A 61,294-nucleotide genomic window follows, 5' to 3' on the forward strand; every position below is an offset into this window, starting at 1 on the left:
ATCTGTATTATTACCTTCCCATATTATAAAAATGTCATCAACATAACGAACCCATTTTGTGATATTATTTACGAAAGGATTAAGGTTTGTAAAGATATAGTTTTTTTCCACGTAATCCAAATATATGTCAGCCAGGATACCTGACAAAGGCATTCCCATCGGCAGTCCATCTTTGATCTTATAGACGTTATTGTTGAATTTACAAAAATTCATAGTGACTATATGTTTCAGAATAGTGTCTAGTTGAGTTGTTAAATGTTTATCTTTGAAATGTTCTTTGAATATTTTACTGGTCAAATTCAGGGTGATGTCTATGGGTACATTTGAATATAGGTTTGTCACGTCAAATGACAGCATGATTTTATTCTTTAGATCAAGGTGCTTTGTATTTTGGATAAATTCTTTCGAATTAGAAACGGTATATTTAGGTTGGAAGTTTATTTTTTGAAACACACCAAGCATGAATTTGGCTAATTTCGATGTGGGTGAATTATTGAAGGCTGTTATAGGTCTTATTGGAATTTCCATTTTGTGTAGCTTTGGTAAGGAGTATAGTTTAGGGAGACTAGGATTCATGCTTATGAAGTTCGTACTGAAGAAAATGTTTATACGTTTATGTTGTAGATGAGGGGTAAATTCGATAAGAGCATCTTTATTACCATTAATAATTTCTTTCGTTTTTCTGATGATTGAATCTAACGGATCTTTGCTCAATTTTTCATAGTTATTATTTTTCATAAAATGTTCCGTTTTTTGTATATATGAATCTTTATCGATAATTACAATACCTGCACCCTTATCTGCTTTAACGAACACAGCATTATTTTGTTCTATTTTGGTTTTAATTGATTACACGAACATAAAAATAAACCCAATTCTAATATTTTCAAACACATCAAAGAGACTGGACATAGTATGGATTTCGATGGGGTAAAACTTTTGCATAGGTGTGATAAAGGGTTTAAACTTGATTTATTGGAATCTTTTGAGATTGATAAACATAGTAAGAACAATTACATTGATATACTTAATGAACAAGTTGAGATTTTCTACATCCCTCTTTACAAATATATGCCTAAAAAGTGTTTTAATAGCTAATTTTTTAATTTTAAAATTTTTTTAATTTTTGTTTTTAGTTTTGTTAAGAATATTTATTAACTAAATTTCATTTCGTTTTGTAAATTCTTTTAAATTTAACATAAATATTGTTATCTCTCTTAAACGTTCGTTTTTTCATTTTCTTGTAACTTCGATAAATTTATTTTAGTCGCATGACCGGTATTTGTCGATTTTCTGTTGTGTAAGTTTTCGATTTCATTTTGTCTTTAGACAATATTTAATGTGTTAACTATACGATTTTGTTTCGACATTTATGTAGTGATATTTTGTTAGATGAACGTTTAATTTTTCAACGTGTGTGGTTCTATGACGATCTACATTTATTAGGATTTGACGTGAGTAAAATGGAAAAAGAAATTTTGGTTTAATTACGATGTTTTTGATTTTGTTTTGTTATTTCATTTAATTAAGGTTTTGACTGATGATGAAGTGAAACTTCGAAACCGGTATCAATAAATATTTAAACAGCAAGTATAAGAAGTAATTTAATTTTTTTAATTAATCACCAATTTTAAATATTATTACTTATACTTAATAAATCAACACAATTATTAACGAATTCTTTTTGTCATATTATTTTAACTAGGGCTTATTTTCGGTGGATGTCTTATTTTCGGAAAAAGCCGGTATGTACAAGAGATAGCAAAACATACACAACAAGACTGATGGAAAGACCTTTAAAGCAATGGAAAGACTGCTGAGCCTGAGTATCATAGGAGAAGCAGCACCAAAAATGACGTAGTGTCATAATTTCGATAAGAAAAAATACGTTATTTAGATATCACTGCACTTCCTTTCTCTACAAATATTTATATTTAGAACAAAAATTGGTTTAAATGTGATAATTCCAGTTAAATTGCTGAAATTGATGAAAGAAGAAAGAAAACAATTTGTTCTTTGTAATCCCAAGTATGACGAAACAACCATTAGTATTTAACAACCGGGATATAGAACAAACAAAGCTAATTAGTTGTGTATTTATTTGGTTATTTCTTTCCATCTCAAATTTAATGTAAATGCAATAAAACATGTGTGTATTTATAGATGGATTCTTTTAATTTTAGCTCTTCTTTTTGTTCACAAATTAATTTAAATTTAAAATGTATAAAAGCAACTAACTTCATTACATATACATAACCTCAAAAACAAAAGTAAAGAAACGCATGGCTCATATTGTTGCATAGTAGGCTTATTAGATACTTTTGAATAACTGGGTAACAAGGAAAAGAAGAGTTAAAATATCAAGAGTAAGAGGATAACAGCCTAATTAACTAACAAATATGTCTTTTGAAAATATATTTACTGACGTGAGTTTCATTTTATTTTGTTCAAAATGTAACGATAGTAACAGAAATTTGTGAATGTTGTTAATTTTAGTAAATGATTTTTATTTATATTACATTAGGTTGCTCCTGAAGATGATTAAATGTATTGATCGAAACCGGTAGAGCTAAAATTAAAAGAATCCATCTATAAATACACACATGTTTTATTGCATTTACATTAATTAGTTGTGTGATCTTGTGATCTTTAAAGACAAAGATTTAAAATAAATTGAATCAAAAAAAATCTGTATAAAAAAAATAAATATTTTTCAACATTTGTATATGCTGAAATAATACTGCGTTACATTTAAATCAAAAGGTATTTAACATTTTGTCGCCCATAAATATTAAACAATACCCTTTGCGTCAATTGGCATACAACAATAAAGCGCACGACTATACGCCGTTACATTTCGATTATGCCGACAAATTGACGTCGTCAAAAGTTGTTATTGCATTGCACCAACAGATATTTGAAACGACCTCAAAGTGATGAAACAATCACGCTTCTAAATTAAAAATGAACGTCAAGTTGTATCGGGTTGTTAAATATTGATTTCAATAAATTAACCGTCTAAAATCAACAGTTACGCAACAATATTTTGGAAGCGCCAGTTAAAATATAAGTATTAAAACTTTTTAAATAACAATTTTGATAAGGTTAATCCCAAAATGTTACTTAGTTAATCAAAATCTTAACTGTTATAATTAGAGTTGTTTATCAGATAATACCATTTTAATTATTTATTTATTTAGTGTTAAAAACGGATTGATTTTGTTAAAATAATCAATAAATAATAACTCGGGAAAGGTCATGTAAATAAGTTCCGTATTGGAAAAACGTTATATCTATAGAATTGTTATCGTAGTACGTTACAGTTTTGCAATACATTTTCATTCATAAATTAGTAATAGCTGGCGTCAATACGCTATTAACAAGTATGTAAAAAAAATGTTGATACAGAGAATACGTGCATGTGATCACGTGGTTATTAGTGGCACATGTAAAGGATTATTGTGTATTCATGGCCATGAATAATCACGTTATCTCGATTCTAACTCAATGTTACAACTTACAACACGTTCATTAATGTATATTGCTTAATTTTAGGTGTGATGTAGGTGCTGTTATGAATAATATATTAAAGATAACTGGGAATCACTGAGAACATTATTGGATTGTGGTGACATCTAAAAAAGAATAGATTAATTTTTAACCTATTATTAAATTTTAATTTTTTACCTTAAATAAAAATGATTTCTTAAATTTATGTTATCAAAAACCACAAAAATAATTATATTTAAAGGTTTACAACACAAATTTTGAATCGGTAATGGAAACTATAAATTAAACTATTTGCGACATCTACATAAAAATGAGTGAACTTAATTTGTAAATCGCAAAAATTAAATTAGAATTATTTCTTAATTTTATCTATTTTTATGTTTAAACGAATATTTAAGTTTAATCTATTTTTTAAATTAGTATAACTGTTTTAACCAGTCAATAAACATAGCCATAACTATAAGATTTTAAAATATCATCATTTATCGAGGTTATACGGTCATTAAAAATGTGATATTATGCCGCGATGTTAAATGCAATATGTTTTTATGTCCCTCTTAAACAATTAATAAGTCTTAATTATTTTAATGTAATCAATCAACACTACATCATGTTTCTTTCCAGATTTAAATGGTCTGACAAACACAACGGTTGTGGAGTGGATCTAACTAATGTTGCTCGCAGAAGACACTGCTTACAATGGATTAAATCTGGCTTATATAAGACAATACACTGCTGACAGAAGATTAGATACTGGTAATAGAAGGGCAGGCACTGTCAAAAGAGAACTAGGCAGCTTGAAAAAGCCAAGGTACATCTGACAGAAGACTAAATACTGCTTGAAGAAAACTAGGTGCTTATGGAAGACAAGATATTGCTTACAGTAGACTAGATCCTCCTAATAAAAGATTGGGTACTGTGGGCAGAAAAATACATAATAATAATAATATACAGGGTTTCCCAAAACTCCCGGGACGGAGCTATAAGTTTTGAACGAGTGAAGGAAAAAATTTGAAAATTTGGGGATCACTAAAGAATCATAAAAACTACATTTTTAGATAGTTTAGAATTTCCAAGCAATGTAGAGTATTTTAGGGGATGACCACCCCTACATTTTTAAATAGCAACCCATATCGAGTTTTACCTTATTTTAAAGGTAATGGAAAAAGAAACACAACCCGATATCTTAATTCTTGCAAGAATTATGAGGGATTGACTACCAAATGGGAAAATGAAAATTGAACGTAGGTGACTTCGAAAGAAGGTTGCAATTCTGTGAAATAGTATGTGAACAATGTGATGTTGAAAGAAATTTTATTTTGAACGTTGTTTTCTCTGATGAGGCTACTTTCTACTTGAATGGTAAGGTTAATGGGCACAATTGTCGTTATTGGAGTGACGAAAATGCACGTTTAATAAGACAAGGTCATACTCAGAAACCGCAGAAAATTAATGTATGGGCTGGTATTATGGGAGATAATGTAATTGGACCATTTTTTACTAATGGAAATTTGGGCAGAGACAGATACCTGCAACTGATAGAAAATCAAGTGGTTCCAAGTGTACGTGCCGTGTGTCCTAATGGTATTGACAATAAGTGGTTCTAACAAGATGGTAGTCCTCCACATTTTAGCCGCGCAGTCCGAGACTTTTTAAGCCGTACGTTTCCAAACCATTGGATTGGTAGTAGAGGTGACTTTGAGTGGCCACCACGATCTCCTGATCTAACACCACTCGATTTTTTCTTTTGGGGATTTCTGAAAAGTAGAGTGTATGCAACAAAACCAGAATCAATCAATGATTTGGAAAATCGCATACTTGAAGAACCACCAATATCACTTGGGATAGCTCCTGGTGGTTCAAAATTCCATCTATCAGCGTTTGGGTTATTGCGAGACCGAAGAAGGTTGACAATTTGAACATTTGTTATAAAAATCGTAATAAAAGTGCAAAAAAGCATGAAAACATTTTATTTTCCCTATATGGTAGTCAAGCCCTCATAATTCTTGAAAGAATTAAGATATCGGGTTTTGGTTTATGGGGTTGTGTTTCTTTTGTCATTACCTTTAAAATAAGGTAAAACTCTACAGGGGTTGCTATTTAAAAATGTAGGGGTGGTCATCCCATAAAAAAACTCCACATTGCATGGAAGTTCTAAACAATCTAAGAATGTAGCTTTTATGACTCTTTAGTGATTCCCAAATTTTCAAATTTTGTTCTTCACTCGTTCAAAACTTATAGCTCCGTCCCGGGAGTTTTGGAAAATCCTGTATATTTGTCCAATTACAGGACAATATTATACTGTACAGAAATACAAACTTACATTAACGCAAGAATCAATTAAACACTAAGTGAAAACATTGTAATCGTCTCTCAGGTTTACAAGCCTGCACATTCTCTGTAGCGAACCGCTATCTGAACGTCGGTTCAACTATTCTTCCAATAGAAAATACAGCTATATCGGGTAGCGTGGCTGGGTACACTGAAGTTCATGCAAGAGAGTAACCAATTACCAGCTTTATAATAAATTTAACGTCGAGATCATCCCTTCGAGTGTCAAGCGAAGAAAAATTGTGACGTTGCAACAACGTTTGCTAGTCAGTGCCACGAACAGGATAAGCTCCACACCGCGAAAGGAAAGGTACTTTAAAAACCTTTTTTGAATTATCTCCAATAGAAGACGATGCGAGATATAATGCGGTGACCATATAACAGAACCATACTCCAGTATCGGCAGAACAAGCGCCCGAATAAACGATAAACGTGAAATAAGGTGCACAAAGCCAAGCATCCTCGCAGCATAGGAAGCAACATCTGACATCTGACAGAAGTCAACTTAAGCAGGGAGATTCCATTTATACAGTACGATGAAGGGATAGGAGTAGTTCTACGTAAGAAAGTGATAGCATTACATTTCTCCACATTAATCCTGAGCTGATTACGATCGCACATTTCCACCAAGATATCAAGATCCGCCTTCATCGAAGCCACGCTATCATCTGAAGTCATAGAACGAAATATCTTAAGAGCATCAGCCTAGCATAGGCCTTATAGTTAATAAATATTATAAACAGTAAACTCCACCGAAGCAAAGCCATTATAAAATACATAATTGGCTCTTTTTGATAAATACGATGAAACAAGACACATAAGCCCAGGGGAAAAGCCAAACATACTGAGCTTGGAGGAAAGGATCATGTTAGATCGTATCAAACGCCTTAGTAAAGTCACTGTATACTACATCCACTTGACCAGCCCTATCCTGGGATTCACATATTACTTCTGTAATCACCGCAAGATTAGTGACCATTAAATAAACGCTTAATAAACCTATGCTGGTGCGATACAAACGATTGAATTTGCGGATAAATAGCTCCATAAATGACTTGCTCAAATACTTTAGCGAAGTTAGATATTATGGAGATGGGACGATAATCAGCAATGCTGTTACGATCACCATGCTTGAAAACACAAGTTCATGATCACGCAAAGTGGGGCAGCAAAAATTGGGCTACAGTCACGAATAAAAAACGCTGGAAGGTTATCATAATAGAAGACTAGGAACTGTCAAAAGAGAATTATACATAGCTTGAAAAAAAAGATACATCTGGCAGAAGATTAAATATTGCTTACAGAAAATTAGATACTGTTGATAGAAGACTAGACAATGCTAGTAGAAGACATGATACTGCTTACAGTAGACTAGATCTTCCTTATCACTTAACGAACGTGTCGAATCCTAGTTTCCGGGCATTTTTCAGGGGAATTAAATAAACATGAATGTATGAATTTCAAGCGTTGTAGTTTTATTAAATCAATTATATTTCTCATAATTTTATAACGGTATTTATTAAATCGTTTAGTATTTTTAAGCGTGTGATATGCTGTAAAACATTCACCTTTATATTTTTTCTTCCCTGTTCCAACAATCTGCCTAAGAGTGTGCTGCCTCATGTTTTCTGACAATCTACCTTCTGGATCGACTCTTGGAATTCCTCTTGTTGGTTGAATATTAGTATTAGTTTCCTTGAAATCTGAATCATTTCAATTTTCATTTTCATTGCTGATCGATAAACAATACCGCAATATGAGAGGTACTGGTCGGCCCTATCTACACCTTTCATATATTTGCTATTGTCGATAATGCAATTTGTTTTAATAACATCTCTTCTATCTCTAGCCTTTTTTTCAACGACTATCACGCTGGTATCGTGAATTGAGGATATTATACTAACTTCCCTCTTATCTTTCCATATTTGTAAAAATATATAAGTACGATGATTATCTTGGTACAAATGATGCCAAACATCTAAACAAGGATTTAATACAGAAAATATGGTGTTCTCGGGGGTATTCCCTTCAGCTGAGTAAATTCGAAAATTAATTATACATATAACCAGTTTGACTTTCACAAAGCATTCTAACAAGTAGGCCGTATTTATTAGTTTTATAAGTTCTAAAACGAAGTCTTCCTCTCCATGGGATTACACCTTCATCTATTGAAATCTGTTGATTTGTCAAAAGAGAATTATACACAGCTTGAAAAAGAAAGATACATCTGGCAGAAGACTATAGATATTGCTTGCAGGAAATTAGATACTGCTGATAGAAGACTAGACGATGCTGATAGAAGACATGATACTGCTTACAGTAGACCAGATCTTCCTTATAAAAGACTAGATATTGTGGGTATAAAAATACATACTGCTAATAGAAGACCAAGCACTGCTAAAAGAGAACAAGACACAGCTTGAAAAAGAAAAGATACATCTGGCAGAAGAGTAAATACCACTTGCAGAAAACTAGATACTGTTGATAGAAGACTAGACAATGCTGGTAGAACACAAAATACTGCTTACAATAGACTAGATCTTCCTCATCACTTAAGGGACGGGTCGAATCTGCTCTGTCTTTCCTAGTTTCCGGGCATTTTCATTGGAATGAAATAAATATGAATGTATGGATTTCAAGCGTTGTAGTTTTATTAAATCAATTATATTTCTTATAATTTTATAACAGTATTTATTAAATCGTTTAGTATTTTTTAAGCGTGTGATATGCTGTAAAACATTCACCTTTATGAAATGACAAACATTTCTAGTTTCGCTCCTGAGCTGTATATTTTACACGGTTTTTGAGGATATGTTTTCTTCCCTGTTCCAACAATTTGCCTAAAAGTGTGCTGCCTCATGTTTTCTGACAATCTACCTTTTGGAGCGACTCTTGGAATTCTTCTTAGTTGTTGAATATTAGTATCAGCTTCCTTGAAATCAGAATCATTTTCTTTTAGAAAAGTATTGTAATTTATACGTGTATATTTATTATACTATTAAAAGATACTTTTAATAGTTACAAGATACATCTGGCAGAAGACTAAATACTGCATGCAAAAAACTGGATGCTTATAGAAGACATGATACTGCTTACAGTAGACTAGATCTTCCTTATAAAAGACTACATATTGTGGGCAGATGAATACATACTGCTAATAGAAGAACAAGTACTGCCAAAAGGGAACAAGACACAGCTTGAAGAAGAAAAGATACATTTGGCAGAAGACTAAATATTGCTTGGAGAAAATTAAATACAGCTGATAGAACACTACACAATGCTGATAGAAGACATGATACCAGGGCTGGATTAACCAGTAGGCGCTTGAGGCGCGCGCCTCAAGGCCCTGTACCTACAGGGGCCCGGTACTGGTTTGATATTGCATAGGCATATAATATATATATTTGCGGATCCTCCTGTGGTGGTTGGTAACATAACTAGGCAGAATACTATTAATGAAATCCTTACATCTACCAACGTGCTTTCCTTTTCATTCAGCTTGGTTACAGATGCTGAGGTCCGGGATGCTTTAACTTACTCCAAGTCCACTAGTGTCGGAGCAGATGGTATTGGACTCAGATTCCTCTTACCCATTCTGGATATAGTTATTACATAGTTGCAACTGTCCTTTCAAACAGTCTATATTTCCGTTAATCTGGCGAAACGCCTATGTTATTCCTATCCCAAAAATTAAATCTCAGTCCCATGTTGGTAACTTTCGACTCATTTCTGTTCTATCTACGTTGTTAAAAGCTATTGAACGTTTAGCTTATTTGCAGATTCAGAAATATCTTGAGGAGTTTAATTTGATTAACAACTTCCAATCTGGTTTTCATGAAGGGCATGGTACTACAACAGCATTGATTAAGATCGCCGATGATATTAAATCTACGTGTGATAACCGTTGTGTTACCTTGCTAGTATTACTTGATTTTAAAAGGCCTGATTCTGTGGAACATGCCCTCCTGTTAACTAGGCTTTCTGGTATTTGTTTTACCTCTTCTTGTGTATCTTGGTTCCAGTCCTACCTTTCTTATCGGTCTTTACGTGGCCGCGTGGAATTTGTACTCTCTTCTCCTATTGACATCAAATGTGGAGTGCAGGGCAGTGTGCTGGATCCTTTGATCTTCTCAATTTTCATAAATAGTATTAGTGATGGTATCTCGTGTAACCATCATTTGTATGCAGATGACCTTCAGCTTTATATTTCGTCAACTGTTAACAACCTCCCAGTGGTTGACTGGTCTAGACGTCATGGACTTAACCTGAATCCAGGTAATACGCAAGCAATTTAATTCCTTAACTACCCTTCAACTGAGGCTTGGCGATACTGTTATTCCATTTTCTAACACGGTCAAAAATCTTGGTGTGGTAATGAATTCGGCGATGTCTTGGTGGCCACAAGTTCAGGGAGTCTGTAAGAGGGTTTACTTCTGTTTCCATACTTTGAAAAAATTTCGCTGCTACCTTCCTACTGTTGTACGTAGTAATCTTTGTTATTCTCTCATTTTCCCACACATTGATTATATCGATGCTGCGTATCCCGATTTGTCCGCAGCCCTTCGGGGTAAATTGGAAAGACTTCAGAACAATTGTATACGGTAGATTTTTGATTTAGGAAAGTTTCAGCAGATTACAACATATCGTAACAACCTGCAGATGATGACTTGCCAGAGTCGTAGATCATTTCGTATGCTTACTATGTTGTACCCGCACTCCTGCTTATTTGTCCGATGCCTTTCATTTTTTAGCATCACATGACTTGCCCACTCGATCAATGTCGGATTCTACACTCATGTTTCCAGTCCATAGTACTGAAATCTATCACAGATCTTTTACAGTGCAGTCGATTACGTTGTGGAACGATTTGCCTGCCGTTATTTGCAATGCAGCTAGTTTAATAAGTTCCAGTGATTCCTCCTTATTGTTACATATTCGACACTTAACAGAACCGATGTTTTCCCGCATTATCCTCTTTCTATAGGATCTAGTGGGGACCACTTGATCTTGGATTGCGATAAGAAACCCCTCGGTTTCTACAAAGAGTCCCGTGCCGCGAAGCCATTGGAGACTTGCTACTTCGTCGATTCCCTCCTCTTCTATCATAGCTCTATATCGGCCGTGTAACGGTTTACTTTTCCACTGTTTCACAAGCTGTCCTTGGCTGGCGTACTGCGTCTCTGGATCATAATTCACATCGGCCAACCGCAGCGGAGTGGACTTTTCCTCTTCACCCACAATGGCCTTATGAATTGGGCTGCTGTCCGACTTTTCCGTAAAGTATTGACGTAGGTTCTGTATTTGTCTGTAGTGACTTCGCCTGACGCTAGGGATTCCCCTTCCACCTTCTTTTCGAGGTAAGTGAAATCTCTCAATTGCACTGTTCGGGTGGTGTGCTCGGAATTTGCGAAATTCTTTAAGTGTTTTTGTGTCTAAAGCGTCAAGTTCGGTTTCAGTCCATCTTATGATGAAACTATAGTTTAGTACCGATGTTGCGTACGTGCCCACAGCCTTCGAAATGTTCTGCGCAGATAGCTGTGATTTTAGAAGAGCTCTTGTCCTTTTAAGGTACGTCTCAGTTAGATTCTTTTTGGCTCTGACGTGATCAATTCCGCGCGCTTGTAGATATCCAAGGTATTTGTATCTTTCACCTTCCTCCAAACCCGCTATTCTTTTCTCTCCTGCTATTTCATACCCCTCATGCTCTGTCCACTCTCCCCTAATCATTGAATGCATCTTGCATTTATCAACTTCGAACTTCATCCGGATATTATCGCTAAATTGCCGCACTGTATCCAATAACTTAGTAAGATGTTCTTTCTTTTCTGAGTACAACTTCAGGTCGTCGATGTACCACAGATGGCTTATGCAAGCCTTGAAGCGACCCAGGTTTATTCCTTTCTTAAGCTTATTAAGTATCGATGTAAGGGGCTTTATGGCCATGCAGAACCACAGAGGGCTTAATGAGTCCCCCTGGAATATACCTCTTCGGATGTTAATCGTTCCGGCATTCAAAGTATTCTCCGGACTTCGCAGTATCAAACCGATAATCAGAACATTCTATAGCATGATATCAGAAAAAGTAAGCTTCCTTCTCTTTCATAGTATGCAGTCGGTAGACAAGAACTATGTCCACAAACTTGTTTTTTATGTATATCTGTGGTTTTTTTACAGCCCACATGTTTTTTTCTTTAACCAATCATCGCTTGTGAAATCCGGGAAGCAAAATATATTCCAAAATATTAAAATTTAATATAAAACCGTAAATTACTAATTACGGGTTAATTATTAATATTTCGTAAAAGTGCTACAGGAATAATGTTTCTATTTTATTGTTTTACATCCGAGCCAAGAAGAAAAATTGTAAAAATCTTACTATTTTAAAAAATAAAGCAATATTTTTCTTCAAATTTCATTTTCCGTTCTTGTCCCGGCTTCATAACTACTGTAGAAATATGACAAATGATAAATTAATCTAATCCATTAATAAATAAGGAAGTAATTCGAAATTTACCGTGACAGTCTCGGTTAAGGAGCCTTATTAAATGGTAATATTAGACTTTTTTTGGGGCCAAAAGGTGTGATCCGGCCAAGGGCGTAGATATCTTTTAGTTCTAGGGGGGGTAATTTAGAAACATTACAGCGTTATGCTCGCCAAATAGTGCTTAGAATCAAGGTTTATGGGGGAAAATAAAATAAACATTAACGTCAGAAATTAGAAATATAATTATTGCTAAAGCCCTAAAGTAGTAGTAAATTAAAAAAAAATATACGAAAATACACATTTTCTTTTCTTTATTCTGGGGGAGGTAGTTACCCCCTTTACCCCCCCTTATCTACGCCCTTGGATCCGGCCCTGCAGGATACTGCTTACAGTAGACTACTTAGATCTTCCTTATAAAAGGCTCTATATTATCTCGATATTAGACACTGTTGACAGAAAGCTAAATACTGCTAACAGAAAACAAGATACTGTTAATTGAAGTTCACTGTTAATGGAAGACTAGAACCTTAAAACCTTTTAAATAATAATTTTGATAAGGTTAATTTCAAAATGTTACTTTAATTCATCAAAATCTCAAACGTTATAATTAGAGTTTTTATCAGATAATACCATTTAAATTATTTATTTATTAAGTGATTAAGATTCATATCAACGTTACAACACGTTCATTAAAGTGTATTGCTTAATTTTAGGTGTGTTCAGGTGTATTAAAGATAACTGGGAATCACTGAGAACATTATTGGATTGTGGTGACATCTAAAAAAGAATAGATTAATTTTTGATCTATTATTAATTTTTAATTGCTTACCTTAATTAAAAGAATACTTAAATTTTTTTTTATCAAAAGCATAAAAATAATTATATTTAAAGGTTTAAAACACAAATTTTGACATATAGGTAATGGAAACTGTAAATTGACTATTTGCGACATCTATATAAACATACATGAACTTAATATGTAAATTACAAAAATTAAATTAGAATTATTACTTAATTTTATCTATTTTTATGTTTAAACGAATATTTAGTTTGGTTCAATTAATATTATTTAATTTTTTTAATAAATTAGTAATAACTGTTTTATTCTTGGCGCCAGTAATTTAAATTTTGAAAAATGTCATCCGTCAAATTTTAATAGTATTTGGTTCCAACAAACATAGCGATAACTATAAGATTTTAAAATATCGTCGTTTATCAAGGTTATATTGTTATTAAAAATGTGATGTTATGACGCGGGTAAAAATCGATTTTTCTTTATTGGTTGGTTATTTTGAACGGACCGATTGGGGACAAGTTTAGGGATTTTGTTGCTAAAGTTTTAGTGTAATGAACGTCAAATAACGAATTGGAAAATGGCGGAGCAAGAACTGAACGTCGACAACTTAATTCAACGATTATTAGAAGGTAATTTATTTAATTATACGTTCAACGTTCACGTTTAGCTTATAAAAAACGTTTCGTCGTTTGTCTTTCATTGATTCCCATCGAAATTCGCAATCATTCACCTGTCAAAACGAGTACCTCCATGTTTTCCTTGCCAAAAGAGAACTTGTCTCTTTAAAAGCAAAATCAAGCGCACGCTAAAACTGTTATTTCTCACATTCAGTCCTTCTGTAATTCGTTGTCCGTGTTTTTTTTCTATTCTTTGTTCTGTGCTGCCAACGGGGCCCTCAAATAACAGTTTATAAAATACAACAGGACCTACAAAATTGCGACCCCAAGAAGAAAACAACTTTCAAAGAACTATTTACAACCGAACGTAAGCGAGCTTACCAAAAAAAACAACCACTTTATTTATTTTAATTTTTAAAATTTGAAAATATATCTATAATGTTTAATGTAGTTTAGATGCCCTATTTCGCTCGTTTACTTAGTTCTTGGAGATTTATCGATTATTTTAAGGGAATGCTAATAATTTGATTGTTTCATTAAATTGTTATTGCTTTTAGTTAGAGGATGTCGCCCTGGCAAATCTGTACAGATGACAGAGGCGGAGGTGCGAGGCCTATGTTTGAAATCACGTGAAATATTCTTGCAACAGCCTATTCTACTGGAATTGGAAGCTCCATTAAAAATTTGCGGTAAAAATTCCTTAAATTACATTCAACTTAATTAAGGTTTATTATTATCATGAAATAATGAATCAGTTTTATCTCTAATTGAGGTTATTGTTCCTTTTAATCACTTTGATATACAGTGTGTATCATAAATTTGCAAAAATAGTTTTAAAATTAGTCAATTTAAAATCAAGATAAGTTAGGTTAAGTATCTTAACCTCACTTTCTAAAATTTTTTATTTTTTATTAATAAAAGTGATTTTGTAATGGTTTTAGGCGATATTCACGGACAGTATACAGACTTATTAAGATTATTTGAGTATGGAGGCTTTCCCCCGGAAGCAAATTACCTATTTTTGGGCGATTACGTCGACCGCGGCAAACAATCATTAGAAACAATCTGCTTGCTACTTGCTTACAAGATTAAATACCCAGAGAATTTCTTCTTACTGCGCGGAAACCACGAGTGCGCCTCAATAAATCGCATCTACGGTTTTTACGACGAGTGCAAACGTCGCTACAACATCAAACTGTGGAAAACTTTCACGGATTGCTTTAATTGTTTACCCATCGCCGCGATTATTGATGAAAAGATTTTTTGTTGTCATGGTGGACTCAGTCCGGATTTACAAGGAATGGAACAAATTCGTAGGATTATGAGACCCACCGATGTTCCAGATACAGGTAAATTTATTGATCACAATTTCAACATAACGTAGGTTTTAAACCGACCTTTTAACATTTAAGGGAATCAAATATACTATTTATATAAAATGCCATATCTAAAAAAAATATTTTTAACAATAATGTAGGATTTATATGTTTATTTTTAATCAAAATGAAGCTCTCTTCTTCCATTTGTCAACTAATCAAAAATAACCTTTTATAGGAAAGCACTAAAACATAAGTTTAACTAAAACTAAAGCCTTTAAATCAGGAATGTGCCCTAGACTATAAAGTTTACTTTACTCTTGTCTACAAGTAATATACGTATTGTTTACACAAACTTTTGCATGTAAACAATATAGAGGTGTATACAATGTAAACTATGATAACCTTTAATCAATTAATTATTTTTGAATATACTTTTTTATATTTTTTTTTTAATAAAAAAAAAACGGACCCGTCAAATTTAAAGTACAGGTGTCCCAATTTCGATGTTCGCATAGGCCACCTCCGAAACTAAAAGAGATAGAGAAAAAGTAGCTTACATGTCATGATTTCGTTTTTCCAGAAAATGCTAATGCCGCAAACTCCGAAAAAAAAAGCAAACTCCTTTTCGCCCTATCGGCAAAAACTGAAAATTTTGCAAAAACGGTAATCGCGAATATATCTCACTTATTATCAAAGATGGAGTATTATAAATAAAACATTATATGGGCAACTTTTTACGAAAAATTCAGTGGCGTAGGTAGAATTTTTTTTCCCATCTTTTATTTTCGAGATTTTAGACGTAACTTTATTTTTTTAAATTTAAACCATAGTTGGTTATGACTTAAAATAATTTGTTATTTTCTTCTGATAACAGATATACACATAGTTTGTGGGGTATATTTCTTATAGTTATTGAATAATTAACAAAAATTCATTTTTTCGAAAACTGCTATTAAAAGTTGACTTTTGCATAGTACTTAGCGACCGTCAAAACGATAGTTTTTTGTCAACAGGACGTAAATAGTACATTAAAAAACAAGTTTCGTAAGCCACGCTTGAAATGCACGAATTCAAGTTGAAAAACGAGTGGCGAAACCACGAGTTTTTTAATGAATGAGTGCTTTAAGTCTTATGAAACGTGTTTTTCATGCTATTTTTTGTAATTTGCGTTTTTATCCTTTTTTTAACAAAAATAAAATAAAATTTGACAATGTAGGGAAATAGGTATGCAGCAGTTGATAACACCGTAACACTTGAAAGTAGAAATTTGAATTGACAATTAGAAACTGTCAAAACACAAAATGTATTCATCTGAAAAAAATGTTTCATGTACACCTCCCAAAATAAGAGAAATTGTTCAGTGTTCAATGTCCTCATCATTGTGGACCTTGTATTCGATGCTAAGAATGTGTTTAAACATCCATAGACAAAAATTGTCACATTGACAACTAGAAAAACCCAATGTCACCAACTTGAACTGGTTCCATAAAATGTTACTTTTTAGTAATGAGATTTTTCTCATTACAGCATCGGATGCTGTAAGGAGTCTCATTACAGCACCCGTTTGAATACTGTTAGAGCTTTCGTTACCGTCGCGAATTACAAAAAAGACTTTACGTCCGGGGCGCAAAAGACTTTTACGTCCAGCTACGACAATCAAAGAATTTGATACTATTAATTGTTAATTTATTATTATGAACAAATTATAAACACAAAATAATCAACATTTAATTGTTTTATCATTTCATTTCATGTTTAAATGCAAATTTATAATAGTACATTTGTTCAATATGTGAGGTTAAGTCGATGTGACGTTAAGTTTTTGACATAATATTAAATGAATTCTAAATGTCATTATACAGAATTTGGTCGTTTTATTAATTTATAAACTTTAGAACACGCAGTTTTCGAAAAAATGTTGTTTGATACACGACAGCGAAATTCTTTTGCATTCTCGAACAATTTTTTTGCTCGCTAAAGCTCGCAAAAAACTTTCATTCAAAAGTGTCATTTCGCTATCTTGTATCAAAAATAATTATTGTTCCATCTAAATCTAATGTATGTATTTAAAAGTTAATGTTGCTATGGTGATAACCATACATACTATGATGGAATATAATGTATTAATTTTTTTTGTTCTTTCTAAAACTATTGTATGTATTTAAAACTTAATGTTGTTAGGGTGATAACCATACCATGAGGGAAAGCATTGTTTCCAATTATTGCCAAAGTTTGTAGCAAGGACAGTAAAATCTAACAGGACTGCTACATCCATTGTATTTTTGTAGTCGACTACAGGTTGGTTGCCCGCACTCTACATCACACTATTTGCCACGCCTGGTAACTGTCTGTGTTTTTAGAGGTTATATGATAGACATTAATACGTCTAAAAACATAAAACTTCAAAATTAATATGAATACGTTTAGTATATAACCTATAAAAACACAGCAAACGCATAGACCAAGGTCTATAGAACATAAGGTTACCCAATACCGATTCTCCTCCTCTGAGAGGCAAGGTGGGTCAGTGACGTAGCTGGTTCTATGAACAACACAACACGATGCGGGGTTTAAATATTTTATATAGACTGTACCACAGTATAGGCACGTATAGGCTATCTTTTATTCTGACTGTATCGAACCAGTGACGTCAATTTGCGGGGTAATAATCGATACTACAGAGGCATAGGGAATGAGGTAACCTTATGTTCTATAAACCTTGCGCATAGACCATAACAACAGCTGGGCGTGGAAAATGGTGTGACGTAGTTTGCGGGTAGGTTGTCACAACAATGGCTGTAGCAATCCTGTTAGATTCTACTGTCCTTGAGTTTGTAGTAGTATTTAAAAATTCACTAACAACTCTGGCATTATGTGCTGGTCCGTCATATTGAAAATATATCATTTGAGACATATTTAGTGGCAAATTGTCGACCAAAAGCTCAATGTGCTGCCTTAATATATTGAGGTATTTCTCTGAGTTTAAGTTTTTATGGTAGATACTATATGCCAAAATTCTATTATCTAAAAGGACACACCATACATTGAACCCCAATTTTCTTTGAACACTCAGAGACTACATCGGTCCAGATAACATTTTGAACAAATAGCAGATTATTTAATTTTTCTATATATCATCTTCAAAATTCTAATCTTCGATTGACATCTCCGGCACGTAAATAATGAGTTAGCCCCGCTTTGTATGGTTTATACTTATTTTTCTTTCATATTCGGGAGCAGCGGCTTTTGGGTCAGACGTCTTGTTGCAATTTCTCTTGCAGGTCATTTTGGTATGTTTTTGCATGTGGTTTGGGGAAGGACCAAATATCTATTAAATTTTCTGTTAACCGGCTGAAGGTTCTTACGTGCGGTTGTCATTCTTATCTGATAACATATAGCATTCCATCATGTTACATTTTTCATAATTTTCGAAATTCATTGTAAAGTTTTATTCAGTTTTGTTATACTTTGACACTTGACATGTTGGTGCATCATACCAGCACATAATGCCAGAGTTGTTATCGAATTTTTAAATACAAACTTTGTCAATTATTTGATACATTATGTTCCATTATAGCATGTATGGTTATCACCATAGCAACATTAACTTTTAAATACATACATTAGTTTTAGATAGAACAAAATGAATTTTTGTTAATTATTCATTAACTATAAGAAATATACCCCACAAACTATATATATTTGTTATCAGAAGAAAATAACAAATTATTTAAGTCATAACCAACTATGGTTTCCATTTAAAAAAATAAAGATACGTCTAAAAAAAAAAAATTCTACCTACGCCACTGAATTTTTCGTAAAAAGTTGCCCATATAATGTTTTATTTATAATACTCCATCTTTGATAATAAGTGAGATATTCGCGATTGTCGTTTTTGCAAAATTTTCAGTTTTTGCCGATAGGGCGAAAACAAAAGACGATAGCTGTTCGGAGTTTGCGGCATTAGCATTTTCTCGAAAAACGAGATCATGACATGTAAGCTACTTTTTTTCTATCTCTTTTAGTTTCGGAGATAGCCTATGTGGCCATCGAAATTGTCCCAACCTGTACACTTTAGATTACTTTTGAAAATATTTATTAAACAAAATCTACAATCAGTAAAATAAAGTAAAAATAAAAAAATCTAGTAGTCATGAGATAAATTTTTGTCCGCAGATTTATGCGTGTAATATACAGGCTGTATCTGAACTTCAGGAGGTGATTCTTTAGGCAATTTTAAGGGTATTTTAATATATGAACCATGGGCGACTTCGGCTCCCCTAAGGAGCTACACCCCTCCAAAAATGACGGAAAATTTTGGTTTAATTTTTTTTTCTCAAAAACCATAAACGCTAGGAAAATGAAATTTGGAGAATATGTTTAACTCATAATAGTGCACGGTTTTTACCCCCCTAAAAATTCATTCCAACTATTGATTAACAACCCTACAACTTAACAGTTAGTGTTTGCTTAATTTTTTTTTTCTCAGAAATTATTAAATTTTAGAAGAACATCAGAGAGACAAAAAAGTTTTAGAATAGTTTTATCTATCTAACTGAAATTTGTCCAATGTATTTATCATCTTCATAAAAAAAATCTAGACATAAATTGAACGGGGGTGGTTACGTTTAGTAGTTTAGAAGGGTAGGATGAAAGTACAAATAGGGTCAAAACGTGCCCTATTATGAGTTAAACATATTCCCAAATTTCATTTTCCTAGCGTTTATAGTTTTAGAGAAAAGCAAATTTAACCAAAATTTTTGGAGGGGTGTAGCTCCTTAGGGGAGCCGAAGTCGCCCATGGTTCATATATCAAAGTACCCTTAAAATTCACTAAAGAGCGAGTTAGTGGATTTGTTATGATTCTTTTTTTTTTTCTTTTCTTTTCTCATCTCATTGTTTTGTCTCAGCCATACAATAAAGTCAAATGTTACAGAGTTTGGTCACTTAAGACCAATAAGTATTCTGCCTGTTTTGGGAAAGTTGCCTGAAAGAATTGTTGAAGCGCAGCTGAAGGAATATGTAAATATTTGCAATGTTCTGCTCAGCGTACAGTCGGGTTTTAGGAAGGGTCATGGATGTGCGACAGCACTGCTCGGCATAGTCGACGATGTGTTGCGGGCATTTGATGAGGGCAAAATGATTTTACTCTGCTTGCTTGATTATAGTAAGGCCTTCGATACTCTGAATCATTCAGTAATGTTTGCGATTTTGCAACACATTGGTTTAAGTCGTTCGTATGTTATTTGTATTTCCTCCAAAATGATTTAACAACTTTGTTAGAAGATGTGGCACTCAATATCTACAGAGAAATGTGGTTTTAACAAGCTAGTTGCTCAGCTCATTATGCTTGTCCTGTACGGGATTGCATACAGAATACCCAGAAAGATGGATTGGGCGTCGTGGTTCGATTACGTGGTCTCCTCATTCTCTGGGTCTAAATCCCCTTGATTTTCTTATAAGGATTGCATAAAAGAAACAGTGTATTAAAAACCGATTGAATATCTTGCCGAACTGCGCCACAATATTTATACAGCAGCAGAAGAAATAAATGCAAAGACATTTGCACAACTAGTAAAAAGATCTTTTATTAGTGCCGACGGCAAATAGTTTGAACATTTGCCTTAGTTTTAAGAAAATAATGCTATAAAATTAATAATAAATAAATTTGTTTGTTTAATTTTGTCTTTAGGTTAACCTTAACCATCTTGTTGAAACCACATTTTGTAGTTCGTCGATATTGACTGGCACGTCTTTTAACAAAGTTAAGAGAAAATAAAAAGTAAATACAGATAACATACAAAAGTATGAATTTTTTAAATAACGTGTTTTTTGCAGAAAAACAGGCCATAATATTTTTTATGACAAGAACAATGGCAAGTGTTGTACCATTTTGGAAACTTGACTAAACAGGCCATTTTTTAAAATTACTTGCCAAGGGTGTTGTACTACTCCTTTTTTTAGAAATCGTGTGTCAAACTTGATAGACATAAATTCTTTCAACCTGAACTCAATCAAATTAATATATTTTTTTGCAAAACTAACGACTTTTGTTGTTTGATTTGTGACTTCTACAGTATCATGGTTCACAAGGAATACATTATTAAAAAAAATCACTATTAAATTGCGAATATTTCTGACCGTAGTACCTAAAGATATGATGTACAGGACCGATTTTTAACATTTTCAAAAGTATGTCTATAACCACTTAACTAAGAGACATGGAATTTTTTTCTCATTTTTACCAGAACAGGTATGGGTTGGCCTCTCACCCGGCGCCCGCTTGACGTTGAGTTTCGGGACACCTGTATACAGGATGTCTCGCGTAACTGGTTCGTTAGAACTTTTTAAGGTTCCACTATTCGTAGTGGTTTGAAATTTTGGTAGCATGGGTTGTTCATTCTAAACTTTCGATCTAAAATATTTTCAAGATGGCCACCCCTTCCGGTCTACCGGAAGTAGACCACAACTTCGTTATTTTAAATGGAATGCTATAGTTTTTATTACACCTTTCAATTATACGTAAAAAAATATGTTGACTTTGATAAAAGTTGTTGGTACCTAGCGTTTTTTGTTTTCGAGTTATTTTGATTTTAAGTGTTTTTTGACAAATTTCACCATGGTCTTTAAAAGCCCATATCTCAGCTAACGATCATTCAAAAAAGCTCTGCATTGGCACGACTACTCTACAGATGCTGCCAAATAGATTGTCATTTGTTGTATCAGAGAATCTTATACAGGGTGGTCAAAAATTGAATTATCGTTTCTCAATATTCAATTGCGAGAAAGTCGAAAATTTTAAATGGAACACCCCATATTTCTTTACCCTATCAGAAAGGGAATTTAATTCTCTACAAATTATCTATAAACATTCCTATACCTATTTATTGTAGTTTCCCTGATATTGGAAAATTAATCAAAATCAGACATAATATCACAAGTCAATTTAAATAAAACAAAATTTTCCTCTTTCTTGCTATTTATTACAGTCATTTTTCGTATCTTTTGTCAAATGTAAACGCGTGTTTTGTTTTATATTATTTTGGATTTTGTTTTAAGTGTATTTTAACTTTTGGTTTTGAATTTGATATTCTATTATATTTGTTCAATTATTAAAGTAAGAAATTTTCAAGTTTGGATAAAAAAGATGAAGTTAACTTTGGAGGATGTGTTAAATTTGATGATTAATATATTTTTTCAACTAAACTGACAATTCTACTGAAGATGAGGATTGTTTCCTCGAAATCGATTTAGAAGCATAATAAAATAAATAGCAAGAAAGAGAAAAATTTTGTTTTATTTAAATTGACTTAAACAAAGCTTGCTAATGGATAATTTAATCAATAAAATCCCAAGGCCCGTTTGTGTTTTTGTTAACAGGCCAAGACATTTTGACAGTTCATCGTTTAATTTATTTAAATTATTATTGGTATTATTTCTACAATTAACTATGGTTGAATAACCTTTAGCTTGCTCGCTTTTATTTACCAAAAATAACCAACAGCAAAAAGAATAAATGAAACAATGAAAAACAACAATTTAATAACAGAAATTAGAATGAATAACATATAAAAAAACAAAAGCTTAAAATTATAAAAAAATTAAAACTGTTCGATATGCGAATGGTTACCATTAAACATTTTTCAACTCGTCTTTCGACTTCTACGGTTGTGGCCCGTAGAAGTTGGTCGCCATCAATAGTATGTAGTGCACGCATCACTATCACGCAACTCTTTTCGTGTGTTGATCGGTGAATTGTACACTTGATTTTTTAAGTGACCCCACAAATAAAAATCCAATGGTGTTAAATCGAGATCGTGGAGGCCATTGCCATGAATATAAAACAAATTTAAAATATCGGCGTTGGAATAATTTGCCATGATACCTATACAATCACTTTCACTCGTGATCAAAAGTAAGTAACAACAACAATAACACAAATATGGACCAAAAACTGTCAAAATTCCATTGCCTTCTAATAAAAAAATCAAACGTTTTCCCGCATTCCGTGCATGCTTTGATTAATGTCCCAATATCAGGGAAACTACAATAAATAGGTATAGGAATGTTTATAGATAATTTGTAGATAATTAAATTCCCTTTCTGATAGGGTAAAGAAATATGGGGTGTTCCATTTATAATTTTCGACTTTCTCGCAATTGAATATTGAGAAACGATAATTCAATTTTTGACCACCCTGTATAAGATTCTCTGATACAACAAATGACAATCTATTTGGCAGCATCTGTAGAGTAGTCGTGCCAATGCAGAGCTTTTTTGAATGATCGTTAGCTGAGATATGGGCTTTTAAAGACCATGGTGAAATTTGTCAAAAAACACTTAAAATCAAAACAACTCGAAAACAAAAAACGCTAGGTACCAACAACTTTTATCAAAGTCAACATATTTTTTTACGTATAATTGAAAGGTGTAATAAAAACTATAGCATTCCATTTAAAATAACGAAGTTGTGGTCTACTTCCGGTAGACCGGAAGTGGTGGCCATCTTGAAAATGTTTTAGATTGAAAGTTTAGAATGAACAACCCATGCTACCAAAATTTCAAACCTCTATGAATAGTGGAACCTAAAAAAGTTCTAACGAACCAGTTACGTGAGACACCTGTATATATATTTTTTTTATTATTTGTTTTTTGTTCCAGTTTTTGTTTTTTTTTGTAATGGGGCTGGGTGGTAGAACAAATACCACTTTTGTGGCAATTTGAACTCAGCACCTTTTTTCTGCCATGCATTTATTTTGTTTTAGTTCTGCTTTTTATTGATATAAATATGTATATATATATTTTTTGATAATAATGTTAGGCTTCGTAGTCGAAATAATACCCTGGTTTATGTTAACTTAATTATATTTACCGAGAAGAACCAAAACTACAAATACGTGTCTCGAACGACAATTAAAATCGAACTCTGAACGAGTCGAGCGTACAAGACAATAATATCATGCGTCGTACATGTGTGCGATTATGGTTGTCTAACAATAATGTATTGTATGGTTGAAAATAAAGGATTTATTATTATTATTATACTTACCAGTCATATCTAGTAGTCATGTTTTTTATAGGGGTATGGAAGACCAACTAATGAGCTTAATACCTATCATTTTGTTTTCTCACTCGATCTTATGGAATCTTATATATTTTCGTTTTACGCATATACAGTGTGTCCCCGTAAGGTACAATTGACGATAAATTTTTGAATTTAAATTCTATCTTTTGCAATTAAAGTCAGGATGTCATAAAACGAAATTTAACCAAGTTTTACGTTAAATGTCCTCAAAGCACTAAAGTTAACGCAACAAATTTGTTCAACGTTGCAGGTAAAGTACTCTTTCTGAGCAATATACAACAAAAGTTGATTTAAGATATACTTACTGGGGACATCAATCAGTATAGTGTATTAACTAAAGATCAAGTCGATTGCGCTGAAGATAAGATAAGAATTTGTCAACACGAATTGTTTCATTTAATTAACCATACCTACTTAAAAATAATATTTTACTATAACCAAAGAAATTGTATATATAGAAGCAGTTGTAAACACTAAAACTTGAAGCCAACGCAACATGCGGTTTGTTTACTAATAACCTTTGTCGAAACCGGTTAAAACAATGAACGTGCACAGATCGGACTAGCGGCCGATTATCGCCGAACATTCCCGAATATTATTGCCCCTAGATTAAGGCATACACTAAAATAAACAAACCTATTTGCGAATCAATAAATAATTCGTTTTTCTTCACTTTGATTTATTTATATTTTCTTTGTAAATAATTTGTATGTTATACTCTACATACAAATTATTTACTAGTACTTTTAGTTAGAAATTAAACTTAGCAATCAAAATACTATATACATACTTGTATCATTTACCCAGTATATTGTTTCTACATGCTCTGATTAATTTAAAAGATTACATTATATTAATTGTGTTTAATACTTTCAAGTCTTATTAAAACTTGACAAAAATATAGAAAAAAATGCATTCTACAATTTATAAAATTGTTAGAATAATTTTTCAATTTGTAGTTAGTTTAACAATTAATTTTTATGTCACTTAAAGTATTATAAATAATTATTTTGCACTTTAACTGGTTAATTAAATATATTGATTTGAATATTAAGTTCTAATTTGACATGTTTCGCTTTAACAATTAATTTTTAATTGTAATTTTATATAAGAAATTAGGATGCTCTTTCGATACGCCACTGGATAAAGTCTGACCAATTTCATCTAAATCGTACACGCCACTGTCGCTAGGACCAAGGTCAATTTTGTTTCCAAACAAATGCTCTTGCGTTGGCTTCAAACCGGTATACAGGCGAACATAGGCGATGCGGCTTCTATATATACAATTTCTTTGTATATACAGGGTGAGTCAATAGTGCGGGGACGGAAGATAGTGGCTATACTATTGAAAATAAAAGAAATGTTTTTATGCCATCATATATTACCATCAAAGCTGTATCGATTAAAATTATTTTCAGCTATACAGGGTGTTTCACTATTCCAGGACCATACTCAACTTCATTTTTTTAAATGGAACGCTATGTATTTTTTTACATATTCTGATTTGCTGTCTTAAATGCTACGACTGCATATCTTGTTTTTAAATTTTGAATGCAAGGTTGCCAAGTTATTATTTTTTTTGTGAAAAAGTTTGAAAATTCAGGTGGTCACTTAAAATTCGTTATCTGCATTAATATTGAATATTGAAGATTGCAATTTGGGGTGTCGATAAACAAAGCTTGGGTCTTTCGAACACTGTTCATACTATTGGATATCATTGTACAGGGTGTTTAGCAAAAGCGATTAATTTATGCAATGTTTGGAGAACCATAACTTTGTTATTTTAAATGGAACACCCCGTATTTTTCTAAGGTTTCGGATAGCCTTATTAATTCTCTTTTATTTTTGTTAAGCATATGATATATCTAATACGTGTACTTTTTGAGAAAATTAGACTGTTTTAAAAATGTCAGTATAAACGTGATTTATTTACAAAATGTAGGCTATGGAACAACATTTTTGAACATATAAGTAAGTTTATGTCGAAAAAGATATAGGTGCAATACACAATATTAAAAAAAATACAATGAAGAATTAAGCAACAACCATTAACAAAACAAAATTAAAGTAAATGTTCAATATAGCCTCCTTGTTGTTGAACACAAGTTTCAATTCGTCTAAGAAATGAAACATTAACGTTCTGCAACATGTTTACGTTTATTGTTTCAAACGCATCGCGAATACGATTCATCATATTTGCTTTCGTCGTTGGTGGTTCTTCATATACCAAGCTTTTTACATATCCCCACAAAAAAAAATCTAATTTTGTCAAATCCGGAGAACGTGGTGGCCATCTAACAGGACCTCCTCTGCCTACCCACCGATCAACAAAAATTCTGTCTAAATGTCTTCTAACTATCCTACTATAGTGAGGTGGCGCACCGTCGTGCTGAAACCACATTCTTTGCCGAACGTTTAGTGGAACATCTCCTAAAAGTGCTGGCAGGTGATTTTCCAAAAAATTCCAATAAGATTCTCCGTTAACGTTTCCCTCGAAAAAATACGGCCCGATCAAACAAGATCCTACTATCCCTGCCCAGACATTTACAGACCATCGATGTTGGTGGTCTACTGGTCGTATAAAATGAGGATTGATAGTATCATAATAATGAAAGTTATGGCGGTTAACGTAGCCATTTTTGTGAAACGTTGCCTCATCGCTGAATAATAGATAATCAAAAAAATTATACTCTTGTTGAACTTTTTCTAATGCCCATTCCGAAAATTCTAGCCTTTTCTGGAAATCAGTTGCATCAAGTTCTTGTACTAATTGAATATGGTATGGATGAAATTTATATTTTCGTAAGATTCTTGAAACAGACGTTTGGCTGACGTTAAGCTCATTGCTTATTTTGCGTGTACTAGTGTGCGGGTTTTCAACTACCTTTAATAATACAGAAAGTTCGTTCTCTTCCCGAGTGGTTCGTTTCTCGCGATCTTTTTTTTCGTATTTGACGTGTCCTGTTCTTTCAAACCTTTCTTGAAGGTTTTCAAATGCTTCAACCCTAGGATGCCTACGCTCTGGAAATTGTTGAGCGTAAAGTCTAGAGGCAAGAAATGGATTTCGCTCTCCCGCACCCAAGAAATATACCATATCAATAAGTTCTTCTTGACTAAAATTCATTTTAATCAAACAACAGATTTTGGAAACACGTTATGAACAAACAAAGAGAAATCAAAACTTAATTGTTTGACACTTCGTATTGCTATAAAAATCTTTTCAAAGCCTACTTTTTTTTAATAAATCACGTTTATGCCGACATTTTTAAAGCAGTCTAATTTTCTCAAAAAGTACACGTATTAGAGATACCATATGCTTAACAAAAATGAAAGATAATTAATAAGGCTATCCGAAACCTTAGAAAAATACGGGGTGTTCCATTTAAAATAACAAAGTTATGGTTCTCCAAACATTGCATAAATTAATCGCTTTTGCTAAACACCCTGTACAATGATATCCAATAGTATGAACAGTGTTCGAAAGACCCAAGCTTTGTTTATCGACACCCCAAATTGCAATCTTCAATATTCAATATTAATGCAGATAACGAATTTTAAGTGACCACCTGAATTTTCAAACTTTTTCACAAAAAAAATAATAACTTGGCAACCTTGCATTCAAAATTTAAAAACAAGATATGCAGTCGTAGCATTTAAGACAGCAAATCAGAATATGTAAAAAAATACATAGCGTTCCATTTAAAAAAATGAAGTTGAGTATGGTCCTGGAATAGTGAAACACCCTGTATAGCTGAAAATAATTTTAATCGATACAGCTTTGATGGTAATATATGATGGCATAAAAACATTTCTTTTATTTTCAATAGTATAGCCACTATCTTCCGTCCCCGCACTATTGACTCACCCTGTATATAATCTTTATAACGTACGCTCTTTTTGATCCTGAAGATTATTAGATCCTGACTTTCTAAAGATTATTTTGGTCCATTTTGTCACTAACAAATTTCATCGAAATCTTTGAGGGAGTTGTGACACTTACCTTGAAAGTGCAAGTTATTATTTGTACTGTGTTAAAAGACACAATATATACAATTTATTTAGAATCTTTAATCGAATAATGAACATTGAGACAGTTATATTCATTGTTAGTTAATTCATATGCTACATATATCTAGGTTACTCTTTTATTATAATATTAGTTATTGATGATGAATTTATCCACATTTTCTCCGTTAAAAGTCGCAACATCTGAATAATTTAATTTTTGAGGTTTAAAGCGTTTGAGTTATGTTGATATAAATTAAGAATTTTGGAATTGTGCTATTCCATCAAGTTATTTATTAATAATTATTTTCAGGTTTATTGTGTGATCTTTTATGGTCGGATCCGGATAAAGATATACAGGGCTGGGGAGAAAATGACCGTGGCGTATCCTTTACGTTTGGTGCGGACGTCGTGAGCAAGTTCCTAAATCGGCACGACTTGGATCTGATATGCCGCGCGCATCAAGTTGTAGAAGATGGTTACGAATTCTTCGCAAAAAGGCAACTGGTTACATTATTTTCCGCACCAAATTATTGCGGGGAATTTGATAATGCGGGAGGAATGATGAGCGTTGATGAAACACTTATGTGTTCTTTTCAGGTAAGATAATAGTAAAATAAAGAAATAAATAAGTAAAATAAATGAGGTTGAAAGAAAAAAAAAATGTTTAGGTGTTTTTTAAAGAAAATCGATAAGGGAAGTTTTCGTATGGGAAAAAAGGATGGTGATAGAAAAAAAATGTGGGTTAATATTTGTTTTTGAATTTTGTTTAGATTTTGAAACCGTCTGAAAAGAAAGGAAAGCACCAGATCCACGGGAAGCCTATTTGAACAATAACGCGAATTTGCTTATAACTTACTAAAAAAAAAATAATAAAGAGTCTGTTCCGTTATTAAGAATGAAAGAAAAGAAATTTAAATAAAAAATTAAAAATACAAATAAATTTTTATCGATTAAATGAGAAAGAAATGGGGAAAGTTTTATTTTGTTTTTAGGTTTATCTGATGTTTGTTTTTTCTTTGTTTGGTTGTTTAGATATTGAAACCATCTGAAAAGAAGGCAAAGTACCAGTACCAAGGCTCAAATTCGGGTCGCCCGGCGACACCGCAACGTGCTGCAGCACAACCGACCACAAAGAAAAAATAATTGTATTGGTATATAAAACAATTTGTCATACAATATATTTTGCATTTTATTTTAATTTTTTGAAAATAATTGGTCTCTTTAACTTATTCAAAAACAGAGTTATATACTTTTTGACGTATTAATTAATTATTATTACTATTTTTTTTTGTTTTTTCACTTAATGAATTTTTTTTAATAAACTCAAGTTTATCACTCATTATTTTAATATAATTCTCAATTAGCAAAGTACAATTAAAAAAATTCTCGTACTACTTAATTTTTAAGTATTGTAAAAGTAGATTTTTGGGGGGCAAGTCCCAGTGCAATGTATTTGTCGACGTCTGTTGCATTACTACAAAAAAAAAAGAAAATAATAATAATTGTGTATATTAATCGACTAAATTTGTTATTTATTTGACGTGGTATTTACCAAAGAAAGGATAAAAAAGAAACCCAGAAAAATTTTCTAAATAGGGCACTAAAAAACTGTCTCTCCCGCGTCTCGCAAAATAAAAAATTATCCCCTTGTATATTGCCGTGAAACCTATGTAATGTTTGTTAATAGTTTTTGTCGCTGATGTTTATCTCGTTGCATTTAAAAAGAAACTAAATAGCTGAGAGCCAACGATTGCGCGGACTCATCACAAAAAAAATTACACATACTACACGTTCAATGTTGTTTGGTTTGTTTGTTATTTAAACGTTTCATTCTCTTTTATTCTTCTCGTTTTCATTTTTAGTGTTTTTATCATTATTTGTTTTCGCCAAGCAATGAATTTATTGAGTAGTGTAATGTACTTTAAAAAAAAGATTATTATATTTCAAATAAATCTATATTAATATTTCTGTAATTTGTGTTTTTATTTATTTTTAATATTTGTCTAATTTAATTATTAGAATTCTAATTAAAATTAATAAAAGAAATGGTCGATTTGTTAGATCCAGTTAGGAAGGTAAGACTTTTACAATTTACACTGACAGTATACATGTTGCGCTGATCCAAGAGCCATATGTATATGAAGGAATAGTCGGAAGACTAACAACAAAAGTAGGTAAGTAAAGCCGGATTTATATTTGTCTGACGTGTCGTGTTGTGACGCGTCAGAACGGCATCGGTTGAATACATTTACTATGGTGAGATTTATATTTGTGTGTCGCAATGTGTTGTGATGCTTTGTGTTGTGTCGCATCAGCAGCGATCCCGATGTCCGTCAGAGCAGTAGAGTGGGAAGTGACGCATAACGACAGATCAGACAAGTGTACACCTGTCTTATGACTCGTCAGATTTGCGTTTCTTCTTTCTTTCGATATTAAATTTAATTATATTTAACATTATCAGCATCGCTCTCAAGCTCTTTAGCCAGGATGTGAAATTCGTCTTTAGCCTCTTTCTTTCTGTTCACTAGATGAACCCAATATCTTCATAATTTGAATCAGAAGATTCATGGGAAAACATTATAGACCCACGTATGAACTCTCTGAGTGCTACGATTGTATTGATTCAAAATATCGCCAGAGTGCGTCAGAACACAACATATAAATGTGAACACTAACCATTACGTCAGAGCGCATCACGACATAACACGTCAGACAAATATAAATCCGGCTTTAATCTATCACAGAGAAGAGTGCACTGCGAGAGCAGCGATACTCGCTATATCCTCCGTAAACTTACCTACCTTTAACTCAGTTTAAACCTAGGGACCTGGTTGCAACGTCAGCGGTACTGCCGACGCTGCACAGTCACTTTTGTCAATTTGAATGAGCGAAAGTCAAATATCCGATTGGACACTTTAAAACTTTTTATTACATAAAAATAATCCTGAATCCTTCAAAGTATTAAAGCTAACAATTAAAACATTTCAAGATCGAACGTGGAATAAGGAAACGCTGCAATAAAAATGATCGTACAAGGCTTGGCGCACTCGCACTTACGCGTTGTCTGTCATATTTAGTTTTTTGATTGAATTATTTATATAATGTTATCAAATAACTTATTAATAATTAAAATAAAGAATTGCAATTTTTGTAATGGATAGTTTATTATATTTTCGTTCTACCGGTTTCGACTCAACTTAGAGTCATCTTCAGGAACACGTCATAGTTTGAACTAAAACCATGGTACTATTATTGAACATTTGTTCGTGATTAAAAAGCAGTAAGGATATCAAGAACTTAATAATTACGTAGTTATGGGTGGATGTGATGATCGATGAATTGGCAGACAAGATGGTTTTCACAACCATATGAAAAACAATACATTGGTGTACAACAAATGAGCAAATCTCATAATGCAAACATTTACCCAAATTATAATGCATTGCTGTTTGCAAAAAAAACATTGTTATCCAAATGATATAACAATTAGTGAAATTTCAGCCGAAGTCAAGCTCGAATCGTTAGTTGAACATACAATTCAAAGATTACTTTCCGTTCAAAATGAAGTGCTTGAACATATCACCAATAGTAGTAGTAGTATTATTAAAAAAATGAACATATACAGGTGTATTTGAATGACGTGCCCAAACTTCAGGGGGTGATTCTTTAGGCAATTTTAAGGGTACTTTCTCATATAAACTATCAGCGATTTCGACTTCCCTGCGGAGCTACGCCCCTTCAAAAATTGCGAAAAATTTTGGTTTATTTTATTTTTCCCGAAAACCATTACCACCAAGAAAATGAAATTTGGGAAATATGTTTAGTTTATAATAGGGCATGTTTCGAGCCTATTTGTACTTTCAATCTTCCCTTCTAAGTTACTAAACATAACCACCCCCGTTCAATTTTTGTCTAGATCTTTTTTATGACGATGATAAATACATTGGAAATATTTTATTTGGATAGACGAAAATATTCTAAAACTTTTTTGCCTCTCTGATGTTCTTCGAAAAGTTAATAGTTTCTGAGAAAAAAATTAATTAAGCAAATACTAACTGTTAAGCTGTAGCGTTGTTAATCGAAAGTTGGAATAAATTTTTAAAGAAAAAATCTTAACAGGCTTAGCAATCTTTGTCAGAAATATTTTTGACGTTTAAATGTCAGTGGTTTTCTTACTATTATTATTGTTTTATTTCAAATTTTAAAACGTCGAGTGAACGAGCGTAAATGCGGTAGAACTTTATTCATAAATTAATTTGAAAAACAATAATAATAGTAAGAAAACCACTGACATTTAAACGTCAAAAATATTTCTGACAAAGATTGCAAAGCCTACTAAGATTTTTTCATTAAATATTCATTCCAACTTTTGATCGACAATCCCGTTGTTGAACGGGCAGTGTTTGCTTTATTTTTTTTCTCAAAAATTAGTCGTTTTTGGAAAAATTTTAGAGAGACAAAAAAGTTTTAGGATACTTTCATCTACCTATGTAATTTTTTTTTTAATGTATTTACCCTCTGCATAAAAAAATTTTAGCAAAAATGTAAAGGGGGTGGTTACGTTTAGTAGTTTAGAAGGATAGGTTGAAAGTACAAATAGGGCGAAAACGTGCCCTACTACCAGTTAAACATATTCCCCAAATTTCGTTGTCCTAGCGTTTATGGTTTTTGAGAAAAAAAAATTAAACCAAAATTTTCCGCCATTTTTGGAGGGGTGTAGCTCCTTAGGGGAGCCCAAGTCGCCCATGGTTTATATATCAAAGTACCCTTAAAATTGCCTAAAGAATCACCCCCTGAAGTTTGGGCATGTCATTCAGATACACCCTGTATATATTTCAAGTAGGGTTGTGATGATGCAGCGGGACAAAGTTGTTATAAACAGCCTTTTGAACGCGAAGGATATGATGACTCATTTTTGTTTTCAATTTATATAGTGCCATTACGAATCATAGGTGTATTTGAAGATAAACAGGAATTTGTTATATGGCAAAATAACATCGTCAACAAAATACTGTCGACCAGTACAAATAATTTTTCATAAAGAAACAAAAGAATTTGTCAAAAATGAAATTGAAAATATTAAAAAACAAATAGATGAACTGCCTCCAATGACTACTGAATTTCAAACAAACCTGATACCGTGTTATTCCTTATTTTCTTTAACCATGATTGATGGTAAAATTTGCAGCTGGTTATCTGATACGCCTGGTCAAAACTGTCACCTTTGTGGAGCTTCTCCGAAGAAAATGAATGACATAGATGTCGTATTAAAACGAGTGATAAAAGAAGATAAGTTGGAATATGGAATTTCAAGCCTCCATGCGTCGATAAAAGCGTTTGAGTGCATTTTGCATATTGCATACAGATTAGAGATATGTAAATGGCAAGTCAGGAAAGAAGATAAGGAAAAAGTAGAAACAAGGAAGAAATACAAAAAAAAAATTCGTCGTAACATAGGTCTTCTGGTTGATATGCCTAAGCCAGGTTTTGGGGGCAACCAATGACGGCAATACAGCCAGACGTTTTTTCAGAAGTCCTGAATTAGCTTCTGAAATCACAGGAGTGAATGAAAATTTTATAAAATAAATAAGTACCATTTTAATTACCATTTCCTGTGGTTTCGAAGTAAATAGCGTACTATTCAAAACTTATTGTATAGATACTGCAAGGATCTATGTTAATTTATATCCTTGGTATTATATGCCACAAAGTTTACATAAAATATTATTTCATGGGGCTGATCTAATTAAAAAGTCGGTTTTACCTATCGGACAAATGTCCGAAGAGGTACAAGAATCACGAAATAAGGATTCAAACCAATATAGACACTTCTTTTCGCGTAAATTCACTCGGCAGCAAACACTCGAGGATATGATGCACTTGCTACTCGTATCATCCGATCCACTAATTAGTAGTTTGCGACCATCACAACCTAAGAAAAGTAGCATTTTGCCATCAGAAGTTAAAAAAATGATTAAATGTAGTATAAATGATAGTAGTGAAAGTGAATCTTACAATAGTGACATAGACAATAACTAACAAATAAAAAGCGTTTTTTTTTCTATTTTCAGTTACATGTTACACTTTAAAAATGGTATTGTTTGATTAAGTGTAATTATATCAAAAACCATTGTCTTAAAGCGTTTCTTCGTTTATTTATACTTTGTACGTTAAGTTTCTTTTATTTTAGTACTTTTTCAGTAATACATACATCCTTCAATATTTACAAACTATTCACCTGTATTAGTGTTCTATCTTTTCGTTAACTTTTTCAAGAGTTAATTATATGTTTTATCAGACAAAATAATTTCGTTCGCTTAGATCGACAAAAGTGACCACTGTGCGCCGGATGGAAAGCAAGAAGCGATTATAGCCTCGGCATACACTTTGGGAAGTGATCATTTTCCCGTCTTAGCTAGGATACTTACTAGCAGGACTCCATTCCCTAGCAAATTCAAAACCCAGAAAACTGATAGGTTTAACTACAAGAAGGCAAACTGGACTAGTTTTTCAGAACACATTGACAACTGTTTAAAGCTGGAAACATCACCTTCTTACGAGGCATTGATAATGGCAATAAGGGAGGCGGCGGATTATTTCATTCCGAAGATTAAATTGAATGTCAAAACGAATTACCGTTGTAGATGGTGGGATGGCGATTGCGCGAGAATCGTGGGACTCAGAAAGATGGTAACCAGGCAGTTTATGACGTGTCCTAGCGAGATTAATTTTATCATAGTCAAGAGGTATATAGCTTTGAGTAAAAGACTTCTACTAAAAAAGAAACGAGAATCTTTCAAACGGTTCTGCGAATCACTATCCAGGGAGTCATCATTAGGAATGATATGGGGAACCATTAGGCATTACGACAGAGCCATTAATGGCACTGAATCACAATCATCTACAGACTTTGCATGGACCCGGGATTTTATGTCTCACCTTTGTCCGGAGTATGCACCTAATTTGGAAGAGGTTGAAACCGGTATAATTGAAGAGTCGGATATTAATATAGGTAAACCATTCAGCAGAACGGAATTAGAGTTAGCTCTGAAATTTAAAAAGACAACATCCCCCGGGTCAGACAACGTCAGTTTTGCCATGTTAAACAACATTTCAGATAGTAGCAGAGATATCCTGTTGAATACCTTTAATAACATCTTGAATGGAGGTAATGTTCCTGATGTTTGGCATGAAATACAGGTAGTTCCGATTCCCAAAAGGGGTAAAGACCCTAATTCAAGAGAGGGATATAGACCTATTTCCCTAATCAATTGTTCCAGGAAATTACTGGAAAGAATGGCTCTGGCGCGTCTGGAGTGGTGGATGGAATCCCGTTCGATGTTTGACGAAACGATGTTTGGATTTAGAAAGGGTAGGGGAGTGGCTCATTGCCTTTTCACGGTGATTGGGTCCATCCAGCAGGCGTTTTATAGGCGGAATATATTAGGCGGATATATTAGGCGGAAATATTATGGTCGGGGTATTCATTGACATTTTGTCTGCTTATGATAATGTAAATATCACCTTATTATTGGAAATGCTTAATCGGGATGGATGCCCTTCTTTCTGGTTACTCTTCTACGTCAGGTTTTAACCAGAAATATATATCGGCTCAAACATGACCCCAGCAAGATATGAGGTAGAACCTCATACAGGGGTTTGCCCCAGGGAAGTTCTCTAAGTCCGATACTATTTAACTACTACATCAGAGGCATTAGTATTATAAATGAGGCGCGTGAAATAAAAACTGTCGTGTTCGCGGACGATGTGGTTTTGTTGAAGGAGGGGGGTTCCATTGAATTGGCAGTTGAGATCATGAACGATGCATTGAATGCGACAGCGAATTTTCTCGAGGAACGTAATTTGAGTCTGGCACCTAGCAAGTCGAAGGCAATGTTTTTTAGCCGCAGGAGAAGACCTGAACTCATCCCTCCAATTAGGCTAAGGGGCGAAAATATCGCAACGACGGTGAACACGGTATACTTGGGTGTACATCTGAATGTGAGGCTGTCTTGGAGGGAGCATGTGAACTATATTGTAAATAGCTGTCAGAAGGCACTTAATCTGCTGAGGTCTCTTTCATCAACTAGATGGGGATGTGGTCCGATGGTTTCTGCGTTACTCTATAAGGCACTTATCCAGTCTAGACTGGAGTTTGACTGGTGTTTAAGAAGTTAGCTGGCATTCAGCTCCAGGCAGCGAGGGCTATTACTGGTGCAATTAGATCTACACCAACTAATGCACTATTGGTGGAAGCGAATATTATGCCATTGGATTTAAAGTTGCGCCTGTTAATGGATAAATTTGTTGTGAAAAACCTTATGCGTAGATCTGGTTCGGTAGGAAGTTTAATGGAAAATTTGAGCCAACTACATAGAAATGGTAGGGTGGCTGATAGTAGAGTAGCACTGATTATAAAGAGATACGAAACCCTGCTACCAAGAATAGTAGATATGCGACGCACTAATGTGTTGGACATGTTCAGAGTAGATTTTGAGGTGTATGTGTATGCCCCCAAAGTGAGAACCGATTTAGTCTGTGCTAAACTTAGACAAACATTGCCTGCAGTTAGCTTTAACTATAATGCTGTATTTAATCGGGAAGTTCAGTCGTCGTGGCCGGGTGCAAAGTTTATTTTTACAGATGCTTCGGTGACCGGGGATCCAACCAAACGAGTCCATTTTGGAGTATATGAGCCCGACTTGGAGTTGTCCCATTCCGGAAAACTGTCGTATCATGCTAACATATTTGTGGCAGAATTGTTTGCTGTATGGTGGGCAATGGACTATGTAAAGACAAACAGGGTGTCACCAGTGGTGATATTCACGGATTCGTTGAGTGTGATCCGTGCATTGGAGGTGGCCATGGGAAGAAAGACGAAGGTACATTATCTGGTGAACAAGGTTAAAGAACTTAGCTGGCAGTGTACTGTGGAAGAACTGAAGATTGAGTTGGCTTGGATTCCTGGCCATGTGGGAATTGTTGGCAATGAGAGGGCGGATGGTCTGGCAGCGGGTGACACTGGTCCATTGTATCAGATACGCAAGGACGTTGGTGACATTGTCTACGAACTAAAGAGGGATGTATTGGATTCATGGCAGCGGAATTGGGATGATAGTAGCAGATTCAAGGGCAGAGCCTTGTGGTTGATTAAGAGGGATGTCAGAGTAGAGGCATGGTATAAGCAATTACGTCCAGAATCTAAACACATGATATCTACAATTAATCGCATGAGAGTGGGACATGGCATGTTTCCTGCACATCTGTACAGGATTGGCATGGCGGATTCTCCAAACTGCAGTTGTGGTGAATTTTGTGATCTCAACCACATTATTTTGGCATGTGAAACGTATGAGTTGGACAGAATTAGAATGTTTGTTAAGCTGAGAAGGGAGGGCATTTTTCCGCCAAATAATGTTAGTATGCTTTTGGCAACCAATAACGCTAGAGTTTTGAGAATGCTTTTTTATTTTTTGTGCAAGATAGGAATTTTTGTTTGATTTTATTTTAATGCATGGATCACTGTTCGGTAGATGTTCATCCTTTCGAGGGGTTGACCCGGGGATGTACATCTGTCGCCTAATGCTACCTAATGTGAGGATAAACTGATACAAAAAAAAATTGTGACTGGTGGTAAAAGGGCTATATAAGCCCAGACACCAAGTGGATACCCCTGGTTTTAAGAAGAAGAAGAAGATAGCCTCGGCATACTTCCTCGGTGAATAGGATGATCCACCGCCAAAGGAGGCGAAAAACCTCATAGACTACTGCAATAAGAGGGGGAAACAACTCCTCCTGGACTGCGATGCGAACGCACACCATCTTGCATGGACCAGCTCAAATACAAACAAAAGGGGTGAGTACCTTTACCAATACTTACAAATTTAGATATCCTCAACATAGGTAACGAACCGACTTTTGTTACCAAGAGTCGACAAGAGGTGCTCGACACAAGCCTAGCCACGTCTCGTCTCAGTTCGCAAATCGCAAACTGGCATGTTTCACGTGAAATCATTTTAGCAGATCACAAGCATATTTGCTTTGTCATTGTAGCAGACATGACAAAACAAACAGAATTCAGAATCCCCTCAATCACTGATTAGTGCTAGGGTCCGGGACCACTAAGAAGTCCCGGGATTTTAAAAGTCCCGAAATCAAGAAAAAAATTAAAATATCGGAACGATTACAACTAGGGCTTGCAATACCGGACCAAAATCTCAATACCGGTGTTCGGTATTCAAAATTTTTTAAACCGGGATACCGGTATTAATACCGGTATTACTATAAAAAAGTTTACTCACTAAATTACAATCCCTAGATATATCTAATTGCAAGATTTTTTCCCCTCTGCGGCTTCACCTCTACTTACAACAGGTTAATTCCTATTATATTTTTAGATTGGCAACAGAGCATAAAATACAGAATCTGAGAAGATAATCAAAAAATGGAAAGATATTAGGAATTTGTACAAAGTACCAATAAACTTAAAGATCTGGTAATACCATTATTGTTTTCTTGTCTTTCACTTGGTCCAAAGTTTCAACTTCACTACCGCGTCAAAAAATGAAATTACACTTCATCATCTGAAGCTCTGTGGAATTCTTTCGAATTCCTGCTTTGGAATTTTCTGGAAAGGTGCAGATTCAAGAAAGAAACTTTAAGATAATGGCTCTTGGTAGTTTGTCAGACTTATCATACTACTGTTATACTTGATGGAACACTATACGAATCAAACTGACCTGAAACACCATTATGGAGTAAAAACTAAAAATAGTTGTATGCAGAAAGTATTTTATTGTTGGCTAGGTATGACAAATTTATTGAACACGAACATTAAGTTGTCGTCATCAAAGGTTGAGTCTTCGTTATATTCAACATTCTGTCAGAGTGCAACATGATATTTCTTGTAGATGGTATTCACATTGATCAAAAAATGTCACTTGAAAAAATGAGGTTAGTACGGACATAAGATAGATAACAAATTTCTGTTTGGTCAACATCATTTTCCAGCACAGCTTTAAACACGGCCGTTTTCAATAGGTCGCCTCCGGCTAGCATTTTTTTTAATGAAACGTCAAAAAATGTGACTTGAAAATGTAAATTTACAACGGACAGAAGATAGATAACAAACAAGAATCCTCTATGTCATTTTCCTGCACAACTTCAAACTAGCACAGCCGTTTTCGAAGACATCGGCCGCCCCCGGCCATCGAGGGCGCTAAATAAAAATAATACCGAAATACCGGTATTTTACCATCAATAACGGTTTTTAATATCCGGTAATACCCGGTATTGCAAGCTCTAACTACAACTAACAGGTTACAACCTGTTAAAAATATCGACTTCGAGACTCCGACTAGCTACCGGGTGATCTAACGAAACGGTTCTCCGAGTTCGTAAAAAACCTAAATTGATAGGGGAATCACCGGCTAGAACGAGTTACGACTTGCAATATTTGTAGAATCGGTGTTATATACCGGCGGTGCTTCAATTAATAGGTATAGTCGTGTGACACTGTGAGTTGTGGCTAGCCTGTGCTCTGGAGGTTTTTGTGTGTGCGTCAAATAATTTGAGGTAAATTAACAAAGCAAAATTAAACAAAAATACAGGTAATTTGAAAGTATTATAAATAAAAGCTATTCATTCACTGTGATGAAATTTTTGTTACTGTTTTAATTTAAAAAATGAGTTCTGAGTCTGTAATTTATACGGTACACCCACAAAAAAACGCTGATCCAATGTCAATATGGCGACATTTTTATATATCAACAGATAAACAAACGGCGAAATGTAAGATTTGTCCTAACAAAATTATTATGTGTAAAGGCGGCTCAACAAAAGGATTACACAAGTATTTCGCTGGAGTGCATAAAAAGAAAGGGGTGGTTCCACAATCAACTCGTCCGTTATCGGCAGCACTAGAAAAAAATTTTGCTGTTGAAGTCGCAATTGTTGATAACAACAAAGAGGAAACCGAACTACAGTCTAGCTCATCTTCTACTTCGTCTTCCCAATTTTCTCAAATGTTGCAAAAAAAGAGAAAACTGACTGATTATTTCCTTATTAATTCCAATGAAGAAGATAATTCTTTAGATGCAGTTATCGCTCGAATGGCAGCATTAGATGGACTTCCATTTAGAGTTATTATTACATCTAAAGATTTAAGAAAAGGTTTAGAGGCAAGGGGATTTCAAAATTTACCAACTTCTACATCAACAATTCAAAATAGAATTTTAATGTTTGCGAAAAGGTATTTGACAATTTCACCGATGAAGTACAATGTCTACGAGAAAAAGGTCGTCGTTTCAGCTTAACATTCGATGAATGGACGTCCATAGCCAACAAACTATACATAAATATAAATATTCACGGATACTTGGATGGACAATTAAGACAAAATCGTAAAATATGGAATATCGGATTACTACCTATCAAAGGATCTTTGCCTGCAGAAAAATGTATTGATCTTGTTGAAAGAAACTCGAGCGATTTAAGTTAAGCTTAAAAATGACATTGTTTCGATCACAATAGATGGAGCCAGTGTAATGGTGAAAGTAGGACAATTAATACAACCAATGCAGCAATTATGCTTTGCTCATGGCATTCAACTTGCAGTGATTGCCGTCATTTATTCTAAAAATGAACAAAAATTATCAAACCGAAACACGGAAACTGATGGTAGCACGAGTAGTAGCGAGGACGACTATAATAGTGACAATAATGAAGACGGTGGTTTTGAGTTAATTGAAGACGATGACCAAATATGCTTTCATTTAAATAATTACGGGAACATTCACAAACTGGTAACTGAAGTACGGAAGATTGTCAAATTATTTCGTCGCTCTCCTTTAAATAACAGTGTTCTGCAGAACTATGTAAAAGGGAAACATTGCAAGGAGTTAAAACTTATTTTAGATTGCAAAATACGATGGAACAGCTTAGCTCAAATGTTAGAACGGTTTGTTTTTCTAAAGGACTGTATTCAGAAGGCTGACCACGACTTTGAAGTTTTACAGGGAGTTGTAAAGTGTCTTGAAACTATTAAACTTACTGCGTTTAACTTACCGTTTCAAGAACTTTCAAAAATTAATTAATTAAAGCAGCGAATAAATGAACGAAGAACAGTAACATCAAGTGCACTGAGCTATCTCTGTAATCCGCTTAAATATATAGAAAAATCGGATGATTTATTTTTTGATCATCTAGATACTATGGAAATATCCCTTTTTTTTTACTTGATACAAAGATTATCACCCACATCGTCGTCGTCGCCAACAATGCAAGAGGAAGACGATATTCCGCTATCTTGTCTTAAAAACAATCAACAAGGTAATGAACTGTCATTAGCAGAAAAATTAAATAGGATATTTGAAAATGCAATGTCTACGTCCACCAGCACGAGAGCAATGTCACCACCTCAAATTGGAACATCAACAAAAAATTTATTAATTACAATAATCAAAGACGAAATGGCCCTTTTCGAGAAAGGCGGTTGTAGAGGCAAGAATCTTCAACTATGCTACGAGTATTTGCTAACCATACCGCCCACAAGTGTACAATAGGAAAGGGCGTTTTCTATTGCCGGTTGTTTTGCAACGAAAATACGCTCGGTATTAGGAGATAAATCTTTAAACGCACTTGTAGCACTTAAAGCATATTTTAAAAAATATTTTTTTTTTTAATTTCCTGTTTTGTGATTTTTTAAGTAAAAAACTCAAAGTACGTTTTGAAATGTTTTTTAAATATTTTTTTGCAAACGTATTTTGATTTCGGGACTATTTTCGGGAATTCGGGACCTTTGGTCCAAGTACCGGGAATTAGAATTTAGTCCCGAATCCCGAAAACATTTTTGGTCCCGGGAGTTGGACACCCTAATTGGTGCCGTTTTTGTAGACACATCAGCGAAGAGGTCAACGAAATCAAAACAAATATTGATCTTGAAATAGCCTCTTTTCAACTAAATAATCTCATACATAGTGCATATCAATCAACCTGTTCAATAAAACACAAAAAAGCACAATTCAATGTGACTTGGTGGAATAAGGACATTGAAAAACAGCGAGTCATGGTTAGTAGATTATATAATAAAGTCAGGCATTTCAAACTCGAGCAAACATGGGATCTCTATAGGAAAGCCCTAACAGAATATAACTTGGCTATCCGCAAATCCAAAAGAAATACCTGGCGCAGCTTCTGTGTAGGCATAGACAATACGCCTACAGTTGCTCGTCTGCATAAGATCGTGAGAAAAGATCACAACACTGATCTAGGCCACCTATGCAAACAAGACGGTAAATACACTGAGGATGCTAAGGAATCGTTGGAGCTCCTGAGTTACTGAGTACACACTTCCCTTTCTCAAAAATCTGCCCACAGGCAAATTCCGACCCAAAAGTAATGGACATAAGCCGTCCATAAGGTAGGCTTCACAGCATAGCTGGGAACATTTTTACACCCAACAGAGTAAGGTGGGCTATTTCTAATTTCAAGTCCATAAAATCGCCTGGAGGAAATGAAATTCAGCCTATTTTTCTGCAAAAAGGCTTAGAAGACCTGCTCCCAGTAATAATATCCCTATATGTAGCTAGCTACAGCCTTAGCTATATACCCACACTATGGAGGAGAGTAAAAGTAGTCTTCATACCTAAAGGTGGTAGGCGTTCAAATGCCGACCCCAAGGCATACAGACCTATTAGCAGGAATGGACTGCTTGTCACTAATCCGCTCCACCCTAGCCAACATGCTTACCAGAAAGCAAAATCAACAATTACTGCTCTAAATGCTTTGACTAGCACTTTAGAGGAGGCAATTGCAACCAAAGAGATAGCTCTATGTGCTTTCATAGACATAGAGGGTGCGTTTGATAACACCTCCTATAAATTCATAGAGAAGGCTCTAAACGTAAAACATATACATCCGTCCACAATCAAATGGTGAATAGCCATGTTGAAAGGTCGGCAGATCACAACCAGTCTGGGAAGCGAGTCGCTGACTATAAAGGTGCTAAAAAGATTTCCCCAAGAGGCAGTGCTATCACCTCTATTATGGTGCCTGGTAGTTGATGACTTGATAAACACCCTAACAAAAAACGGATTCAAGATTCAGGGGTATGCTGATGACCTGGTAATCACAATCCGAGGTAAATATGATGCAATCATAACTCAACTAATGCAGAAAGCCCTACTACTCACTAGTACTTGCTGTAGAAGCAATGGGCTCAGCATCAATCCTCTCGGAAAAGGAAGCTATAAATAAAAGCACCCTCCATTGAAAGCAGAACTATTAACCTCAAAACAGAAGTTAAATACCTAGGGTAATACTAGACAGTAAACTAAACGGGAACTCAAACATATATAAGGTGAGGAAAAGGGCTATCGGGATACTACCCAACTCTGCTAGAGTGCACCATTTTTAAATTATTTCAGTTTTTTCGAAAATTTTGGCAGATGCAACCTTTCACAATAAAAATAATTTTTCGAAATTACACTCGAGTCCGGCCAAATATTCTCAAGGTTTGCACAGAGAGGACCCATAGCTTACATAACCCTTGAAAAGTTTTTTAAAAAATTATACTGGCTGGTCAGAAATTCGTGTCAAATTTCCCTATTTCGAAAAGTCGAAAACTTCATTTTTTTAAACGGCAACCCCAATTTTTTTCTTCACCAGCATATTGTACGCTGGAAAATAAGGGAACTTTATCATCCCTATATCTAAAATGTACGGTTTTCGAAGAAATTTGAAAAAAATGAAATTTTCTCGTTATTAGTAAATTTCAAATTATCAGTTGGCTTTGGTTTGAAGCAACCGAACCGAAGAAACAAAAACTATCGTATTAAAACAAATAATTTGATGTTTACGTAGTAACGTAGCAACGTGGTAATCATTCCGTTTAAGATTTAGTAATTGTAGAACCTATGGCCAGATTGTTGGAAAGCACAAAAGAAAAGCAATCACAGAATTAAAAAAAAACATAACTTTCATCCTTATTCTTACTCATTGGCACAAAGCTTAAGGCCAGGTGACGATCAAAGGAGAATTAATTTTTATGAATTTATGCTGATTAAAACTCAAAAAGATGAAGATTTTTTGGAAAAAATAGTTTGAACAGATGAGGCAAAATTTCACAAGAATGATGTGTTTAACCGGCATATCTCTTCTTATTGGAGTGATACTAACCTATATGCTAATACATACATATTTCGTGAAAAACAAGGATACTGGAGTTTTAACGTTTTAGCTGCCATAAAAAGTGATGGTGTGCTAGTGTTGCAGTTTTATAACGCAAATTTGAGTGGTAAGCTCATTGGAAATTGTAGGGCAAATTTTGTTTCTAATTCTTATTTATTATTTCGGGCGAAACATACCTGGAAATTTTACAGAATTATCTACAGCCACTAAATCTAAACTGGAATTAGCTGTGGTACCAACACGGCGGAGCTCCAGCTCATACTAGTGCGTTTTTACAGAATGGTCCATTTAACGTGAGACTGGCACCCTTTTTTTTAAATGGCACCCTATATATTTTATTTTAAATCTAAATCTGTGGATAAAAAAAAATTACCGTGTGGTTTTGCCAGTACGACGGCGAAACATCTTTTGTAGACAAAATCTAAATAATTTTTTTATTCAAATAGTTTTTAATATTGTTTATTTATAAAAAAAATGATTAAACTTTACTATTAATCAACAATACGTATAAAATTTAAATATTTCCCCACCCACTTCAATACATTTATTAACTCTTCTACTAAAACTTTCTTTACATCTTAACAGGTTTTCTTGGCTACTATTTCTGCATGCATTTCTTATCCACTCTTTCATGTTTTCTGGCGTAGTAGGTACTTCGCGATAAACATTATCCTTAAGGATGTTCCACAAAAAAAATCAAGTGGTGTTAAAGCAGGTAATCTGGCAGGCCAGGAAATTGGACCCCTTCCAATCCATCGCCCAGCATAATTCCGATCTAAAGCTTCACGTGCAATATGTGGAAAACGTGCTGGGCACCCATCATTTGCAGTCACATATTTTGTCTTTTTTCCCTGCTCAAATCTACAAGTAACGTTGGTAAGCCGTCATTTAAAAAATTTCGGTACTTCTTCCCATTTAGCATACCATCAATAAAGTATGCACCGATCAATTTGTCACCAATTATGCCACACCAAACATTAACCGACCAAGGTCATTGATGTTCTACTTCACGCAACCATCTCGGATTTTCAACGCTCAATAGTGCATGTTATGTCTATTGACTTGTCCTTTGCTTGTAAAAATAGACTCATCCGAGAATAGCACATTACCAAACAAATTGACGTCCAACAGCATTCGTTCTTGTGACAAAATATTAATCGATTTTCAAAATCACCTCCATAAAGTTGTTGTTGCATTGAAATGTGGTATGGGTAATACTTGTGGCGCTTTAATATTCTTAAAATGCCAGTCTTCGATATTCCGGCGTCAATTGCAAGTCGTCGAGTGCTAACTTGAGGATTTACCTCAACGCTAGCTAATACCGCAATTTCCTTTTCTTCCGTAGTTACAGTTGCTCGCCGAGTTCTTTTTCTTGATTCCACATTTCCAGTGTTAGTGAAATCATTCATAACTCTGTAAAAGGTACTTCTTGAAAGCGTATTTCAATAAGGAAAACGTACCAGCAACTTTTCTGCCAGTTTCTTCATAAATAAAAATCATTTCGACTTTTTCTGCCACACTTAGAGTATCCATGATTTAATGACTTAGTTTAAACACTTTGCCTTAATGTAAAACGATGGAATCAATTCAGAATTTGTTGCCAAGCAGTTTTTATTCAAATTTAGTTTTACCTCTTACATTTGAAAACAATTAAACCAATTAAGTCTCTGAAAGCGACTACTCTGTATAATAATATTAATATGTTAATTATATTTATATATTGTTACCAGACGCGTAGAGAGGATGACACCAACAAGTGGCTGTAATCCGAAACCACAAGAAGACATAAACAGCAAAAAGTATAAAAGCACGTACAAATCTCTTGTTTATTCAGTTATTAATCAACCCCTTAATTCGTTAAAATTGTAATTCATAGTTACTTTAATTTTCTGTGAAATTGTTTTTTGAAAATAAAACTCTTTTTAAAAACAAACCAACGCGGTCGGTTATTGCAATTATATATATTTTAATATTTTTTATGTCAATATTATTAATGTTGTTTTACTGTATTATGCCCGTTTTACCCCAATTGACCTTAACAAAAAAATCTGTTTTAGAAGTATGTAATTCCAAAGTGTTTTTTAATTTGTTTATTTGTTTTCTGGGAAATTATAAATGAAGTAAAAAAATTGTTCAAATAAAAGTTGTTTAGAATTACATTATAAATATAACCAACTGCTAAATAAAATTTTAAAATATTCATAAAAATACTGATGTCAGTAACAATTTCCGGCGTAGCCGGAAATGGTATAAAGATGACGCTACCATTAAAAGGTAGATCTCTTCACCTTATATCACGGTGCTAAATATCAAATTCATTGCATCTACAATTGCCCTATAAAATTATATGTCCAGCAGCAGTGAAACACCTAAATAAAAGAAACGTGACGTGTTACAGAAAAATGGAAGGCATATTTGAAATCAGCAACCCAAAATTAACTAAAAACACCCAACTGTAGAAATATCTTGCAATACCATAGCAACGCCATTGCAAGGCCATCGCCTTGTTGCTCTAGCAACGTTGTACGTAGCGCACAATTTGTCCACTACATCCACTCCAGATTTTATACTATTATAGTATTCGATAATTTCTGGTTTCCGTTGTCTATTAGTTGCTACTTCATTGCTTGACGTATTTATTTATTATTGGGACACAAACAGGGAGAATATCCCCAGTGAAGCATCCTCATAAAAACAAAGCACTTAACTACATACTAAGCAAAAAAAACGAGAAAAAAAATAACAATAATTATAACATTAACTATGAAAATAATAATAACAGCATTGATAGTTGCTAATTAAAAAAAAAAAAAAAATTACAAAAAAAAAGCGAAAAATATTATATAATTGTACTACAATACAGAAGTTAAGAACTAAACGTTACGTAATAGTAATTCTCTAAATGAGCGCAACGAGAGTCCAAATAGAGTAACATGGTTGAAGTCCTGATTGTAAGTATTGAAAAGCCGAACGATAGGCGAGTTTAGATGAGCGTTCGTGTTCGATATGCCTAAAAGGAATGTAGTATTCCGCCGCGTGAAACGCTGTGGTACATTAAAGTTCAACACAGACAGAAGATCAGGTGCGTCCAGCAAGCCATTGACCAGTTTGAAAAGAAAAATTAAGTCTGAGACTAGCCGACGCTGCCGCAGGGATAATAAGTTAAAAACCACACAGCGTCTATCGTAATCGCAATAGGGAAGATGATATTTGTAAGCCAGATAGCGTACAAAGCGTCGTTGAACCGCTTCGATGCGATCACGATAGACCGCGTACATAGGATTCCACACTATGGAACCATAGGATAATACGCTATTAAGAAATGCCATATAAAGAGATTTAATGCTTGTAAAATTGGTAAACTGTTTACTTATTCTAATAACAAACCCTAGGTTACGCAGGGCTTTCGCAACCATGACTTCGATGTGAAGGTGATATCTCAATTTGGCATCAAGTATAATGCCAAGATCCTTCACTCTGTCAGTAGAGATAATAGGTCTACCATTAAAGTTGTAATTAAAATTAATAGGATAGCGTTTCCATGTAAACGTTATTTTTTGGCATTTGTCATAGTTCAAATAAAGTTTGTTAACGCGACAGTAATCATGTAGACGATTCAGGTCCTCCTGGAGCCTCAGGCAGTCATGACTAGAGCTGACTCTAGTAAATATTTTATTATCATCCGCATAGAGCAGGAATTTGGAAAATTTAAAGCAAGAAGAAATGTCGTTTATGTAAATTAGAAATAATGTGGGCCCAATGTGACTTCCCTGAGGCACACCAGATGAGATGGGTTTGTAGTCCGACAAAAAGCTACCCATCCTAACTGCCTGACTTCTGTCAGAAAGATATGACATTATCCAGCGCACAATGCCGGCAGGAATGTTAAAGGAGGACAGCTTTTGTATAAGAATTCCATGGTCAATCTTGTCGAAGGCTTTAGAGAAATCGGTATAAATTGCGTCAACCTGTGAGTCCTCATTTAAGGTAGAATGAATAAAATTAACATAAGACACTAAGTTAGACTCAACCGATCGGCCAGACAAGAATCCATGTTGTTCAGTAATGAGAGAGTGAGCAATAGAGTGGTTAAAGTAATCGCAAACAATTTTTTCAAAAACCTTGGGAATAGACGAGATAATAGAAATTGGACGGTAATTAGATACCAACTGTCTATTCCCTGATTTAAATATTGGAACGACAAAAGCTGTCTTCCACGCGCGCGGAAAAGTACCTTCGAGTAAGGATTTTGAAAAAATAAGAAAAAGTGGGGTCGACAGTTCGGCAGCAAACTCCCTCAAAAAGGAAGATGGAATACCATCCGGACCAGAGCCAGAGGATTTGTCGAGATGGGTCAAAACATTGAGGACTGCGTCAGCAGAGAACCAAGGTGAAACACCCTGGCCACCGAAGACCATTGAGCGGTCAATACTACCATCTACGAAAACCGAGGCGAAATACTCTGCAAATGCACAAGAGATATCAGGACCTGAGGTAACCATTGACCCATCAACAGAAAACATAGCGGCTGGCAAGCCAGACACATCCCCTTTCCTGGACTTAACAAAGGACCAGATTCCTTTGGGATTTTCCATAACCCCCGCCTGAATCGAGTTTAAGTAATCTCTATAATCAGCCGCAATAAGCCTCTTAGACCTGGAGCGCAAGATAGAGAAAGCCAAGTAATCACTATTATGGCGAGTAGATTTCCATTTTTTATGGTAAAGTAGCTTTTCTTTAATGACACGAATAGTTGAACGTTTGTACCAGTAAGGAAAACGTTGCTTAGGCAGAAAGCGCTTAGGAACGTATCTGTTAATTACATAATTAACGCGGTCATAGAAAACTTCAACCATGCTCTCCACGCCCATCCCAGCAAAAACAGTCTGCCAATCGATACTATTTAAGAAACACTTGATAGCTCCGGAATTCGCGTTCTTAAAAAGAAAGCGAACATTCGGACCATCACTCAGACAAGTGAACATGCCTGATAATAAGAATTCAAACGGTGGATGGTGGCAGTCAGGATCCACAAGTGGATCGTTGCAGAGGTGTATGCTTTCGACTCGACCGTTAGCGCATAGAACAAGATCAAGAATTCTATTATTAATATTCGATACATTATTAAATTGACTAAAATTACAATATGAATAAATGTTAAGAAAATCAATTGCGCGACGGTCGAAATTCCCTGTGGGAATTAATACATCATCTTCAGACATAGACCAAGAGATAGTTGGCATGTTGAAATCACCTATAATAACAATCATAATTTCCGGGTAGGCATCGCGCACAGCAGACACACTGGACAAAAACAGATTCAGCGCTTCATCAGCAGAAGGAGGAAGATAAACACAGCACAAGAGAAAAATTAGTTGACCGCACTGAACTTTCAACCACAAGTCCTCCGCACCACTTTGCAGACTCGGCATGGGAACGGTATGAAAGCCATGCTTCGCAGCTATAAGGACTCCGCCATCATCGCGCTTGGTGGAAGCCGTTGAATTTCTATCGCGACGATATACGGTATAAGATGAGTTGAGTAGCTCCTTGTCGGATATGCTATCATTAAGAAATGTTTCAGTAAGGCAGATAAAATCCGCCAATAAGGCATTGATTGAACAAGTATTAGTCTTGGATCGTAAACCACGGACGTTCTGATAATAGAAGCTGATACCCATAAACCGTTAAAAAGTGATAGGATCAACAATAAAAACGACGAGGGCCATCTTACAATTTATTCAAGTCAGACGACGTTTTGATCACCAAAATCTTCGCTCTATCATCTTTCCGCACATGGATCACGCAGCTCTTCGTCCAGATATACTTGTAGTTTTTATTTTTCGCGATTTCTCGCACCTTACTACAGAGGTCCATGTTACGAGCTGTAAGATGTTCATTAATGTAAAGATTATCCGCAACGTCGGGAATCAACAGACAGCGGCCATTGGCACTGCGACGATATAATTTGGCCGAGCTAAAAATACGGTCACGTGTTATTCTGGAGGTGAACTTTACTATAATGGCCTTAGCGCGCGACTTGTCTTTTCCTGGAGATGGTCTTTGAGGCAAGCGATGAACTGCATCTATATCGGAAGCCACAATAGGAGATTTGATAGCTTCCGCAATGTTGGACACAATTTCGGGAAGATTTTCTCCTACATGTTCGGGAACTCCCGCGATGATCAGATTATTGAGCCGCGACTACTGCTCGAGGTGATCAAGGACACTCCGCAGCAGCTAGATCAGCCTTAAGTTTAGAATTTACAGCGACCAGCGCATCGACTTGCTTAATCTTATCACCGAAATTGTTAAGGGCTCGCTCGAAATCAGTGATTTTGTCGCCGTAGAAGGAAATTGACTTAACAATCTCGTCGTATTTGTTTGATAAATTCTTTACATCATTCTGAATAGATGATAAGAGACGGTACAGTTGAGCATTGCTAGGGCCACTAGATGACTGGGAATCAGAGATTTCATCGTCAATTATGACGGATTTATCCAAATTTCCTCGACATTTGGAACATTTCCAAAAGACACCCTCCGCCTTAATTTGTTCAAGCGCATCGGACGAAATTTTTATGCATTTGGCGTGGAAGTTCCCGTGGCAGCCGCCGCACTGAAGGCCAGGACTCTTGGATGACAGGCGAGACGAGCAGATCTTGCACCCCGACATCGATACGGGGATTCCGGTTCCAACGACAGGACAAAGGTCAACACGAGCGAATACGACAACGCGGCGGAAGAAAGAATATGTAAAAATAGATATATTAATCCTTCGAAAAATGTTGAACTCAAAACCGAACAAAATCAAACACCACGCTGACCAGCTCCCGCGGGTGAATGTAAAAAACAAAAAAGAAGCCTCAAATATAACAATCGCACAACACTACTTAGAAACTCAAGAGACGCGATTATGCGACCGTACACCTCGCACGTTTTTGAAACATACAATAGATAGTATGCAAGCTGGATAGCAATACAACAGTCTTACCCTTTTTTAGCACGTAGGGGACAAGGGTTTCGTTTCTTGTATAACCGAAAATGCTATTACACTGTGCTCTACGTTTTGGCAAAGCAAAACTTGGTGGTAATTCTCTCTTGTTTTTTCGGACAGTTCCAACGTATGATATTTTCTTCTTTTCCAAAGCTTCTGCGGTAATGTTTCTTTCGCTTCCATAAATTGGCTCTGAAATTCGCATGACAATATCTTCTGCAGAATTACTTTTTTTGTAAGGTCCGTCAGGTTGTTGGCCGCAATAGATCTCCATGTTGGCAGTATAAAAAAGCTTTGCGTCAGCAAGACAAAAGATTTTTATATCATATTTTGTTGGCTTTGACAGTATATATTGCCGAAAACCACAACGACCACGAAATGCTGGAAGCATCTCATCAATAGTGACGTTTTCGCCTAAATTGTAATGTAATTTGCAATTCTCAATAAATAAAACAAATATTTCACGAATTGCCGCTAACTTGTCAGTTTCACACCTTCTTTGTCGTGTAGATCGGTCATCAAATCGGAGGCATCGCATAAGGAAACGAAATCATGAAATTGACATAACCATTCTAAAGATGTCGAGTCCTAAGCCATCAGTTGCCCAAAAATCACAAATATTTTGGTGACCGCCTCGAAAAACTCCTGCCAAGTATAACAACTCCAGTAAAGCTTTAATTTCAATAATGTCAGTGGGGTTGCAATCTCGATCGCGGACAAATTTTTCTTTTATATTCTATATGTACTTATTTGTACTGTCAACTATCGCTACTGTTCGCTAAAAGCGAACAATCCTGTTCGCTTTTAGCGTCTATTGCAAATCTACCTACTACGCCGAGTAATTTTACTAAAACATTATATGGGCATGCCTGAGTTCGTTTCCATGGTGTCGTTTTCCATTGCGTTCCATCTTTACTTACCAAAAGTTTATCTTTGCAACGAACCATTTATCCAAAGAAACTACGTTTACTTACCGATATAATAACCAATTTCTTGATATTCATCATCCTCATTTTCATCGTCATCGTCCATGTCATGATCCGTATCAGAGTCAACAGGTCTTTATTCAATGTTGTCTTTAGTTTCTGAATCATCTGATTCTTTGAAACGTCATCCGGTAAAGTCACATTTTCATCAATTTCTTCAAAAACTATGCGATTTAGCTGATCTACATCAGCGGCATTACCAAAGTCATAACAACGCTTTTTGTCCATTCTTATACACTTACTAACAATAAACCAAAAAAGTTGTCTATTCTATAAGGAAACTATTGAATATGTGCGTGAATTGCTCAACAAACATCCGTCGAATAAGTGAGAAGTAAATCCCTCGATGGGATACGTGCATGAATGCAACACAAAAACGGATCAATATATTTTTATTCTTATTATTATGTATATAAAATTGATACTTATTAGAAATACACAACTAAACAATTTACTAACACGTAAATCAAAAGGATATCTAAACAATAAAACTACCGAATATGTGCGTGAACTACCGGATCAACGTTCGCCGAAAAAAGGAAACGTAAATACACGCGCTGGGATTTTCAGTCCCTAATCATGTACGCGCGGCATTGTTTGAGTGTTTACAAAGTAATAAAACTGATCCTTCGTTTGAAACTCATGTAAAGGGTTCCTAAAACATCATTTTGAGATCTCAAAAATCCACAGTGTCGTAGCTGTAATAGTTTTTACGTAATTACAGAAATGATAAGGCATGAGACTGCCAGTCCCATACGCGTCTATTCAAGGGTTAAGGGTGTGTGCGACACATGAAATGTGTTGATATTGCAATAATCGCACTACAGCTGTAATGTTAACTGCATTGTCTGTCACCATTGCCACAATTTTGCGATTGCGACGACAAACTAGACTAATACTAGCACTAGAACTGTAGTATAGGTTACCATTCTTACTTGTATTGTATGTAGGCGCTGTGCGCACGACGATTTGAATAAAAGCAGTTAACATCTAGCAGGCGTATTGATAAGACGACCTTTCCACAACGGATGACATTACAACATGGCAAGGGATTTGTTAGTGAGGTATGGAATCGAAAAACGCTATTCCGTGCCTACAAATGGCTGGAAATACATCAGAAAATTGGAAACGTTTTATCCAGAGGTTTGAAATATACGCGTCGGCCATTGAGCTCGACAAGAAAGAAGAAAGAACGCAATGTGCCCAACTTTTACATCTAATCGCTGAGGAGGCAATACAAATTTATAATACTTTTAAATTTGAAGAAGAGGAAAAAAATAAAATTAAGATTTTGAAAGAAAAATTTAAAAATCATTTCACTCCAAAAAAGAATCTTACTTATGAAAGATATAAATTTTTTACCATGCGCCAAGGTCAAACCAATGTCGAACAATTTATAACTGAATTAAAAAATCAAAGTAATGAATGCGAATTGAGTCACTTGCGTGAAGATTTAATTAAATCAATGTTAATCATTGGAATAAAAGATGAATCACTGAGAGAAAAGTTGCTGGAAAAAGAGGAAACGCCGCTAAACAGAGTGGTAGAGTGCTGCATCTTAACAGAAAGTTCCCGATCAAAGTTACAGCATATGAAAGCGAGAGAAGAAGTACAAGACCGGAAAGAAAATATTGATATAGTAAGAAATAATCCGTTCCGAAGAGGACACCCATCAGTCCCTCGTCAAGCATCAGTTCATGGTTATTACAGGCCACGAAGTAGTGCCAGAGAAAGAAGTACTGGATCGTCAAGTAAAGTATCGATAATAAATTGTAAAAAATGCGGAAAATCGCACCGAACAAACCAATGCCCTGCATTTGGTAAACCTTGTGATGTTTGTAAAAAAAATAATCACTTTGCAAATGTCTGTTATTATCGAAATAAATCAATTAACATAGTAGGTTCTAAAAATTTAAACATCGATTATATAAGTAATAAAAATAAACAATATAATTATTGTAAAGTACAAATTAATATCAACAAACAATCAAATTATAAAGTCGCATTTAAGGTAGACACTGGTGCTTCCGCAAATATAATTTCAATACAACATTTAAAGAAATCTAAATTTAATTTAAATAAGGTTTATGAAGCAAATGATTATTTGGTTGCATATACCGGAGATAAAATTCCTATAATAGGAAAATGTTTTATAAACTTAAGATTCTTTAATAAAACATTACAAAATGTTGAATTTTACGTAGTTGATAAACAACAATCATTATTGGGACTAAATGCGTGTCTAGGCTTGGATATTCTTAAAATTAACGAAAAAGTTGAGATAGGAATGGTCGATAAATCAAAAAACATTAGTTACAAAGATTTAATTATAAGATATAAACAAATATTTGAAGGTATTGGAAAGGTAGGTAAACCTTACCACATAGAGTTGAAAAATAATTGTAAACCAATTTCACAAGCCATTAGAGGTGTACCTTTTGCTTTAGAAAATAAATTTAAAGAATGTTTGGACAATTTAATAAATTTAAAAATAATTAAAAAAATCAAAGGTAGTACAGAATGGTTGAACTCTTACGTCTTAGTTAGAAAAGATGACGGATCTTTACGAATATGTCTTGATCCAAAAAACCTGAATGAATCAATAAAACCAATTAAAGTAAAAACTCCCACAATAGATGAAATTGCATCAAAATTAAATGGGTCTACAATGTTTTCTAAGTTAGATGCCACCAGCAGTTTTTGGAATGTAGAATTAGATGAGGAGTCAAGCAAACTTTGTTCATTTGGAACACCTTATGGACGATACAGATTTTTACGTATGCCGTTCGGTATAAGTATTGCTAGTCAAGTTTTTCAAGAATACTATAATCAAATTTTCGCCATTCCCGGTGTACAAATTTATATCGACGACATTTTGATTCATGGAAAAGACAAAGACGAACATGATGCTAGGTTAAAACAGGTATTTGAAATTGCGAAGCAAAACAATGTTAAATTTAATTTACAAAAATGCCAATTTGGCATAAATGAGGTCAAATATTTAGGACATAAATTTTCTAAGAAGGGTATGTCAATCGATGAAGAAAAAATATATGCAATCAAAAATATGCCAACTCCAAAAAATGTTAAAGATATTCAAATTTTCCTGGGTTTTATTAATCAAGTGGGTAGATTTATAAATAATTTATCTGACCTAACTGAACCGTTAAGGCAATTACTTAGAAAGAAAACTATTTTTCATTGGGGTGCAAGCCAAAATAATGCCTTTGAAGAATTAAAAAATCAGATCTCAACGGAAATTTCATTAAAATACTTCAATCCAAAACTAAAAACTACAATATCTGTAGACGCATCAAAAAGTGGTGTTGGAGCTGTACTCATGCAAAATGGTTGTCCATGTGCATTTGCTTCCAGATCTTTAACAGACACTCAAATGAGATATGCTCAGATAGAAAAAGAGCTATTAGCTATTTGTTTTGGAGTAAATAAATTTTACCAATATGTTTATGGAACTGAATTTGATGTGGAAACAGACCACAAACCATTAATTTCAATTTTCAAAAAACCGTTAAATAATTGCCCCATGAGGCTTCAACGAATGTTATTGTCATTACAAAAATTTAATATCAATATATACTTTAAACCAGGAAAAGAATTAATTATTGCTGATGCACTATCAAGGTGCAAGGTGGAAGAACCATTGATTGATGATATGAATATAGAAGCACATGTATGCATTGTTGAAAAAAATATAAAAATTTCAAATGAAAGGGTAAATGATTTAAAAGATGCAACAGAAAGTGACGGCGAATTAAAATTGGTAAAAGAATATATAAAAAATGGTTGGCCGAAGATTTCAAAATTAAATAATAAATCTCACGAATTAAAAGCTTTCTATAAAATTAAAAGTGAAATTACTGAATCCAAAAATGGTTTACTCTATTTCAATCAAAGAGCCATAATACCTAAATCATGGAGAAATAAAGTATTAAACGATATACATGTTGGTCATTTAGGAATAAATAAATGTATACAAAAAGCAAAAAATACGGTTTATTGGCCAAATATTTACAACGATGTTGAAACATTAATTAAAAAGTGCGAGATGTGTAATAAATTCGCAAACTCAAACGCTAAAGATGAAATGATACCCCATCAAATAATAAAGCAACCTTGGCAGAAGGTTGGTATAGATCTTTTTGAAATTCAAAGTCAAACGTATTTAATTGTCGTTGACTACTACTCAAAATTCCCAGAGATATGTAATTTAAATAAAAATCTAACAAGTGTAAATGTAATTGAAAAATTAAAGTCCGTATTTGCAAGACACGGTATACCAAAATTGGTGATATCAGATAGTGGCAGACAATTTATTAGCGCCGAATTTCAAAAGTTTGCAAAAGATTGGAATTTTATTGGTATAACATCGTCACCTCATCATCAACAATCTAACGGCTTGGTGGAACGACATATACAAACAATAAAAAGAATTCTGAAAAAATGTATTGAAAATAACGAAGATATTCATTTAGCATTACTGAGTTTGAGAAACACTCCAGTCTATGGAACTTATTCACCGTCTCAAATATTAATGTCCAGGTACCTAAGAGACAATTTAGTGTATAAAGAGAATTTGTTGCAACCTCGTGTAATAAACAAAAAAAAATTTAATGAGAAAATTAAGGTGAATCAGAAAATAGGAAAAGAATACTATAACAAAAAGGTGGTTAGATTTAGAAGGAATTTATATAAAAATGAAACAGTGTGGTATCAGGATAGACCAGGCAGTATATGGAAGAAGGGCAGAATTGTAAAACAAATTAGAAACAGAACCTTTCTTATTGAAAAAGAGGATGGAGGTAGTTTGATAAGAAATCAGTTATATTTAAAGACTAGATATGACAATAACGAACGTGCTGTCTGTCAAACACCTTTGAGTCCTAATTCAAATTTTGTAGCAGCTGGTATTTTGGAGAATTGTAGTGTGAGCGGAGCTATTGTGGATGATAGCCAGGTTGATGTAAATGATGATTTAGAGATGGAACCTGTTGGAAACGATGTGGATGCACAGATTATGGCAGAGAGGGGAAAATCGGCTGTTATAGATGATAGTGGCGTTGAAACAAAACGTAGAGTAGTAAAACCAAATAAATTAAAAGACTATGTACTTTATTAGTATGTACTTAACATTGTAAATAAATTCTTAATTTTAGGAAGGGAGATGTAGTATAGGTTACCATTCTTACTTGTATTGTATGTAGGCGCTGTGCGCACGACGATTTGAATAAAAGCAGTTAACATCTAGCAGGCGTATTGATAAGACGACCTTTCCACAACGGATGACATTACAACAAGAACTAACACTAGTAACTACTAACACATTCCGTTTAGCTGTACCTGTCTTAAGACGGCTGGTAGGTGGCAGGTAGCGCTAGTTAGCATAAAATATCACTATGTTGCATATTTTTATTGAACTAAAACTTGAACTAACACTAGACTGAGAACTAGAAAGTATCGGGTTTAAACGTGAATGTTTCTAGTTCACGGTCTAGTGTTAGTTCTAGTTTTACACTAGCACTATCACTAGAAGACACAAGACCAAGAACTAGAATCATTCGGGTTTAGCCGTCTTGAGGGACGTGCGGCCCGAATGTAAACCCGAATGTTTCTAGGCGGCAGGAACCATCTCGAATTTTCCTAGTGTAATTTTTGCTTAAAACTGACGAATAGCAACCTTTCTTTTTGGCGTTTCAATTTGAAAACACCCCTCCGAATTAAAAAATAGAGTATAACATTCATTGAAATTCAATCAACTATGGTTTGTTTATTTATTAAAATATAATTATTAACAAAATACATTTTTATTTATTATAGTGTGGACAAGATACCCACACAATGATTATCTCCATATAAGGTCTTGTAATAAAGGGATCACACCCACAGATCATCACACCCATAGAAAATAACATCGCTGTAAAAGTATAAATAGATTTAGCCAAAAACTTTTCAAGACAAGCTTAAAAATTTTTTTTGCCGGTAGCAGTGTTCATAATTCCTGAATAGATCACATTAAATTATGATCTATCTTTCATTAAAAAGTTATCGACTTTCGGAAATGCGCTTAAATCATGGTTTTCATGCGCATGGTGATGTATCTTCTTCCACAGATACACCACCAACTTCCACGGTATTTCTCCATACAACTTCAAAACGTCAACTCTGTATTCTAAATGTAAAATTACAACATCGGCGGCAATTTCTTTTAACGTAAGCATTCTTTTAACAATTTATTAAATCGTAAATCTAAATAAATATGATTTAATGTAGTATATATATATATTCTCATTCCCCTACCACAAGAAGATGATAAGGGATTTCAACCATATTTTATATCAATAGCTCAGCGTTATTGTAACCACAGTGCAACTTAACACTTCCGCTGGCGTGGTGCATTGGACCTCGGTGATTTAATAAAAACTGTTTAATTTGCAATTTATGTAACAATAATACCTATTATTTCCAGAAACTTTTTTATAGCAAGGTAATTTATAGTTCAGTTTTAATTGCGTATACATTTATTTTAAATTATATGTAATATAGTTTTTATTGCCTGTTTTGATTTTACACACAAAAATATGTTGATTTTTCACAACGTTTTCATTCTCGTATTTTGTTTTTAAAAAAGTTTTATTTTACAATTTACAAAATAAAACAAATGTAAAAATTAATTGTAAGATTATAAAATAATTCTAATGTAACTTTGCGGACGTTGAGAAATTCATCAACGAACTGAACTCATTGTTTTTCTTTTAACGTTATTTCTCTAACTCTTATCATTGCGGGTGCATCGGTTTTCTGGTGCCCCTGCGAGCTGTAACTCCTCCCTGCTAAGATCGAAATTCGTGTCCAAGGGTGGCAAGTGTTCCAAGTTGGAATTTACGGTCGGGCAACATACTGATGTACGATTTTATAACTTCGTGTTTCCATTTCAGGTCACATCCATCGGTTATCTGGATTAACAAATTTTCATTTAAAATTCTATCTTCCGACTTCTTATGACATCTTGTAGTCACACGTTTGTGCCTAAAACAACCATTCATTGTCGGTTACTTTCGTGATGACTGCTGGATTCTTTGTTTTAGCTGAACTTGAACATCCAGTCACTGTATAAAGATGCTTCAATAGCTGATATTAACATGGAGAACTTGAGGTTATCTCGGTACTATATTTGTTGCATAAAAATGTTTCTTCCTTGATTTCCAAACATTCATGTTCCATGGATATGTACCTATTTTGATTTTCAGCTAGATAATGGGTAGAAACGATAATATTGGTAAGTATCAGGTTCGCATAGAGGTATCAATTAGAAATCGAAAGATGGTGCCTTTTCTATACGCTTTTATTTTTAATGCTTTTTCTATCGCATAGATTTTCTTCTTTCAATGGTTATGGCATTTTACGTTTGTCAGTTGTTGTTCTATTATTTGTAGTTCGCTAAAGAGGCCATAATTGGTTAAGATCGTTTTATGATACACTTGCATTTTGGCGAACGTTTTTGTTGTTAATAATTTATGAGTTAACAAGATTACTGCATTAATACACAGGAAAAAATATAGAGTAAAAATCAACTCTAAAACATGGTTCAGATCGGTCCAATATATTTAGAGTTATTTTTTTGCACTATATAGTGTAGGTGAATAGATTAACATTTTACACTAAATAGTGAAAGATGGTGTTTATTAAATAGTGTAAAATCGTTACTCTATAACAGTGTATTATATGTAATCTAACTAGATGTTGTCGTGACTCTAATTAGATACATTTCTAATCTAATCAGTGTAAATTATTAAAGATTCGTTTTAATTTTACTCTATTAAGTGACAAAATATCACTAAATAGTGTGTATCTTTCACTTATTAGGGTTAATTTTTAATAGGAAGTATAGAATATTTTTAGGAAGGTTTTAGGTTTGAGTGCGGGAAGTTAGCCCCCCATTTATTGATTTTTAAATTTTTTATTGTTGTTCTAGATTGTTCTAGAGTAATTCTACATTGTTCCAAAGCGGCAAATTGAAAAAATAAAAACTCCACGAGAAAACCGAACAAACAGGTTTTTTGACTAGCCCCCCATTTTTGGAAAAGTGAAATTTTCTTTGTTGTTCTGGGTTGTTCTAGAAAATCAAAATTGTGGGATTCGGCATTACGAAGTTATAACTAAAAATAGGTTGGGCTATTCATTTAGAAATCATGTTGAGAATGTTTGCACAGATTGCTTTAGTTTCCTAAAATTATTTTTAAAAACCGGTTCTAGTAAAGCAACATATAAAAAAGCCCAACCCAACCCAACCCCCGCAATTTACAACTCCAGAACAAAGTCTATATCCTCGCAAGTATCATCAGCTACGAAGGTACTCACTCTTTGAGTGATGTAGGATACTACACGGCATTGTACCCAACAATTGGTTATTATTTAATGATTTAAGAAAAAAATCCATACAAGTTGAAGAAGCAACAGAAATAAATGCACAAATGTGCATATATGTGTGCAAATGAGTTCCGTGATATTAGTCTATTTAGATGATTTAATTTATTTAGTTATACTTTACTTTAGAATAAGTTTTTGTACAGTTTTTGTGAAAGAATAGTTATTGTTTTGTTAGTTTAGTTTATTTATTAATTTATTACTTAGTTTTACAAAATAAAATACACTTTAAATCGCATCTTATGTTTTATTATTATAAGTTTAAATAGAAAGGTGATTTTTAGAAAATTAGATGGTCAAATTATTCCATATTTTTTTAATTTTTTAAAACTATTATTATATTAAAGGTTGGGTTCACTGATTCAACAAAACCTATCCGATATCACAACAACTAATAAAATTTAAGGTTTTTCTAGTGAAAATAACAGCTGTTCTGAATTGTTTTAATTGTTGTAAGTAGTAATTTTTAATATGAAACTTTAAAAGAACTAAAACCGCAGTGATTAAATAAACATTTTAAGTACCTAGAACA

General features: G+C 34.1%; 1 protein-coding gene and 1 long non-coding RNA gene across 3 annotated transcripts; both read left to right on the forward strand.

Moving 5' to 3' along the window:
• The first annotated feature begins 2,278 nt into the window (after window positions 1-2,278).
• Window positions 2,279-7,377, forward strand: LOC139431964 (uncharacterized). The gene is made up of 2 exons (XR_011641991.1): window positions 2,279-2,426; window positions 4,135-7,377. It is a non-coding gene; the product is annotated as an uncharacterized lncRNA (long non-coding RNA).
• A 6,249-nt stretch (window positions 7,378-13,626) lies between these two features.
• On the forward strand, window positions 13,627-29,488 carry LOC111415107 (serine/threonine-protein phosphatase PP1-beta catalytic subunit). Of its 2 annotated transcripts, none has more exons than XM_023046616.2 (5): window positions 13,627-13,750; window positions 14,296-14,427; window positions 14,680-15,087; window positions 28,460-28,746; window positions 28,920-29,049. In XM_023046616.2, exons 1-5 carry the CDS (start codon window positions 13,699-13,701, stop codon window positions 28,974-28,976), a joined length of 936 nt encoding a protein of 311 aa, XP_022902384.1. In that variant the 5' UTR covers window positions 13,627-13,698; the 3' UTR covers window positions 28,977-29,049. The 2 variants fall into 2 exon arrangements, with proteins under 2 accessions (XP_022902384.1, XP_022902383.1); XM_023046615.2 differs by lacking the exon at window positions 28,920-29,049 and adding an exon at window positions 29,182-29,488 and having other exon boundaries at window positions 13,629-13,750.
• Window positions 29,489-61,294: the final 31,806 nt, after the last annotated feature.

This window comes from Onthophagus taurus, chromosome 11 (assembly GCF_036711975.1).
Source record: "Onthophagus taurus isolate NC chromosome 11, IU_Otau_3.0, whole genome shotgun sequence".
Taxonomy (NCBI): Eukaryota; Metazoa; Arthropoda; class Insecta; order Coleoptera; family Scarabaeidae; genus Onthophagus; species Onthophagus taurus.

Coding starts and splice junctions, on each gene's coding strand:
- LOC111415107 (XM_023046615.2), top strand. CDS start 13,699: ATGGCGGAGCAAGAACTGAACGTCGACAACTTAATTCAACGATTATTA. Junction 14,428..14,679: donor AGCTCCATTAAAAATTTGCG/GTAAAAATTCCT, acceptor TAATGGTTTTAG/GCGATATTCACGGACAGTAT. Junction 28,747..29,181: donor CACTTATGTGTTCTTTTCAG/GTAAGATAATAG, acceptor TTGGTTGTTTAG/ATATTGAAACCATCTGAAAA.